Here is a 72,089-nt window from a genome sequence, read left to right on the forward strand (position 1 = left end):
TCCATTCTGCCAGGCTGCTTCCAGAGATGCTTTCGTACCTCCCTCCGCAGGCATGGGGCTCAGCAGGCAGCTGGCCTCAGAGCAAAAGCTGAGGCCGATAACACCTTCTCAGGCTGCCCTCGGAGAGAGAAAGGGCGCCTCTCTTTCCTTTCCCAGTTTTTTCTTTTCTTTTGTTTCTTTCCTTTTTTTTTTCTTAACAAAATGGTGAACATTTTTCATATATGTGGCTAACACCTTAGCTTGCCCATTTTTCGTGGGTTTTGGTGTATTCTTCAATTTTTAGATCCTCTAGATATTAATGGTAAGAACCTTTGTCATTATATTTAGCGAGTGTTTGACCGCACTCTGAATTTGTTTGGCTATCAGTTTAATTTGGTTATCTGAAGATACCTGTGTTTGTGGGCTTTTTAATGACAAAGGGACGTGGCCTGAATAAGCAGGACCAGCAGTGCTTCAGGGGATAGAATAAGATGGGCAAATTCTGTGACTTTTCTCACTTGAAGTGTGGATTGGGGGCATGACAAACACTAGGCGCTGGTGCGATGCAAAGCTAAGGTTCTCATATCCATGCAGTGACTTAATTATGTAATTACCATCCCGCCACCCCGCCCCGTCCTGGCTGACACAGAAACCTCTCCATCTTTTCAGAAGAGGGATCTGTTCACGGAGCCCTTCCTTTGGGCTCACACAGAGGGCTGGCCATAGAACTCCGACGGCAGGGAATGAAGGGCTGTTACCGGTGGCTCTTGGTCAGATCACGGCTTTTGGTGCCAAGGCAGAGGGCTTTATCCCAGAGGAAGGTTTTAGGCAGGAAACTAACGTGCAGGATGGAGGCCGCGAGGCCCTGGATTCTACAGGAGAAGCAGCCACCCTGCCGGGGCCCGGCTCCTCCCCCTTGCCCTGCAGCCCCGCCCAGCCCTGCCCCGGAGCAGGGAGGAGCCTCCAGGCCGCAGCCCAGCGCCCGCGCCTGCCACCTGCAGGGCAGCGGGGCGCAGCGACCCCGCGGCTCAGCGAAGGACAGCACGGGGGCTCTTGCTCAGCTTGTCTCTGTTCCGGTCCCGCAGCCTTGGTTGGTGCGGGAGAGACGTGAGCCAGGCCCCGAGCAGCCACGGCCCGGCCCGTTGTGCGCTCCGGAGCCGCACCCTCACCCCACGCTGAGGTCCCCCCACAGCCGGCCGCTCAGGCAGCGAAGCGGGTGAAGGCGCCCGCAGCGTGACCACCCTGCAGCTGCTCCCAGGGGAGGGGGCCGAGCGTGCACGGGTGTGTGTGTGTGTGTGTGGCGGGGGCTCCCTGCACGGTTTGCCGCTCGCTGCCATGTTTGCTACTGGCTACGATATTGCCGTGCAAGTGTCATCTGGGCCGGTGGTCATTATGCCCCTCCATCCCTGCTGGGCACTCAGGGTGGTAGGGAACCAATGCAAGCGTGCTGATGTCCACACTGCCTGCCGTGCCAGGAGTCATGTGGCCTCTGTCTGTGACCCAGGGTGGATGGAGCCTGGCTTGGGGCAGTTCCTCTTCGCGGGAGGCGGCAGCTGCCTGGGTGATGACTGCAGCCAGAGGATACTGGCTGAGGCAAGTGTGGTTATTTGCATCCCGAGACAGTACCAAGCTGACCTATCTGCTCTGAGTTGGGCACTGTGTCTCACCCAGCACCTGGCTTAGCCATCAGGATCTTTCAGACAAACTCAGTGACACACTGGGGTCCTGTCTCCCGGGTGCCCGCCACAGTCCTCAAGCTCACCACCTTCCTCCCAAAGGGCTCCTTTCCCCACCTCCAGCCTCCTTCCCTGCCCTGCCTGGTCCTCCTGCAGCGGCTGCTGCTGTCTCCCCCAGGCAACGTTCCCAGCGGCCTCCTCTCCCCTTCCTCTTCTTTTCTTCTCTCTGCCTCTCCCCCTGCCCCCACCGCCTTCTTTATTTGACATCTGTATGCAAGAAATTCCCGGCGTGACCCTCCCCCATAGCCGTGCTCCCACACATGCTTTTGTGATCCGCTACCTGCTGGACGCTGCACGACTGGTGGCCGGCACCTGCCCGTCCGCACAGGGCTGCCCCGGAGCCCCACCCCCCCATTGGGGGTCAGCCACGGCTCCCGGGAAGAAACCTGGGCATCGTGCTGGGGACTGGCTCTTCCTTCGACCCCACACCCCATTCATCAACAGAGCCGTCACTTTCAGCCTGAGATGTGCTTCACATTTGTGCACATCTTGAAGTTATGGCTGATAGCCCCCCTCGGGCCCCATCTCAGCCTCCATCATTTGTAATGTGCCTGAAGCTTTATTCTCAGAACTTGGCCGGTCCCTTCCATTCTTCTTTCCGTCTGACAACCTGTCATCACAGAGCAGCGACAGTGGTCTCTAAAAAACACAAACCATCCCCTCTCACCCCCTCTGCAAAGCCCCACTGGCTCCCCGCTGTACTTAGAAGAAAAGCTAAACGCCTCCACGGAGGCCGGTGCTGCTGGGCTGAGTGCGTGTCTTCTCGTGGGGCTGTATGAACACACGCCTGGGGTGTGGGCTGACGGGTCACCACAATGTCACGTGCCCCAGGACAGATGGATGGATGGTGTCTCTTTTCTGGCCCATATTTTATTATTAAATAAAGTTAGTTAACTCAATTTTATAGTTTAAGGCATGTGGATCTAAACCTTTTTTGTTTAACTTATTTCTGGTTATTCCATACTTGAGCCGCTTGTGTCATTGGTGATGTCAGGTGAAGCCGTGGGTTTGGGGTTTTGTGTATTTTTCCTTGTTCTCTCTGCCACTTCACGTATAAACACTGTCTTCCCCAGATGGACAAGGGCTGTACTCCAGGCCAGGCACACACGAGCATCTACCCAGCCAACACCGCCTCTTTGCTTTCTTGGTCTGATTTGCCAAGATTTGTCAAAGACCAAACGCCAGGTCTGTTGAGTTTTTTTGTTTTTTTCCCTTCTTTTCTATTTCTTTATTTTATGCTTTTATCTTTGCTAATTCAACTCTTTTCGAAAAATTGAAGTCAAAAACTTCGTCTCTAATCCCCCTAACAGTTGTTTTTATTTAAATAAAAGGATTGCAATATGTGTGTCGTTCTGCATCCTTACAAGTTTTCTTTAATTTGTACATTCCTTTAGATATAAAAAAAAAAATCTGACTTTTGTTACTAGGCAAACAATATAGCAGTAAATAAATTAAAAGTGAAAACTTCCCCCCAACTCCCGCTAATTCCAATACCACATCGTCAATGTGAGAACATTTGGGGTATACATTTTCAGCTCTCTGTGCTCATGTGAACACAGAGAGACAGAGATCTTTTTTTTCTAAATCAGGAATATTTTAAGGTCACGTCTGTAGATCTAACTCATTCTTTACAAATAGTTGCACGACATTCCATAGTTGAGTTGTATCATCGTGTATTAAACAGTCACCCTGTTGGTGGAAAATCATATTATTTCCAGATCATTTGTTGTGTATTGTTTTGCAGTTTCCATGACACATAATGCCACGGTAGACATCCTTGTTTATGAATATCTCTGTGCTGACATGTTTCAGTTAAAGCTAAGGTCCAAAGGGGGCTTGAAGAGACAAAGGATATTTGCAATTCAAATGCAAAAGACAAAAACAAAAAGGCTAGTAGAAATACGGACAAATAATGTAAATGAGAAATTCATATAGAAGAGGAAACACTGATGGCCGGAGCACACATGAAAGGGCCGGCAACAGTCGTACAAACGCAAAGGAAAACTACAAATGAGATCCATCACTCATCCCGGGTCAGGGAGGAAGCAGGGGGCCATCAGTCACAGCCAGGAGCACAGCCCGCTCATCCCAGTTTGCCCAGGATTCTTCCCGTTTCCCACTGAAAGTCCCGCACCTGGGAGACCCTTCAGACTTGAGCAGCCCCCATGGGTGGAGCGAGTTCAAGCTTTCTCCCCAGTGATTTGTCAACAGCAAACAAGGGGTCCACAGGTACCTGCCCCCCACCCAGGTTTCCGACTGCATTTCTTTCCTAAGGCTTCTTCTGTTTCCCACCCCCACAGCCCGGCCCCACCAGCACCACAACAAGTAACACTGGTGGCATGGGGGGGGTCTCTGAACCTTCCTTTAGTGGCGACGGTTTGGGGTCCGTATTTTAAAGTTCTGGTCCTCACTGCCTTTTGAAAAATAATATTTTCCCCATGTAAGCCTTCTCTTTCCACCTTTGTTTGACGTGAGGTTTTGTAACAAGGGGTGGTTGAGTTTTATCAGGTGCTTCATGGGTGTATGTAGAGAGGATCTGTTATCTCATGAGGTTTTCCAGCAGCACCGACTTCCTCTGGAGCGGATGCCCCGACGGGTACAATTTGGAGGATGCACTTGTTTCCTCTGCCAGAGCGGAGAAGCCCGAGCCTTCCTGTCTCCTGGCAGCTGAAGTCGGGCGAGTGGGACATCCGCTCCCCTCCCTCATTTCCAGACCTTCTCAGCATCTTGACCACATCGGAGGCCAGTTTCCTGAGCGAGGACCCAACCAGCATTCCCTCAGAGGAGGTGCCTTGCCCCGACCCCCGTGGCCTTCCACGAGTACGACTCGGCTCCGGTCTCTCAGGGCCTGTTGACATTGGATCTGTGAGGACGAAGAAGGCCGTGGCCACACGCCAGTCAGAGCCGAGCTGGAGGGTGTGGGAAGCAAGTGAGTAACGGGATTCCAGCCCAAACCCAAGTCAGGGCAGGCATGGCAGGGATTTTGCCTCCGTCCTGCAATTGTCCCCTCGGTCACTGGACTCCCGGCAAGAGGAGGCTGGCGCGGGTTCCCCGAAGAGCACGTGGACACAGAGGTCACCAGCCCGCAGGACCCAGTCCATCAGGGGGACTGAAAGGCCCCGAGGTCACGCTCCGGATCCATGAAACCCTCCGGTCCTGACCGTGCACAGTCCCAGCCCGGGTTCAGAGAAGAACAACAGCTCCGTCAGATCAGGACTCTGAGAGCAGCCACCGTCCGGGCCACCTGCCCTCCTGACCACGTCACCGCGGCCTCCGGCTTCCACGCAGAGCCGAGATCGGGTCAGCATCTGCCTGCAGCCACGCAGACTCACCCGTGTCTTTCTGTGGACGCCGCCAACACTAGGCACGCCGGCTCTGTCGTGGGTCTGCAGGGACCCTGCTGGCACCACATGGCAGGGAACCACGCCACCCGCACTCAGAAGACACCCTGCTGATGGGGCCAGAGAGAGGAGGCAGCTGAGCTGGGGGCCTCGGTGAGACCCTCGCCTTCCAGAAAGCGGGAGGTGAATTCGGTGAAGCCCCGGAGGGGACACCTGCGGACATGTCCAGGCTGCTCCAAAGTGCGGGGGCGTGGGGTGGCTGTCCCCTACACTCACTGCCACCAAGAAAAGTACACAGCGACTGGTGGGCCTTCTAGACCATTGGGTGTGACCCAAGCGGCATTCACTCTGCGGCTGTGACCCATTTACCAGGAGACCCAAGAGGCTCAGCGCTGAGTGAGACCAAGGTGGGGAAAGATCCCAGCGGCCCAGCAGCTCTGCTCTGGGCGTCATGTGTGCTCCAGATGCCGTGGGCCGATTGAGGGCCCATAAGGAGGCTCCAGAAAGCCACAGGGGAGCAAGGAACTCTTCTCTTTTTAAACAAAAATAAAATCCCTGCTTTCTCCTGTATTTTGATGGGAAAATAAAGCCTTGGTCACGCGACACCAAGTGGCTAAGGGACTCCAAATGCCCACCGGGGCCTGGTCCCACCCAACAAACCTACTCCACCAGGGGGCGGGGGGCAGGCAGACCCAGCCTCGGAGGGAGCTCCCAATCGGGTAAGAGCGTGACCCACGGGACCAGTGACCGCATCACTCCCCGGCCCTGGTCCCGGATGCTCTCTAGGATACGGCGTCAGTCGGGGTAACCCAAGCTCCGCCGTGCGTCAGACGAGGCCTGAAATCAAGGGAGGTATCTTCATCTCTTTCTCCTCCAAATCAGACTCTGAGACACGGATTCACCAGGTCTTGGTTCAGGGAGAACACGGGGTGAGGGGGTGAGGCAGACACTGTGTGCGTGGCTGCAGGAGCCCCTGGGGACCGTCCCTGGGTCTGCCTCTCTACTCCTGCCCTTCATGTGTCCTTCATGGGCTCAGGTTACCCCTGGAAGGGAGTTAAACCACCACACTCCCCGGCTCCCACACTGGGGTCCGCAGGTGACCAGAGGTGGCCCAGAACCGAGCAGGTGGGAAATCGCAGCACCTGCTACAATCTGCTTGTTCAGGGCACAAATCAGGGGCAGTTAGGAAGCTCGTGGGAGAGACCCCTCCCAGCAGAGGCTCAGGGCCCTGGCTCCTTCCTCACATGTCCTGGCCTGGGGGAGTCTCTCACCTCCAATCACATAGGAGAAAGAGGCAGAGAAAGGGGAATGCCAAGGGGCCGGGCCGGAGGGGGCATCACTCCTGCACACTCCCTTTCCCTGAGCACCAGGGCCCACCTGACATCAGGGGCGGCTGGGGTCGAGGAAAAGGGGCCATGTGAGCACCTAGAAGGTCTCGGCCCAGCAGGTGTTTGGGGAGGATAAAAACTGCAGCAGAAGTGCACGTGCCTTTGCAGAATCTGGGGCATGGAGGCTCCGGCTGGGCGGTTTCTGAGACGACGCTGCCTGTCTTGCACATGGAACGCAAATGATGAGCCCACAGGAAAAGGGTTCAATTTTCTCTGGCGTCCCGGGCTTTAAAGGGACGCAGAGCCAAGCAAAGTTTTATCCCCAAAGGGAAGGCCAAGTGGCAGCTCCCCGAAAGCAGCTGCCCTCGGTGCCCCGCAGCTCTCTGTGGCGTCGGCCCCTCCGGGACTCAGACATCTCTGCTGCGTGGGCGCGGGCGCTCACTGCTCTTCCCTCGGCTCCTGGAAGGGGCTCCATCCCCGCCGGCCACTCCATGCTTTCTGTCGGGCAACAGTGCCATCTGGTGGCCATCTCTGCACATTCCACCAGTCCCCTTCCTGGTCGGAAAAGAACATCTCAGAGCCCAAGATTCGGGCGCACAGTGATTTCTCTTTTCTTTTTTCTTTTTTTCTTTTTTCACTTCTTTATTGGAGTAGAATTGCTTTACAATGGTGTGTTAGTGTCTGCTGTATAACAAAGTGGATCAGCTATTCGTATACATACATCCCCATATCCCCTCGCTCTTGCGTCTCCCTGCCACCCTCTCTATCCCACCCCTCCAGGCGGTCACGAAGCACCGAGCTGATCTCCCTACGCTACGCGGCTGCTTCCCACTAGCCATCTACCTTACGTTTGGGAGTGTGTATTACTCGACCAAATGCAGGAGCTTTTACTGAATTCAACAGGAAAGAGTTAAAGCTCCTAAAAGCTCTCTTGCGAGAGCAGCTGGGGTGTCTATGAACACAACAGCCTCATCCAGAACATCCGCCATGGGGTGGATGAACTTGATCTTGGCGCGTCTGTCCAGGACGTCGGGGGGAGGGGGGGGCGCCCGCAGAGATCTGCTCTTGTGTCTTCTGAATGCTTCCCACTTTTGAAACCGTGGGACCGTTTATGGTGAGAGGGGCAAACCAGTTCTAGCAACCGCCCGGTTCATCACAGGTGATATCATCCAATGTCAAAGTCCTGGAACCATGGAGACAGCCCTCCAGTTTTCAGGAGAAGAGAGCAGGCCATTTCAAGAGTATCTTGTACGCCTATTACAATGGTTAATTTTGCGTGTCAACTCGGCTGGGCCTTGCTGCCCAGCTGTTTAGTTAAACACCAGTCTAGATATTTCCTTGAAGGTATTTTTAGATGAGATTAACATTTAAATCAGAAGACTTGGAGTAAAGCAGATCACCAGCCATTGGGTGAGCCTCACCCAATCAGTTGAAGGCTTTAAGTGCAAAGACTGAGGTTTCCCAGAAAAGGAAGGTTTCAAACTCAAGACTGCAACACAGGGAGCCTGCTTGGGTTTCCTGCCTGTCCACCTGCCCACGGAGTTCAGATGTGCCCCCATCCCAACTGCATGGACCAATTCCTTAGACTAAATCTTACAGAGAGAGAAAACCAATAGGATATATATACACCCTATTGGGGAGTCTCTCGGAGAACTCTGATTGATACACATGCATCCCAGGAAACAATGGTAAAAAGCCCACTGCCGACTAGAGTGGGGCTTGGCCGGAGCCAGGAGTGGGTGTAAGGAGTTCCATGCCCCTCTCATGTCCTTGGTCTGCTGAGGCTGGAAGGCCTGTGGGACTTGGAAATGCTCCTTAATCCACAGGCTCATTCAATCGGCAACTCACCAATCTATCCACATACAGTTATTGAGCACCACTGAATGCCCCCAACTGACCCCCCAGTGGCCAACGGTAACTCTATAATTTTTTTTTTTTTTTTTTTTTTTTTTTTGCCATACGCAGGCCTCTCACTATTGTGGCCTCTCCCATTGCAGAGCACAGGCTCCGGACGCGCAGGCTCAGCGGCCATGGCTCACGGGCCCAGCCGCTCCGCGGCATGTGGGATCTTCCCAGACCGGGGCACGAACCCGTGTCCCTTGCATCGGCAGGCGGACCCTCAACCACTGCGCCACCAGGGAAGCCCTATAATTTTTTAACTTTGTGATTTGGGTGATTTTTCTGAACTATGAGCTCTCTGCTGGCAAAACCAGAAAGACCGTCGTTTCTCCTGACCCAGTGTCACCTAGGAGACCCTCAGTGAACCACATACTTTGATCTACTTCCTCAGAAAGCAAGAGATGCATGTCTCTCTGTGGGAGACAGCGGGGAGACAAACTCATCTCGAAACCGGTGCGTCTTATTAGAAAAGAGCTTCACGCCAATGATATTTCCTGTCTTTCTGTCACCACCTGGAATTCTGCTGATCATTTAAATGTTAAGACAGTCTTGAGATCTTATTATTATTACTGAAAGGTATCACGTGCAATGCTTCCTTCTTGGCTCTCTGGCTTGATAATTCCTCCACTGTCCCTGGGAATCTGAAGACGGAAGGAGCCTTAGCCCAGACCCTCGTCCCTAAGGGCACGGCTGCCCTAAGGGGGGTCCAGCCCAGGGAGAGACACGTTTTCATCCCTTTTCCCGCCTGGGTCTGCAGATGGTGGGAGGTGGGCGAGGTCACAGATGATGAGGCAGAAAGTGTGGGATAAGTGTTCCTCCCTGGAGTGAGGGGAGCAGCTCAGGGCTAGCCCCACAGCCAGCCACACATTTCTGGGGACAGCAAGCATGGCCCTGGTGGGTTTGGTCACAACTGTAAACCATGGATATCGCCTGGTACACGGGAAATCACATCCCACCCCTGCCCAGGTCCTCTGGCTGCAGCCCTACACGGAGGCAGCTGCTGTTTCCCCCCAAAAGGAACTTTCTTCCGTCCCGTTCTTGGTCCACGAGGAGCCGCCATCCTGGGCGTCTCATCCGCCAGAGGGCGCAGGGGTGCCTGAGCGCCGGTCCCTGCAGACGCCAGCGGCTGTTTGCACCAGGCCTGTGAGGTCGGGCTGGAAGGCTGCTGGGGGCCAGACATCCCGTAATCGCAGCACAATTGCAGAAGGACCCAGGCTCCGATCATCACCGGGAACTCTGAGTTATTGAATGAGGTGTGGGTTTCCCCTCATTTTCCATGTTTCTGCGTTACATGGGATTGGAAAACTCAAGCGTTGTGTATTTTTCTATCATTGTAAAGGCAGCCAGGATCTCAAGCTAAAAGAGGGTCATCTGTGATGCTTTTACACTCAGAAATGAAAGATTCCCAAAAGTCACCCACTCCTAGCAGAACTGTGTCTCCCACTGCGGACGTGACTGTTTCTCTGAGACCAAGGGCACACTGTCCAGCCAGGCTGCGCACGCAGCCACCCCCGCTGCGTTCCCAGGGAATGCTTTCTTCCACGGCCCGCAGACAGCGCCTCTCTGGACAGCCGGCCTTATCTTCAAGCAGCAGCTGTAGAAGAGATTAGTTCTTGAGATGAGCTGGATTTGAAATATTTTCACCAAAGACAGAAATGTTTGAAGATACGAAGTTCCCAAAGTCAGTTTATCGAAAGGTATTTGGGCCTTTACAGATCAGTGCTGATGGCCGCTGAAATGCGTCTGCTGGGAACATTCCTCGGGGCTTTACAGCCTCTGGGCAGATCCGAGGCCACTGGGGGGGCTGCTGCGGGGTGGGGGGTTCAGGAGGATGAACTGGTTGCCTTTCCAAATCCCTGCTCTGGTCTCATGGTGGGAAATGCGTAAGAAGAAACATTAAGAAAAACACAGCTTGAAACCCATCCCCTACCTTAAAGAAAATTATATGAAATGATGATTCTTTTGTACAAGAGAGATATCACCATTAACACACTCACTGAATTTCCATTCTTTACACACACACAAATACACACCACTATTGCAGGCTCTCATTTGCCAACACTGAAATATTGCTTCAAAATCAATAGTCTTTGTGATTAATGAAAAACACCCACTGTCTCGGACTACGGCTTGACTAATTGTCTCTCTTGCTCACATCACATCCATCCGATGTTCATATTTTAATGTCAGCTCCCATCATTTTGATGTGATGAGTAGATATGTAATATTTAAAACTCCCCGTGGGTTCTATGAAATGCAAACTTTTAAGGGGACTTGTGACAGAGGAAGGCAGAACTAAGAGCACGTTGAAATCACGCCTCCCCCGCCACACCCCATTCTTCGGCCCATGTAGTCCATCACTTTCGCCTCCGGAACGCCAAGAGTTAAAGAGTAGAGAAATGTTGTTTGTTCCCGAATAGCCCATTAAGTTCCCTGAAGAGCGTTCCCATCCCACGGTCCTGGGTTACTTATGGCCATTACTTGTTGTAGATAAGTTTGCTTTCAGCCTGGAAACCTTGCAAATACGCAGAGATAAGACTGTAAAGTAAAAATAACTGCTAAGGACTTGAGGATTCGCAGGCGCCTCGTGACCCAGCCTGCGTGAGCAAGCAGAAGAACGAAGCAATGCTACGCTTCCTTGAAGGCCAGGTGGCTCCGAGAAGTCTGCAATCTGCCTTCACCCTCTAATCTCAGATCCTCCTGCTTCCCCTTTCCCCTTCGCACAAAAGAAGCCCGAATTCTACCCCGAATTAAGATGGTTCTTTAGGACGTTAGTCCGCCATCTTCTCGGTCTGCTGGCTTCCGAATAAAGTCACTATTCCTTCCCCAAGACCCTGTCTCTCACCTCACTGGCCTGTCGTGCGGTCAGTGGTACGAGCTTGGACTCGGTAACAGAAGGGCACTGGGGAAAAAGCCATTGAGAGACAGTGAACACTTATAGTTTCACTTAAAAATGCACACTTCCTTTTTCTTTTGAATTTAATTTAATTTATTTTTTTATACAGCAGGTTCTTATTCGTTAATGATTTCATACATATTAGTGTATACGTGTCAATCCCAATCTCCCAATTCATCCCAGCACCACCCGCCCCAGCACGTTCCCCCCTTGGCGTCCATACGTTTGTTCTCTACATCTGTGTCTCTATTTCTGCCCTGCAAACCGGTTCATCTGGACCATTTTTTTCCAGGTTCCACATATATAAAAATGTACACTTCTAATAACGTGAGTCCACAACAAATAGAATCACACTGCTTCCTGTACGGGGTAAGACCTCATTGTCCCAATTCCTCCCTCCTGTGTCTGTTGCCATGGTGATCAACATCCCACAGCCACGTGCGCTGTAAGCATCCAACTCGTCATGATCCTTAGCGTTTTCAACAGTCCGTGATCCAGTAGAACAATGAACAATAAGGAAAATACATTTTGCCTTCCTTTTCTTTCCCATTTCTGACACTTTTCCTTTGTCACACGGCTTTTGGGTGCTCTGTTCACTTCTTTTCACTCTTTTTTCTCTTGGCATTTCAGTTTATGTATTTCTCTGGCCCTATCTTTAAGTTCAGATTCTTTCCTCAGCTCCGTCAAGTCTCCTGATGAGCCCTTTTGGAGGCACAAAGTTCTGTTACTGTGTTTTCAATTTCTAGCATTTCAATTTTATTCCTTCTTATAATTTCAATCTCTCTGCTGAGGTTGCCAGTGTGATTAAAAGGCCCCCATGTGTCTCCTCTCATAGAAAGCCTTCAGACCCAAACACCATCCTGGCCCGTGTCACCAGAGGTGAGTGGCACCTTTCTTTGGACAAGCATAAGTAGAGATGGACTTATAAGGATGTACTCTTTGGAGACTGACCCACTCGACATTTAGGTCTGTGTTGTCACATGTGGCAGTTCATCTTTTCCTTGTCGCCAAGGGTTCCACTGGACAAATACACAATTTACTTATCTGCTTTGTAGTTTATGGACATTTGAAATGTTTCCAGTTCTGGGCTGTTGGGGATAAAGCGCCTTTGAAGATTTTTGTATCTGACTTTTTGGTTAACATCACCATTCACTTCTGTTGGGTGTAAAATAATCAGGGGGATTTGCTGGGTCGTGAGGAAATAGTTTTTGAAAATGATTGAGCCAAGTTTTGCTTCTTCAACAGCGTGTGAAAGTTCCAGCTGACCTCACAGCCTGGCCATCATTTAGTATTTTGTCATTTTCATTTTAGCTGCTCTTACACGTGTATAGTGGTACCGTATTGTGACTATAATTTTGTATTTTTCTGCTGACTGAGAATCTGAGCAGCTTTCTGTGTGCTTACTAGCCATTTGGCTGTCCCTTTTGTGGGTGTCTGTTAAAATCTTCTGTGCATTTTTCCATTGGATTATTTGTCTCTTTAAATTATTCACAGAGGTTATTATTATTATATTTAAATGACTCATAGTAGGCTGCTACTAGTTCTTTGACAAATATGTACCTTTTCAACATCTTCTCCAGCCCTTCTGGTTGCCTTTTCATTTTCTTAACGGTTTCTTTTTAATGACAGATTTCTTAAATTTTAGATATCCCAAACTATTGTATTTTTACCCTTTAAGAAAACATGGATCATGGTAAAGTTGTCCTCCTAGGTTTCCTATAAAAGTGTTATTATTTTTAATCTTTCACATTTAGAAGTGCAATGTATCTGAAATTGACCTTTGTGTATGGTGTGAGGGAAGAGGCAAGCTCCTTCTTTTTTCTTTATAGGGATAGTCTATTTATCTCAAACCATTTATCGGGCTTCCCTGGTGGCGCCGTGGTTGAGAGTCCGCCTGCCGATGCAGGGGACACGGGTTCGTGCCCCGGTCCGGGAAGATCCCACAGGCCGTGTGGCTACTTAAAATTATTAATAATTATAAATAAACAAAATTTAAAATTCGGTTCTTCAGTCTCTTTGGTTCCTATTCAAAGGCTGAACAGTCAATGGTGGGCTAGCATGCACCGTGTCGGGCAGAGCACAGGTGTAGAATAAGGCCGACACAGCACAGACGCTCCTGTGGACGGGGCGGCGTGCTGCTCCATCATTCACCCCACCTCCGCCCCCTCCACCCACCCCCACCCCCCGTCTTTCTTCAATCCGTTTCTCTTAAACTCTACCTTCGCACTAACTTTGGATGTCTGGTAAGTAAATCCTCCAGCTTTGATCCTCAAGATGGCCTGGGTTCCTCTTGGCCCTTCGAATCTCCATATACATTTTATTTTATTTTTACCTTTTAAAGATTTTTTGGGGGGAATGTGGGCCATTTTTTTAAAAGTCTTTATTGAATTTGTTACAATACCGCTTCTGTTCTACGTTTTTGGTTTTTTGGCTGCGAGGCATGTGGGATCTTAGCTCCCTGACCAGGGATCGATCCCGCACCCCCTGCATTGGAAGGTGAAGTCTTAACCACTGGACCGCCAGGGATGTCCCTCCATATACATTTTACCGTCAGCTTATCAATTTAAACAAAGTGAGCCTTCTGGGATTTTGATATGGGTGACGTTGATTCTACATATAAACCTTGGAAGAATTGACATCTTTATAATGTTGGCTTTTCAGACCTACAAACATAATATTTGGCTCTGCTTACCTACATCTTCTTTAACTTCCCTCAAAAATATGTCACGGGCTTCCCTGGTGGTGCAGTGCTTGGGAGTCTGCCTGCAAATGCAGGGGACACGGGTTCGCCCCCTGGTCTGGGAAGATCCCACGTGCCGCGGAGCAACTGGGCCCGTGAGCCACAATTACTGAGCCTGCGAGTCTGGAGCCTGTGCTCCGCAACAAGACAGGCCGTGATAGGGAGCGGCCCACGCACCGCGATGAAGAGTGGCCCGCGCTCACCGCAACTAGAGAAAGCCCTCGCACAGAAACGAAGACCCAACACAGCCATAAATTAATTAATTAATTAATTAAAAATAAAAAAAATTTTTTTTAAAGTTATAGGAGCCTTTTATAAAACAAAAAAAAGTCGCAGTTTTCATTAGTTCTTTCTTTTGTTTTATACCTAGGTCATTATTTTCTTAAATTCCCTTGTTAATGATATATTCTAAATTTCATCTTTTATGTTATTGTAGCTTGTTAGCAAAACACGATTACTTTTTGTATTGATCTTGTATCCATCTATCTTGCTATATTAACTGATTGATTATAATAGATTTCTTTGAACCTCATACATTCAAAAATGTTATTCATGAAGTACAGCAATTTTATTTTCTCCTTTCCAATATTCACTGTTATTGGTTATTTCTTTTTCTTGTCTTATTGAACAGACTGGGTTCCCCAAGTCAGTGTTTAATTGACCTAGGGATCAGGTGCAACCAGGTTTTGTTCATGATTTTAGGGTACGATGTTTAGTATTTCAGGATTTACGGCTTTTTTCGTACTTTTATTTCTTTATCCTGTAGCATATGTTTGTTAGAATTTAGTTTAGTGTTTGCTGTAAGTTTTATAGATTTAAAACATCAGATAGGAACGTTTACTTCTAGTCACAGTTCGCTAAAATTTTTATTGTACTGTGGTTCTCAACTGGGAGCAGTTTGCCCTCTGAGGACATTTGGCAAAATCTGGAGACATTTGTGGTTGTCATGACTTAAGATGTGTGGTGCTGCTGGCCTCTCACGGGTAGAAGGCAAGGAGGTTCTAAATGTCATCCAATGCACAGGGCAGTCCCCACAACAAAGAATTCTCTACCCCAGATGCCAGCAGCCTGAGATTGAGAAACCCTGTTTTTAGGATTGCTGTGGAATCTCGTCAAACATTTTTCTGCATCCAAAGAGATGATCAAATGAATCTTCCTCTTTTTTTCTGTTTTGTAATGAATTATATCGATTGTTTTCGAATGTTAAACCACCCTTGCAAACCTGGAATCAATTCCACTTGATCATAATATATTATCTCTTAAAATGTTGTTACATTTAATTAACATGCATTTTGTTAAACAGTTTTGCATCTATGTTCATGACAGAGCTCGGTTTTACATTTTTCTTTCCTGTAATGGCCTTGAAGGTTTGGGGTATCATAGTTATGCTAACCTCATCAAAAGTTCAAAAATCTTCCACTTTGTTTATCTCCAGAAAAATGTATGTAAAATTAGTACTCTTCATTTTTGTTTTTGGAATTCCCTGATGAAGCCATCTGGGTCTGGGGTTTTCTTTGTGGGAAGGCTTTAGTAATGGATTCAATTTACTTAGCAGACATAGAATGATTCAGATCTTCTATTTCTTCTTCATTGACTCTGTAGAAATTTAGATTTCGAGGAGCTTATCCATTTATAGACATTGTCAAATCCTTTTATAATCTTTCTGATGTTTGTGGGGTCTGAAACGATGTCACCCTTTTCTTTCCCTGCGTTGGAAATTTGTGTTTCTTTTCTCTTGGTTACACTACAACTCTTTTTTTTTTCCCAATGCACGGTTGGCCTGGTGAGAAAATAAAGGTGATCATCACGAATTCTGACCCCACCACCTCCCTCCCGGTTCTCTGGGCTCCAACCTGAGGAGGAGAGAGGCAGTGGGATGACAGAAACACGGCGTCCCCAGATGACAGGCCCAGCAAGAGGGCAGGGGGTGCTGGCTTACCTGGGCCCTGGTGAGGCTAAACGTGGGCATTTACGTGAGAAGAAAGAAAAATGAGGCACACAGGTGGTTCACACTGCTGACGGCTGTGCAGGGCGTGGGCTCACACCCGGGCCTTGGCTGTGACGCTCCAAGTCAGGGGAGAGAGGAGAACACAGGTGGAACGCACACTGTCATGACGGCTTTGAAGAAACAATGACCCTAAGGGGCATTTGGTCGCAGGCTCTCCTTTACATTCTCATGAGTGTCTCTTGTATCTATTAAAAGAGTGTGAACACCAGAGAATCTGTATCTAGTGCTTTTCAAAGCAAGGGAACAGAAAGTCCTGCTTTTCTCACAAGCCCAGAGACACACACACGATCTACAAGACAACAATTTACATTCCTTCTTTCTTCCCAGAACTTACTGATATCTCTCAGTCCAGGAAGGAGACTCAAGAAGGGGCAGCTGTGCATCTGTTTGATTCAAGAAGCCCTCATGGGGCCCGAGTGAGGGCTCACGAGGAGGCGGGGGGTCCGGGGGCAGGAGAAACACTGGGGGTCGGACGGAGACAGCCCAGCCCGGGCAGCGCACCCCCTTCCCCAGCTCAGCCCTACCCGGTCCCCAGGCTCTGATGGCAGAGCCCTGACCTCCTTGGTATAAGCTGTGCTCGCCCACACAGCCTTCCTCCCTCCAGGGGCGACGCTGAGAGTAGATTCTAGACGCGGGGATGTGCGTGTTCACAGAAACACATGAATTGTATGGGCACGTGTGTTTATATCATGTTAAGGAATTACCCCATTGCTGTTTCACTGTTACATATCAAGTATTGGTGACTTTGATCAATACCTTCTCAGGACTGTGGACATAGTTGATGGGTTTTTCCCCTTCTATCCGTGCAGGGCAGTATTCTCATACTTTACCAATATTAAGCACATTTACATTCTTCATACACATCCTCTATTGCCAGGACGTGTCACTGTGTAAACGCGATGTTGGATTTGCTTTGCCAGTACTTTGATTCAGCAAGCTGGGCCCGTTTCTGTTACGTGGGAGAGGCTGCAATTCTGTGACTGTCCTGCTGTTGCCGGCTCTTCACATCTGTGTGATGGTGAACCCAGAATGAGGTCTTGACACACAGAGACCCTGAGGCATCCTGAGAAGGGGCAGCTCTCAGGGTCTGAGTGGCTCCAGGGGCCTCTGTGGGCCAGTTTGGGTTGTAAATGAGGTGGGGGCAGAGCAGGAAGGTCTGGGGGAAGGTGTGGGCAAAGAGCTGGAAGGAGGGCCCAGTGGGTGAGAAGGGGTTCGGGGTCCTCTCCATCCTGACGATGTGTCTCAGAAGCTTGGGCCCAGAGGCAATGAAGTCCCTGAGTGAAATCATGGGGAGGGGGAGAGAAAGAGCCTGGGACAGCGGGCTGGGCGTCGGCACAGGCCAGCTGAGGGCCAGAGCCTCAGATCTAGCACTGGCAGCAAATGGGGACGCAGCAGCTGGAGCCAGGTCACGTCACGATGACTGTTTACGATGCTTCCTGGGATGTGGTTATCTGTTTGCTGGGCTTCAGGTTTTCGTTGACCCAACCCAACACTTAGAAACTTTTCTCGGTTTTCTAAACTCTGCCACTTCCCTATTGCATCCAGACCTTATAATTATCCTGATCACCGGCTCCTCAGGTGACAGGCGAGAGGATGGGTTTTCTGCAGGATCACCGGCCCCAACCAAGACACCATCCCTCGAACGGGCCACAGCCTCTGAAATATGGTTAACAACACATTCTTTCCTTTCTTTCTTTTTTAAATTTTTCCTGGAGTATAGATGACTCACAGTGTGCTGTGTTAGTTTCAGGTGTACATCAAAGTGAATCAGTTATACATATACATAAAACAACACCCTTTTTTTTTTTTTTTTTTTTTTTTTTAACAACACCCTTTTATATTACTTCTGACTCTTAAAATACAGGACGATCGTACAAAAAAAGAAACTCAGGAAATATAAGAAAGACGTTAACATAACCAGTAATGCCAGCACCCAATGGTAACATTTGGCTCAATGTCTCCCCATCTTACCTTGCCACCTCTACAGCTACATTTCCTTTTCAGTTGTGATCCCCATGTAAGCATAGTTCTTTTGGACTGACTTTTTATCCGTGTCATTAAAGAAGCTTACTTGAGAAGGCTATTTTATATTCCTACCCCATCTTAACACACCTGAGAGCGCTTGTTAATTCGGCCTTTCGGCCTCTCCAGGACATCAGTTCACTCAGAATTCTTGGCGACTATATGGACAGCCTCACAACAGTCTTACCATTTATTTTTAAAATCTCCGTGAATTTCACAGATGGAAAGGGGCATCTCATTTATTGCTTTAATTTCTTTTTAGTGAGGGTGATTTTCTTTCTTTACATTTTATTGTCTTTGAATTCTCTTTGTTGCTTTAAAACATTCTTTCTGTATGGAGGACATAAACTCTCCGTGCTCAAACAATGTGGTTTGCTTTCCACTGCTGTCTATGTGCTCATTTAGTTTATGATTTTTTTTTTTTTTTTTTTTAGTGGTACGCGGGACTCTCACCGTTGTGGCCTCTCCCGTTGCGGAGCACAGGCTCCGGACGCACAGGCTCAGCGGCCACGGCTCACGGGCCCAGCCGCTCCGCGGCATGTGGGATCTTCCCGGACCGGGGCGCGAACCCGTGTCCCCTGCATCGGCAGGCGGACTCCCAACCACTGCGCCACCAGGGAAGCCCAGGTTTATGATGCTTTTAAAGTTATTTTCACTTTTGCTTGACTGGCCAGCACACTCAGATGGCATGAGGATGAGGATGTGAGAAGTGAAAGCCGGTACCGTTGGGGAGAAGTGGGGCGGGGTGTCATTTCAGTTAATTCGTGTTACCAATGGGGGTGGAGAGGCGGATGGTGGCAGAAATTCAGAGGAGCCACGTGTGGGCCCGGCCTGTGCCCCCAGCAAAACTCCCTGTATCTGAAGCCTGGGCAGCCCCACCTTCCCACCAGCTGGGACCAAGTCCTAAGAACTAGGAGGTGGAAGCCGGCCTGGGAGCTCACAAAGCTCCCCTCCCCAAGCCGTACCCCAGGGCCACCCCAACTGGACAGGACAGTGGGCGACCAACCATCCAGTGGGAGCTTGCAGCCTTGCCCGCAGACACTGGGGAGAGGAAACAAGAGATTTCTCATTTTGTTTCAACATAAGTAGAGGGTGTACACAGGGCTGCCCAAACCTGAGAAAGGTAAAGAGATGTCCTGATAATTATGCCCAAAACATGTAGAATAAAGGAGAGGGAAGGAGAGAAGGGAGGGAGGGAGGGAGGGAAGGAAAGAAAGGAAAAGACAAATAAATAAATCTAAGTTAAAACATAATCCGGGGGGACTTCCCTGGTGGCGCCGTGGTTAAGAATCCACCTGCCAACGCAGGGGACACAGGTTCAAGCCCTGGTCTGGGAAGATCCTACATGCCACAGAGCTACTAAGCCCCTGGGCTACAACCACTGAGCCTGTGCGCCTAGAGCCCGTGCTCCGCAGCAACAGAAGACACCGCAATGAGAAGCCCGCGCACCTCAACTAAGAGCAGCCCCCGCTCGCTGCCACTAGAGAAAGTCCGCGCACCTCAACTAAGAGCAGCCCCCGCTCGCTGCCACTAGAGAAAGCCCGTGCGCAGCAACGAAGACCCAACACAGAAGAAAACAAACAAACAAACACGGAAACATAACCTGGGAAACAAAAGTGCATTTCCTCTAAATGGTTGAGTTACACAGCAAATCAAAATATGGCAGAATCATTTGAACAGGACTCATGGAAGAAATGATAAAACTATAGAAAAGTTTGAAAAGGGACACGTGGAGACCCGTAGACAAAAACTGACCATCAGAGATCATTATAGATAAAACCAGTGAAAGAGAAAAGCACAGAGCACGACAGAGATGACTAGAAATTGAATAGCCATCATTGAAAAAAAAGAACAAACACTTGAGAGGTTCACAGTGTAGGTGAAAATGCAAAGCTACTACGTCACCAGAGAGAGGCTAACAGATGGGGACGGGGGGCGCAGAGGAGACCCAGCCTTAGTATGAGCGGTAAAGACCTCAGTAAGAGGAACTGAAAGGTATCCTTTCTTTCTTTCTTTTTTTAACATCTTTATTGGAATATAATTGCTCTACAGTGTTGTGTTAGTTTCTGCTGTATAACAAAGTGAATCAGCTATACATATACATACATCCCCATATCTCCTCCCTCTTGTGTCTCCCTCCCACACTCCCTATCCCACCCCTCCAGGTGGTCACAAAGCACCGAGCTGATCTCCCTGTGCTATGTTTGGTATTTTACGTTTCACTTTGTCCCAGCTTACCCTTCCGCCTCCCTGTGTCCTCAAGTCCATTCTCTACGTCTGCATCTTTATTCCTGTCTTGTCCCTAGGTTCTTCATAACCTTTTTAGACTCCATATATATGTGTCAGCATATGGTATTTACTTTTCTCCTTCTGACTTCATTCACTCTATATGACAGACTCTAGGTCCATCCACCTCACTACAAATAACTCAATTTTGTTTCTTTTTACGACTGAGTAATATTCCATTGTATATATGTGTCCACGTGTCAATATGTATCTTATTTATCCGTTCGCCTGTCGATGGACACTTAGGTTGCTTCCATGTCCTGGCTATTGTAAACAGAGCTGCAATGAGCATTGTGGTACGTGACTCTTTTTGAATGATGGTTTTCTCAGGGTATATGCCCAGTAGTGGGACTGCTGGGTCGTATGGTAGTTCTATTTTTACTTTTTTAAGGAACCTCCGTACTGTTCTCCATAGTGGCTGTATCAATTTACATTCCCACCAACAGTGCAAGAGGGTTCCCTTTTCTCTATACCCTTTCCAGCATGAAATGTATTCTTTAAATGTAAGAAACTGTCCATGACCTGAAGGAAAATCTGCAAGCTGAGCCCCAAAGAGTATCACATGTCCCAGGGGAGAATGGATACAAAATGCTCAAGACGAAGATGTAAATGACTACGTTGCAGAATTCCACGGTTTCAAAAAATGTTGAAAAACAACAATTCCCCGGTCCCCATGCCATGGGTTCGGGAGGGTGTGGACATCCGGCCGACTTCAGACCTCCTTCGAAAACATCCTAAACCCAAAGATACATGAGCAATACCTTCAAAAACCTGGTGAAAACAAAGTCTGACGCAAGAAGAGTACATGTGGACACAACATCGTTCAAGTAAAAGAAAACAGACAAACAGTCCCAAACAGGACAGAAGTGCAGAACTACAGCACCCCAGGCCCCTTGACAAAACGATAACAAGGTCCCTCCCATCAGGACTGACTCACATCAAAGAAGAGTGATAGGAGACGCACTGGTGGGAACCCAGTAAGACGGGGATTAATATTGAGTACTTCACAAATGATGATCACAGCAGAGCCCGTCAACAGACGCCTTGAGTGGAAGCTGTAAACCGCACAACCTTCTCCTCCCCAGCTAATTCTTCTCGTATCTTCCAAGGGAGCGAGGAGATCAGCCATGAAAGCTGGAATCACAAAATTGCTTTTGAAACTTGTTTCTCCTTTCCTTGGTCTACATTACTCCCATCCTGTCTCCCTGTTAAGGAGGGGCCGGACCCCCTCCTGATTTTCCCTTCTTCCCCAAGAAAGAACCCACGCGGATGCACTTCCAAGACACCCATGCCTGCGTGTATGTCCTGGAAACTCACTGTGCGGCTTCTGATGTTTTTATTTTAGATTCACATGCATGTTGCGCTAAACATTTTATTTCATTCCTTTCACTTGCCGAATCTTATATTGTGAAAATTCAGCCAGCTTCTTTGTATAAACCCAGTTCATCTCCCCGCTGGTCCGTAGTTTGCCGGCCTCAGCCTGTACTCCCCTCACTGACTGTCTTGGTTGTGGACTCCGGCAGTGACCCCACTTGCCTCTCCAGGACCCGGGGCCCCCAGAGATCCTGCTGCGTGGTCGTGGCTCTGAGTTCCCGCCCAGGACGGCCGTGATTCCGTCACCTGTAAAGGGGCTTGGAGCCACTACCCGTCTCGGGGATCTGTGGCGAGCATCAATGAGGCACTTCTAAAGGGCACTTAGAGCAGCCCCGACACATAAGAAATGTCACCTGTGTGACCCGCCAGCATTATTGTCCCAGATTTGTAAGGCTCTCGGGGGCCGTGTCCCCACTGTCTCTGGCCTCCGCGCATGCCCCGCCCTGACTCAGCCCTGCCTTCCAGGGCCCAGGCTCCACATCTGGGAGGCTGACTCTCCTTCCACTGTGATCCCTGGGACTTTATGCTTCCATATCATTTCAGAATTGCTTGTTCAGCTCCTCACAGAGCCTTCGGGGAGTTGTTGGAATTGGCTGTGGAGGTCAGTTTGGAGAGAAGGGCATCCTTCTGTCCATCACCACGTTGTACCGATGCAAGTGTTCGCAGTGGCCGGTAGTTTAGTAGAGGACGAGCCTCGCTGGGGGCGATCCTCGTAGCTGACACTTGTTCTGCATGGGGTGTTCACCGCAAGCACAGCCCTGTCCTGAACATTCTCCCTTGTCAGCCTCTCTACAAGCCTGCAAGTTTCCTTGCTCAGCTAAATCCGTTAGCATTTTACTATCTTAAAAAAAATGTTCCTTTGCTGTCATTGTTATTTGGTTCCAGGTGATAGAGGAGTGAAAACCCACGTGATCCCCCGACCAAGTCCCGTAGGATGCCCACAGCAAACGTGAACGGGAAGTGCCTTTCTGTCCCTCTTCCTTGGTGCCTCTGCTTCTAGTAAGTTCTCAATCTGGAGCCTGCGGACCATGGATGGATATCGGGTCTGATGTGGAGTCTTTAAACTTCTATGCAAGGATTTCCCTGGTGGTCCAGTGGTAAAGAATCTTCCTTCCAATGCGGGGTACGTGGGTTCGATCCCTGGTTGGGGAACTAAGATCCCACATGCCACAGGGCAACTAAGCCGGCACGTCACAACTACTGAGGTGGCGTGCCTCAACCAGAGAGCCTGCGTCCCGCAAAGTACAGAGCCCACGCGCTCAGGAGACCGCAGGCCACAACTAGAGAGAAGCCTGCACGCCGCAACCAAATTTCCCACATGCTGCAACTAAGACCCGATGCGGCTAAATAAGTAAATATATAAAATGAATAAATAAATAAAACAAATATTTTTAAAAATATAATAAAATATACTTCTATGTAAAATTGTGAGCTTATATGCAGATCTGAACACTCGTGTGGAGAGAAGCTATTAGAATTTCAAAGAGGGGTACATGCACCGAAAGTACTCAAGAAAGGGTCTACAGGCGTGGTCCCTGGCGTGGAACCGGAAAAGGATTTTAAAGCACGTTTCACCTTCACAAAGATGAGAAGTCACTAACATGCAGTACGTGACTGTACAGGAGCATTTGTACGGTACGGAAATGCACGTCTTCCGGGGTGCGGCTCAGAAGCTCTTTACCGATGGCTGACCCTCAGGAGGGCACAGGCCACTGCTGTGTCGATGGCTCACCCGACGCCCCAGGAGCCCCCTCCTCACCTGCTCAGGCCTGAGACCCACTCTGCAGGACTCAGTGAACTGAGCAGTAATCAAAGGACCGAAGCTAATGAAGGCCTTCTCTAAAGACCCCCCGCCAAGTAGTAATAAGTCCTCCCCCACCCTGGGGAGGGCGCTCACCCAGGGGACGTTATAGGGGTCCGCTGGACGGGTCAATACATTGTCTCCTGCACTGGATACAAAATGTTCTATGTAACTTCCTCAAGGAGGAGAAGCTGCCTCTGCCTGGGGGTGAGCTGCCTCCCATCCTGTGGTCCAGCTCTTGGGAGGTCCTGGGGCGACATCGTGTGGCCGCAGGAAGAACAGCACAGCGTCTGTCCCCGCCTGAGCACAGACGCGGTATTTACACCCATGTTACATGTGGGACAGGCTTGTTCTTAAAAAGCGTTTGTCCGTGGGAAACCCAGGCTCCGCTGGCATCCTGAATTTTACCTGTCACCCTGCCACCCAGGAGATGGGCTGAGTAGAGACGTCTGAAAGGGCCGGGACCAATATCTTTGTTATCTCAAGCAGCAGCCTTCCTGCATGGACCACGTGGTGCACCTTAATCCATTATTTCAGCCAACACTCCGAATCTCCCATGGAGTCTTACACAGACGAGAAACCTGAAGGCCTGAAATAGCCCCTGGCCAGGCACTCCCTGTGGACAAGGAAGGTGAGGCTCCAGGCTCCTCTAAGGCAGGAGAAGCGGCTGCAAAGATGACATCAAACAGGAACGATCCAGGCCACGAGCTCAATGTCAGAGCCCAAGGCCGGGTTCTGAGTCCGCTGCTGCCTTTGCTCGGAAGACAGGAAAACATCCAATCACACAGGAAGACAGGGAGGGAGAAAGGGCAAAAATACAAAACAGCCAGAAAACAGTTAACAAGAGGACAAGAGTAAGCCCCTGCCAATCGATGGTTAATTTAAATGTAAATGGATTAAATTCTCAAGCCGAAAGACATGCAGAGGGTAATGAAGAAAAAGACAAGTCAGTCTAATTTAAAACAAAAGCCAGGAGACAAAAGTCATTTCCTAGAGATGGGGGAATTTTACACCAAATTAGAATATGGCAAAATCATTTGAATAGGACTCAGAGGTGAAATGATAAAACTATAGAAAAGGTTGAAAAGGGACACCTGGAGACCTTAGACAAAACTTGACCATCAGAGATCATAATAGACAGAATCAGTGAAACAGAAAAGCACGGAGCAGGACAGAGATGACTAGAAACTGAATAGTTGACATTAAAAACATAATAATAATAAGGCTTTAGAGGTCCACGGTGTAGGTGACACGGCAAAGGTACCACATCACCAGAGAGAGGTAAACAGATGTGTGAGGTGGGGGCCAGTGAGGACCCAGCCATAGTGCAAGTGGTGAAGGCCGCAGTAAGGGGAACTGAAATGTATTCTTTAAATGTAAGAATCGCTATGACCTGAAGGAAAATCTGCAAGCTGAGCCCCAAAGAGTATCACATGTTGCCCAGCGGAAAAAGGATCCAAAATGCTCCCGAATGAGACATACGGTGATTACGCTTTAGAATTCCAAAGGTTTTTTTAATGTTGAATGACAGCAATTCCCAGTCCCCGTGCCATGGGGTGGGGAAGGTGTGGACACCTGACCGACTCCAGCCCTCCTTCAAAAACATCCTAAACCCAAAGGTACACGAGCAATACCTTCACAAACCTGGTGAAAACAAAGTCTGACCCAAGAACAGTAAGGTGGACACGACATCGTTCAAGTACAAGAAAATAGGCAAACAGTCCCAAACAGGACAGAAGTCCAGAACTACAGCACCCCAGGCCCCTTGACAAAACGATAACAAGGTCCCTCCCATCAGGACTGACTCACATCAAAGAAGAGTGATAGGAGACGCACTGGTGGGAACCCAGTAAGACGGGGATTAATATTGAGTACTTCACAAATGATGATCACAGCAGAGCCCGTCAACAGACGCCTTGAGTGGAAGCTGTAAACCGCACAACCTTCTCCTCCCCAGCTAATTCTTCTCGTATCTTCCAAGGGAGCGAGGAGATCAGCCATGAAAGCTGGAATCACAAAATTGCTTTTGAAACTTGTTTCTCCTTTCCTTGGTCTACATTACTCCCATCCTGTCTCCCTGTTAAGGAGGGGCCGGACCCCCTCCTGATTTTCCCTTCTTCCCCAAGAAAGAACCCACGCGGATGCACTTCCAAGACACCCATGCCTGCGTGTATGTCCTGGAAACTCACGGTGCGGCTTCTGATGTTTTTATTTTAGATTCACATGCATGTTGCGCTAAACATTTTATTTCGTTCCTTTCACTTGCCGAATCTTATATTGTGAAAATTCAGCCACGCTTCTTTGTATAAACCCAGTTCATCTTCCCGCTGGTCCGTAGTTTGCTGGCCTCAGCCTGTACCCCCCTCACTGACTGTCTTGGTTGTGGACTCCGGCAGTGACCCCACTTGCCTCTCCAGGACCCGGGGCCCACAGAGCACCCTGCTGCGTGGTCGTGGCTCTGAGTTCCTGCCCAGGACGGCCGTGATTCTGTCACCTGTAAAGAGGCTTGGAGCCACTACCCGTCCCGGGGATCTGTGGCGAGCATCAATGAGGCACTTCTAAAGGGCACTTAGAGCAGCCCCGACACATAAGAAATGTCACCTGTGTGACCCGCCAGCATTATTGTCCCAGATTTGTAAGGCTCTCGGGGGCCGTGTCCCCACTGTCTCTGGCCTCCGCGCCTGCCCCGCCCTGACTCAGCCCTGCCTTCCAGGGCCCAGGCTCCACATCTGGGAGGCTGACTCTCCTTCCACTGTGATCCCTGGGACTTTATGCTTCCATATCATTTCAGAGTTGCTTGTTCAGCTCCTCACAGAGCCTTAGGGAGTTGTTAGAATCGGCTGTGTAGGTCAGTTTGGAGAGAAGGGCATCCTTCTGTCCATCACCACGTTGTACCGATGCAAGTGTTCGCAATGGCCGGGAGTTTAGTAGAGGACGAGCCTCGCTGGGGGCGATCCTCGTAGCTGACACTTGTTCTGCATGGGGTGTTCACCGCAAGCACAGCCCTGTCCTGAACATTCTCCCTTGTCAGCCTCTCTACAAACCTGCAAGTTTCCTTGCTCAGCTAAATCCGTTAGCATTTTACTATCTTAAAAAAAATGTTCCTTTGCTGTCATTGTTATTTGGTTCCAGGTGATAGAGGAGTGAAAACCCACGTGATCCCCCGACCAAGTCCCGTAGGATGCCCACAGCAAACGTGAACAGGAAGTGCCTTTCTGTCCCTCTTCCTTGGTGCCTCTGCTTCTAGTAAGTTCTCAATCAGGAGCCTGCGGACCATGGATGGATATCGGGTCTGATGTGGAGTCTTTAAACTTCTATGCAAGGATTTCCCTGGTGGTCCAGTGGTAAAGAATCTTCCTTCCAATGCGGGGTACGTGGGTTCGATCCCTGGTTGGGGAACTAAGATCCCACATGCCACAGGGCAACTAAGCCGGCACGTCACAACTACTGAGGTGGCGTGCCTCAACCAGAGAGCCTGCGTCCCGCAAAATACAGAGCCCACGCGCTCAGGAGACCGCAGGCCACAACTAGAGAGAAGCCTGCACGCCGCAACCAAAGATCCCACATGCTGCAACTAAGACCCGATGCGGCTAAATAAGTAAATATATAAAATGAATAAATAAATAAAACAAATATTTTTAAAAATATAATAAAATATACTTCTATGCAAAATTGTGAGCTTATATGCAGATCTGAACACTCGTGTGGAGAGAAGCTATTAGAATTTCAAAGAGGGGTACATGCACCGAAAGTACTCAAGAAAGGGTCTACAGGCGTGGCCCCTGGCGTGGAACCGGAAAAGGATTTTAAAGCACGTTTCACCTTCACAAAGATGAGAAGTCACTAACATGCAGTACGTGACTGTACAGGAGCATTTGTACGGTACGGAAATGCACGTCTTCCGGGGTGCGGCTCAGAAGCTCTTTACCGATGGCTGACCCTCAGGAGGGCAGAGGCCACTGCTGTGTCGATGGCTCACCCGACGCCCCAGGAGCCCCCTCCTCACCTGCTCAGGCCTGAGACCCACTCTGCAGGACTCAGTGAACTGAGCAGTAATCAAAGGACCGAAGCTAATGAAGGCCTTCTCTAAAGACCCCCCGCCAAGTAGTAATAAGTCCTCCCCCACCCTGGGGAGGGCGCTCACCCAGGGGACGTTATAGGGGTCCGCTGGACGGGTCAATACATTGTTTCCTGCACTGGATACAAAATGTTCTATGTAACTTCCTCAAGGAGGAGAAGCTGCCTCTGCCTGGGGGTGAGCTGCCTCCCATCCTGTGGTCCAGCTCTTGGGTGGTCCTGGGGCGACATCGTGTGGCCGCAGGAAGAACAGCACAGCGTCTGTCCCCGCCTGAGCACAGACGCGGTATTTACACCCATGTTACATGTGGGACAGGCTTGTTCTTCAAAAGCGTTTGTCCGTGGGAAACCCAGGCTCCGCTGGCATCCTGAATGTTATCTGTCACCCTGCCACCCAGGAGATGGGCTGAGTAGAGACGTCTGAAAGGGCCGGGACCAATATCTTTGTTAATTCAAGCAGCAGCCTTCCTGCATGGACCACGTGGCGCACCTTAATCCATTATTTCAGCCAACACTCCGAATCTCCCATGGAGTCTTACACAGACGAGAAACCTGAAGGCCAGAAATAGCCCCTGGCCAGGCACTCCCTGTGGACAAGGAAGGTGAGGCTCCAGGCTCCTCTAAGGCAGGAGAAGCGGCTGCAAAGATGACATCAAACAGGAACGATCCAGGCCACGAGCTCAATGTCAGAGCCCAAGGCTGGGCTCTGAGTCCGCTGCTGCCTTTGCTGAGAAGACAGGAAAACATCCAATCACACAGGAAGGCAGGGAGGGAGAAAGAGCAAAAATACAAAACAGCCAGAAAACAGTTAACAAGAGGACAAGAGTAAGCCCCTGCCAATCGATGGTTAATTTAAATGTAAACGGATTAAATTCTCAAGCCGAAAGACATGCAGAGGGTAATGAAGAAAAAGACAAGTCAGTCTAATTTAAAACAAAAGCCAGGAGACAAAAGTCATTTCCTAGAGATGGGGGAATTTTACACCAAATTAGAATATGGCAAAATCATTTGAATAGGACTCAGAGATGAAATGATAAAACTATAGAAAAGGTTGAAAAGGGACACCTGGAGACCTTAGACAAAACTTGACCATCAGAGATCATAATAGACAGAATCAGTGAAACAGAAAAGCACGGAGCAGGACAGAGATGACTAGAAACTGAATAGTTGACATTAAAAACATAATAATAATAAGGCTTTAGAGGTCCACGGCGTAGGTGACACGGCAAAGGTACCACATCACCAGAGAGAGGTAAACAGATGTGTGAGGTGGGGGGCAGTGAGGGCCCAGCCATAGTGCAAGTGGTGAAGGCCGCAGTAAGGGGAACTGAAATGTATTCTTTAAATGTAAGAATCGCTATGACCTGAAGGACAATCTGCAAGCTGAGCCCCAAAGAGTATCACATGTTGCCCAGCGGAAAAAGGATCCAAAATGCTCCCGAATGAGACATACGGTGATTACGCTTTAGAATTCCAAAGGTTTTTTTAATGTTGAATGACAGCAATTCCCAGTCCCCGTGCCATGGGGTGGGGAAGGTGTGGACACCTGACCGACTCCAGCCCTCCTTCAAAAACATCCTAAACCCAAAGGTACACGAGCAATACCTTCACAAACCTGGTGAAAACAAAGTCTGACGCAAGAAGAGTACATGTGGACACAACATCGTTCAAGTAAAAGAAAACAGACAAACAGTCCCAAACAGGACAGAAGTCCAGAACTACAGCACCCCAGGCCCCTTGACAAAACGATAACAAGGTCCCTCCCATCAGGACTGACTCACATCAAAGAAGAGTGATAGGAGACGCACTGGTGGGAACCCAGTAAGACGGGGATTAATATTGAGTACTTCACAAATGATGATCACAGCAGAGCCCGTCAACAGACGCCTTGAGTGGAAGCTGTAAACCGCACAACCTTCTCCTCCCCAGCTAATTCTTCTCGTATCTTCCAAGGGAGCGAGGAGATCAGCCATGAAAGCTGGAATCACAAAATTGCTTTTGAAACTTGTTTCTCCTTTCCTTGGTCTACATTACTCCCATCCTGTCTCCCTGTTAAGGAGGGGCCGGACCCCCTCCTGATTTTCCCTTCTTCCCCAAGAAAGAACCCACGCGGATGCACTTCCAAGACACCCATGCCTGCGTGTATGTCCTGGAAACTCACGGTGCGGCTTCTGATGTTTTTATTTTAGATTCACATGCATGTTGCGCTAAACATTTTATTTCATTCCTTTCACTTGCCGAATCTTATATTGTGAAAATTCAGCCACGCTTCTTTGTATAAACCCAGTTCATCTCCCCGCTGGTCCGTAGTTTGCCGGCCTCAGCCTGTACCCCCCTCACTGACTGTCTTGGTTGTGGACTCCGGCAGTGACCCCACTTGCCTCTCCAGGACCCGGGGCCCCCGGAGAACCCTGCTGCGTGGTCATGGCTCTGAGTTCCTGCCCAGGACGGCCGTGATTCCATCACCTGTAAAAGGGATTGGAGCCACTACCCGTCTCGGGGATCTGTGGCGAGCATCAATGAGGCACTTCTAAAGGACACTTAGAGCAGCCCCGACACATAAGAAATGTCACCTGTGTGACCCGCCAGCATTATTGTCCCAGATTTGTAAGGCTCTCGGGGGCCGTGTCCCCACTGTCTCTGGCCTCCGTGCCTGCCCCGCCCTGACTCAGCCCTGCCTTCCAGGGCCCAGGCTCCACATCTGGGAGGCTGACTCTCCTTCCACTGTGATCCCTGGGACTTTATGCTTCCATATCATTTCAGAGTTGCTTGTTCAGCTCCTCACAGAGCCTTCGGGGAGTTGTTAGAATCGGCTGTGTAGGTCAGTTTGGAGAGAAGGGCATCCTTCTGTCCATCACCACGTTGTACCGATGCAAGTGTTCGCAGTGGCCGGTAGTTTAGTAGAGGACGAGCCTCGCTGGGGGCGATCCTCGTAGCTGACACTTGTTCTGCATGGGGTGTTCACCGCAAGCACAGCCCTGTCCTGAACATTCTCCCTTGTCAGCCTCTCTACAAGCCTGCAAGTTTCCTTGCTCAGCTAAATCCGTTAGCATTTTACTATCTTAAAAAAAATGTTCCTTTGCTGTCATTGTTATTTGGTTCCAGGTGATAGAGGAGTGAAAACCCACGTGATCCCCCGACCAAGTCCCGTAGGATGCCCACAGCAAATGTGAACGGGAAGTGCCTTTCTGTCCCTCTTCCTTGGTGCCTCTGCTTCTAGTAAGTTCTCAATCAGGAGCCTGCGGACCATGGATGGATATCGGGTCTGATGTGGAGTCTTTAAACCTCTATGCCACATTGTGTGTTGATGTGCATATATGTATACTTGTCTGAAGAGAAGCTATTAGAATTTCAAAGAGGGTTATATTCACCGAAAGTACTTAAGAAAGGGTCTACAGGCGTGTTCCCTAACATGGAGCATGAAAAGGATTTTAAAACATGTTTAGGGCTTCCCTCGTGGCGCAGTGGTTGAGTCCGCCTGCCGATGCAGGGGACACGGGTTCGTGCCCTGGTCCGGGAGGATCCCACATGTCGCGGAGCAGCCGGGCCCGTGAGCCATGGCCGCTGAGCCTGCGCGTCCGGAGCCTGTGCTTCGCAACGGGGGAGGCCACAGCATTGAAAGGCCCGCGTACCGCCAAAAGAGATAAAACACGTTTCACCTTCACAAAGATGAGAAGTCACTAACATGCAGTACGTGACTGTACAGGAGCATTTGTACGGTACGGAAATGCACGTCTTCCTGGGTGCGGCTCAGAAGCTCTTTACCGATGGCTGACCCTCAGGAGGGCAGAGGCCACTGCTGTGTCGATGGCTCACCCGACGCCCCAGGAGCCCCCTCCTCACCTGCTCAGGCCTGAGACCCACTCTGCAGGACTCAGTGAACTGAGCAGTAATCAAAGGACCGAAGCTAATGAAGGCCTTCTCTAAAGACCCCCCGCCAAGTAGTAATAAGTCCTCCCCCACCCTGGGGAGGGCGCTCACCCAGGGGACGTTATAGGGGTCCGCTGGACGGGTCAATACATTGTCTCCTGCACTGGATACAAAATGTTCTATGTAACTTCCTCAAGGAGGAGAAGCTGCTTCTGCCTGGGGGTGAGCTGCCTCCCATCCTGGGGTCCAGCTCTTGCGAGGTCCTGGGGCGACATCGTGTGGCCGCAGGAAGAACAGCACAGCGTCTGTTCCGGCCTGAGCACAGACGCGGTATTTACACCCATGTTACATGTGGGACAGCCTTGTTCTTAAAAAGCGTTTGTCTATGGGAAACCCAGGCTGGCATCCTGAATTTTACCTGTCAGCCCTGCCACCTTAACCCTAGACACAGAGTGCCTGAGTGGTTTTTTTTAAGAGTCAACTCTATGATGCTTCCTACAGGGACTCATTTCAGATTCAAGGACACACATAACCTGAAAATGAAGGGAAAGAAAAAGATACTCCATGCAAATGAGTAGGGGTAGATATACTTATATCAGAAAAAATAGATTTTATGTCAAAAACTGTAACAAGTGGGATTTTCCTGGTGGTGCAGTGTTTAAGGATCCTCCTGCCAATGCAGGGGACACGGGTTCGAGCCCTGGTCCGAGAATATCCCACATGCTGGAGAGCAACTAATCCTGTGTGCCACAACTACTGATCCCGCGCGCCTAGAGCCTGTTCTCTGCAACAAGAGAAGCCACCGCAATGAGAAGCCCGCGCATCACAACGAAGAGTAGCCCCTGCTCGCTGCAACTAGAGAAAGCCCGTGCACAGCAACCAGGACTCAATGCAGCCAGAAATAAATAAATGAATTAATTTTAAAGAAAAGACCAAAAAAAACTGTAACAAGAGACAAAAAGGTTATTATATAATGGCAAAAGGGTGAATTTATCAAGAGGATATAACAATTGTAAATACAGATGCACCCAACTTCAGAGCACCTAAATATATTAAGGAAATATTAACAAATCTGAAGTCAGAAATAGACAGAAATGCAATATATTAATGAAATTCTATGCCCCACTTTCAGCAATGGATAGATCATCCAGACAGAAAATCAATAAGAAAACATTGGACTTGAATTACACATTATATCAGATGAACTTAATAGATATCTACTGAACGCTTCATCCACAGGAGCGGAATACACACTTTTCTGAAGTGCATGTGGAACATTCTCCAGGGTAGATCATATGTTGGGTCACAGTAAAAGCCTGAACAAACTTAAGATTGAAATCATATCAAGTACCTATTCTGACCACAACAATATGAAACTAGCAATCAATGACAAGAAAATGGAAAAATTCACAGATACGTGGAAATTAAATAAGACACTTCTGAACAAGCAATGGGTCAAGGAAAAAACCAACAGGGAAATCAAACAGTATCTTGAAACAAACAAAAATGGAAACACGACACAGCAAAACTTCTGGGATGCAGCAAAAGCAGTTCTAAGAGAGCAATTGCTGTGGTCTGAATGTTCTCACCCTCCCCAACCCCCGAGGTCCTTTTCTGAAATCCTAGCATCCAGTGTGATGGTATCTGACAGTGGGGTCTTTGGAATATGCTTAGGTTATAAGAGTGAGGCACTCATGAATGGGATTAGTTTTCTCATAAAGAGACCCCACAGAACTCCCTCACCCCTTTCATCATGTGAGGACACAGCAAGAAGGTGTCGCCTATGAACCAGGAAGTGGGCCCTCACCACCACCACACCAAATCCTCCAGCACTATGATCTTGGACGTCCCAGTCTCCATAACTGTGAGAAATACATTTCTGTTGTCAGTAGTATTTTGTTAGAGCAGCCCAAATGGCCTGATAGCAATAAACTCCTAAATATATTAAGCAAAATATATCTTCCTATGTTAGGAAAAAGAAAGATCTCAAGTAAACAACCTTTACATCTCAAGGAACTAGAAAAAGAAGAACCAACAAAAGCCCAAAGTTAGCAAAAGGAAAAAAATAACAAAGATCGGAGTAGAAATAAATGAAATGGAGGCTAGAAAGCAACAGAAAAGATCAACCAGACCAGGAGTTAGGCTCTGGAAAAGAAACAGAATTGACAACTATTTAGTGATATTAACCAAGAAAAACGTAGAGAAGACTCAAATAAGATCAGAAACAGAAGAGGGGCCGTTACAACAGATACCACAGAAATAAACAGATCATAAGAGACTACTGTGAGCAGTCACACACCTAGGCCGACCGAAGAAACATGCACAAGGTGAGAGCTGTGAGTTAAGTTTCTTTTGGTGCAAGATGAGGACCACGGCTCAGGAGACAGCCTCCCAGTAGCTCCGAGGAACTTTCCAAAGCAGTAGGGGGACAGGTCGGTATATATGCGATTTTTGTGAAGGGGGCACATGCAACCAAGCACACATTTTGGTAGAAGTCCGCTGCTACTTGTGAGGAGCTGAGGTCTCAGTTAATAATTTTAGTGCTTTTCTAGATGGGAGAAGATGCAAGAAATTGGGCTCGTAAGATCTTCTCCCGGAAAGTCTCTAACTCTGAAGGCCTGTCCTGCCAGTTTTTCCCAGAGCACGGAGGGCCTCATTCTTGATCTCCACCCTAAACTCCTTTCAGGGGGTGTTGAAGGTCAGTGACTACAGTGGCCAGTGATTTCATTCGTGTAGAACCAGATGGGGAGTGACTGTTTTTCATTGGCACCAACAAATTGGAAAACTCCAATGTGTATTTTTTCAATACTACCAAACAAGTCTATAGTTCTCAGTGGTCACTGACTGGGTATCCCACAAATTTAACTCACTTTCATTCCGACACTATCTATCTGGAGTTAGTGTCAGATGCCAGAGGCCAAGGGCTCAGTCCTACCAACTGCCCACTTTCAACTTCAGACACCAATATCAAGTCCAGGTTATCACCTGTGCTTCTAACTGATTGGTTACCGAGCAGAAGTTCAGCAGATCTCTCCTTGATGGATTGACGGATTGATTTGCTACAGCAGCTCACAGAGTTCAAAGAGACATGTTACTGACTAGATTATTGATCTCTCATAAAAGGGTATAACTCAGGAACAGCCAGATGGAAGAGATGCACAGGGCAAGGCGTGTGAAGGGCTGCATAGCTTCCATGCCCTCTCCAGTTGCCCACTCTCCCTGAATCTCCCTGTGTTCATCAACCTGGAAACTCACTAACCCTCGCTGTTGAAGTTTTTATAGAGCTTAGTCCGTAGCTCCCCTCTCCCCCTTCCCGGAGGCCAGCGGGTGGGCCTGCAAGTCCCCTCCGATCGCTAGACTCCCTGACAACTGGCCCCATCCTGAGGCTCTCTAGGGGTCCCATCTGAGTAACCTCGTTAGCACACACGCAGGTGCTAATGAAGGACAAACACTCCCATCCCCCAGGAAATTCCAAGGGTTTCAGGGGCTCTGTGCCAGGAACCAGGGACAGAGACCAGATGTACATGGCAATGAGGGCGGTAAAAGTCAGACCCCAAATATCTGTCAACAGCAGGACCAGCGGGGGCTGGCGTCACGGAAGGAAAACCCAGAGCCTGCGGCGTCCTGGCTCCGTCCCTAGCTGCCCCCTCCTCTCAGGAGTGGCTCCCCCACCTCTGAAATTCCTTCAAGAGCTGAGACGCGGGCCCCCCGTGCTCCCTCCCCATCCACCCCTCTGCCCCGCCCAGATGGTCCAGGTTTGATCCCGCGGGTCTCCTTACCCCAGGGGCGAGGAAGGGCCATCAGCTCCTGGAAGTATTCACTGGCCAGCTGACCATTTCTAAGATGATTCCCCACCCAGACAGCTCACCTGCCCGGCGATGCACTTTGTACCCCACGCCTGCCGGGTCTCTGTAGGTCCAGATGCTGAGGCAATTGGATGAGCGTGTGGGGAATGAGCTCCTGCCTCACACTCACCAAACACAAATTGAGTTTGAGATCCATCATAGAACTGAATGTAAAAACAAAAACTAACGCTCCTATAAGGAAAGCTAGATTTTTTCAGAGGGGGCAGAAGAAGGCACTAACCCTCAAAGATAAAAGTGTTAAATTGGATCATGAAAGTAAAAAACATTTTCCTGTCAAAGGATGCTATTAAGATATCAAGACAATGATGAAGTAAACCAGATACTAGGAGAAAATTGATAGATAGATAAATAGATAGATAGATAGATGATAGGTGGGTAGATAGATACATATATGATGGATATAGTAGATAATAGAATAGGTAGATCGATAGATGATAGATAGATAATAGATAGATAGATGAGAGACAGATGAGAGATGGATAGATTGATAGATTGTTGATAGATAGATGAGAGATAGATGAGAGGTAGATAGATAGATAATAGGTAAATGGATAATAGATGATAGATACTAGATAGATAATAGATTAGATAGATAGATGATAGATAATAGATAGCTAGATATAGATATATACACACACAGTTTATTTAGCTGGAATTTATGAAGAATTTCAATAAATTAATCACAAAAAAAGAAAAGCAAAAAAAAACACAACACAATAAAAATGGCCCCCCAAAATTGAACATTTTTCCAAGAAAGTATAGAAATGGCCAATAGACACATGAAATGGTGCTCAACAACCCTAGTCACCCGAGAAACACAAATCAAGGCAAACATGAGACACCATGGCACACCACGAGGATGCCGAAGATTGTTTAAACCTGGAACTACTAGGGAAGATGGGGAACCACTGGTGCTCTCAGGCACGGCCGGCAAGGATGAAAATGGCGTGAGCGCTGCGGAAACTGTCAGTTTCTTATAAAATTAAACCTCCCCCCGCCTACGCCCCAGCAAGCCCACTCCTACATGCATAAGCCAAAGAAACAAGACACATGTTCACAAAAGACTCGTAAATGTGAATTATGTCAGTTGACTTGTGGAGTTTTTATAAAAACTGACTGAATAAACTAAAAAGCATAGGAAGAGTAATAGGAATTTGTGAAGCCGGGTCCCATGAAGAGAAAGAATACCGGATCTAATTCCTGTTTCGGGGGTGGTTAGCCAAGAGGAGGCGGCGGGCAGGAAATGAGAAAAGGGGGAAAAGTCAGGACACCCTGAAAGCGAAGTGCTTCAAATCTTGCTTTTCCAATTCAACAAAATATTAAGACTGGTGGTTTGGATGCAGGAACTATAAGTAGTCTTATTTTGCTGCTCAATACTTTTATTTACAGAAATGACACCAACTGATTTTTAAGTAGAGAAACATAAACATTAGAGCCGGGGACAGAGGATCTTTATCAATGAGCAGAAACTGGAAAAGCCGAAGATGGTGACTCACTGCCTACGGGTGACCGGATCTCAGGGGCTCCCTGAGCCGGGAGCTCAGGCTCTGTTTACGAAGAGAAATACCTTGAGGAAGAGGCCGCATTTAGAAACCAGAGAAGCAGACCTCAGCCTGAGCTACTGGGAGCTCATGGGACTGCAAAGAATTTAAAAATAACACTTGTGGGGCTTCCCTGGTGGCACAGTGGTTGAGGGTCCGCCTGCCGATGCAGGGGACGCGGGTTCGTGCCCCGGTCCGGGAGGATCCCACATGCCGCGGGGCAGCTGGGCCCGTGAGCCATGGCCACTGAGCCTGCGCGTCCGGAGCCTGTGTCCATAACGGGAGAGGCCACAGCAGTGAGAGGCCCGTGTACCACAAAAAATAATAATAATAAATAAATAAAAATAACACTTGTGCATTTGAAATAAGTAAACACATAAGAGGAAGTCATCGTGTGTTGAGTATAAACACTGGCAGGTATACAGAGGCTCCTAACCCAGGAGGCTTCACACCTGAGCACCTGCCCTCTGTCCCCACCTGCCCCTCTGAACTACTCCACCCTCCACCCACCAGAACATGGGCTGCTGTGGCTCCAGCTGCTGTGTGCCCGTGTGCTGCTGTGTGCCAGCCTGTTCCTGCTCCAGCAAAAGGGGCTGTGGCTCCTGTGGGGGCTCCCAGTCCAGCTGCTGTGTCCCCATTTGCTGCCAGTGCAAGATCTGGGATGCTGACCACAGACCTCAGGTGGTTCCAGCCAATCCAGCCTCCCTGGCCATGAGTGGTGACACATCCCATACCCCCAGCGCACGCTTCTCGGTCCATCCTCTCCAGGAGTGATGCGGTCTGAATCTTCAGGACCAGAGATCCTGAGGGAGAAGGGGGTCCCCCTCACGCTCTCTGAGCCATCTGGGGATTCACTGCCACATGCGTAACTCAGAAGAATCTTCCTCCTGCCCACTGAGCTTTACCATCTGCAGGCTCTTTAGGGGCTAAGCCACAGAAAACCCACCCATCATGCTCCGAATGGGGCACAGAGCTGTTCTAGCCATCTCCTTCCTGGCCTCTTACTGCTGGGTCCTGATTCTCATATAACCTCAGGGCTGGCGCTCACCGCCCGGAGCCTGAGGGCCCAGACCCATAAATACCCCTCCTCTCTTCCCTGACCCCAGCCCATTCTGATTCTTGGTCTAGGAAATTCTATTCTGGACTTTGTGAAGCCTCTAAATAAATTCTCAGCAACAAGCCTTGTCTCACTGTGATTCTTATCTTACAACCTTTCTCAGAAGAAACATTTCTGAATGTCTGGTGCGCCATCAGTGGTAGCAGAAACCAGGGTGTGTTGGCAATATTTACTAAAATTTAGTACATGTACACCTTTTTATTCTGTACTTTGACTTCTCAGTATTTATCCAGAGGAAAGGATACTGGATGTTCACAAATTTTGTGGGCCAGGTCAGTTAACACAAAATTATTTTTAAGATGATGAAATTAGCAACCACCTAAAATTGAATGACTGAGACTTGTTTATATGACTTATGATATATTCTTTGGGTGGTTGTACAGACAACCAGTACAAATGCCTGTGGGATCTTTATAACCTGGGGATGTGGTTTTGTTATTAAGTAATGAACAAAAGTCACAAAATGTTATAAGCATGTGATCACATCCATGCGTGCCCAACCCAAGAGAGATGGATGAGGTAAAGTTTCCTTAATCTTTTTTTTTTTGGCTGTGTTGGGTCTTAGCTGCAGGATCTTCATTGTGGCTTCTCTCTAGTTGTGGTGTGCAGGTTTTCTCTCTCTAGTTGAGGCGTACGGGGTCAGTAGTTGTGGCACGTGGGCTTAGTTGCCCCACGGCATGTGCGATCTTAGTTCCCTGACCAGGGGTCAAACCCATGACCCTTGCATTGGAAGGCGGATTCTTTACCACTGGACCACGAAGGAAGTCCCTAATCTTTTTATTTTTCATTTTAAAAATTAATAAACTTTTTAAAAATACACAAATTTGGGACACTATGAACATTCTTTTTTTTTTTTTTTTTTTTTTTTTGCGGTACGCAGGCTTCTCACTGTTGTGGCCTCTCCCGTTGCGGAGCACAGGCTCCGGACGCGCAGGCTCAGCGGCCATGGCTCACGGGCCCAGCCGCTCCGTGGCATGTGGGATCTTCCCAAACCGGGGCACGAACCCGTGTCCCCTGCATCGGCAGGCGGACTCTCAACCACTGCGCCACCAGGGAAGCCCTATGAGCATTCTTTATTCTGGAATGGGTGGTGGTTACATGGTACAAAAATTCAGTGAGCTGTAAACTTTTAAGGTAGGTACACTTTCCCACCTCAAATCAAAAGCAAAACACAAAAATGAAAATAAATTATGCAGATGTTCTTAAGTCACATGAAGAAATAGATCACATCAAGCCCAATGTTGGATGTCAGAGAAAAATCCCTTGCCTGGTTTTGCCAGATACAACACCATGCGATGAGCAGGCACCTCTGGCCCTAAGCAAAGCGCTCGCCTCTACATTTAGTTTTCCAAATACGCTGCTTCTCCAGGAACTGCTGGCATTGTCAACACCAAAGAAGAGTGGGAAACTTTTCATGAGGAGCCTGAAACCTTTTGTGAGACCCAATCCTGTCTTCCACAAACTCAAAGTTACAAAAATCTTTGGAGGGACAAGAGAGGCACAGACCAAGAACACTGCAGGAAACACAAAGACTGCACAGCCAATCACCAAAAGGGAAGTAGGTGTCAGGGAGGGCTCTGCAGACAGGATCGGTGTGTTCCACGGGCAAGGAACACCGAGCCCAGTTGCCTCTGGGCTCAGGAACACTGACCCAGCATCATTTACTGGTGATCGCCATCAGCCAAGTAAACTTGTGGGGAGGGATCTATCTCATGGGGAAAGAAGAGTCTTTCAACAAATTGTACTGGGACAACTGGATACCCACATGCCAAAGTATCAAGTTGGGCCCTTATTTCACACCATACACAAAAATTAACTAAAAATAGAGCCAAATTTAAGTGCTAACACTATGGAACTCTTAGAAGAAAACAGAGGTGTAAATATCCATGACCTTGGATTTGGCAAAGCATTCTTAGATATGACACCAAAAGCATAAGCAACAAAAGAAAAATGGATAAATTGGACTTTATCAAAATTAAAAACACTTGTGCTTCAAAGAATATCACTATGAAAGTGAAAAGACAACACAGACTGGGAAAAAATGTTTGCAAATTGTGTATCTGAAATGGGCTTTTATCTGAAATATACAAACTTAACTTTGCCTGATGGTGATTGCCAACAATTTCCTCTCAGGAAATTGGAAATAGAGGGAAACTTCCTCAACTTGATAAAGAACATCTACAAAAACCTACAGGTAACATAATACTTAATGGTAAGAAACTCAAAGCTTTCCCACGAAGATCAGAAACAAGGCAGAGATGTACTACTGTCTCACCACTGCTTTCCAGCATCATACTGGAAGTGCTAGCTAATGCAAGGAGACAAGAAAAGGAAATAAAAGGTATACAGACTTGGGAGGAAGAAATAAAACTGTATTTGCTCACAGATGACGTGATCACATGTGTAGAAAATCCAAAATAATCAATAACAACAACTCCCAAGGACAGACCCCCCCCCATCTCATGTGCCCTGCCTCTTGTCTGTAGAAAAGTTTTAGCCTCCTAGGCCTTCCCTAAGTTCCAAAGAGCTAATTTAATCAGAGAGGTGAGAAAATGCAGAAAAAAAGGAAAACAGTCAAGCAAGACAAAATAAGAGTTTAGCCATAAAACAAAGTCAAGAACTTTCGTTCTTCCTTAAGGGCTATAGATAATATCCTGAGCCATATCTTTGAGCTGTTTTGCAGATACTGAAACCCCCACCAGGTGGGAAAAGTTAACTGCATGCTGACCACCAGCACAGAAGCCCCAGACCAGCTGGAACCAAAAGGTTGAGATTGAGAGTCTCAAAACATCACCCTGTTACGTCACCATCAACCAATCAGAGACTTGTGCGTGAGCTGATCACCCACCCTGTGACCCCCTCCCTCACAGAGTCTTTAAAGACCCTTCCCCCAGGAATTCCCTGGCAGTCCAGTTGTTAGGACTCCACGTTTTCACTGCTGAGGGTGTGGGTTCAAACACGGGTCGGGGAGATAAGATCCTGCAAGCCATGGCCCAAAATAATTAACTAATTAATTAATTAATTAATTTTTTAAAGAAAAGACCCTTCCTGAAAGCCATGGGGGACTTCAGGTCTTTTGAACACGAGCTGCCCATTCTCCTTCCTCGGTGCCCTGCAGTTAACGCTGCACTTTTCCTCATCACAACCCAGTGTCAGTAGACTTGCATTGCTGTGTGTTGGGTAAGTGGACTCAAGTTTGGTTCGGTAACCAATACAGAATTACCATGTGACTCATCAATTCTACACCTAGGTATATACCCAAAAGAATTGAAAGTAGGAACTCAAACAGGTATTTGTACACTCTCATTCTGGCAGCATATTCACAATTGCCAAAAGGTGGAAATAACCCAAGTGTTCAACAGGTAAATGGGTTAAAAAAAAAAGTGATCTATACACACAATGGAATATTATTCAGCCATAAGAAGCAATGCCGTTCTGATATATGCTACACCATGGATGAACCTCGAACACACTATACTTAATGAAATCAGCCAGACACAAAATGACAAATATTGTTATTATTCCATTGTTGTGAAATGTCTAGAATGGGCAAATTCATAGAGACAGAAATCAGACTCCAAACCACCAGGTCTGGTGGGAGAGGGAATGAGAGTTATTGCTTAATGGGGACAGAGTTTCTGTGTGGAGTGAAGAAAAAAATCTGGAAATGGATGGTGGTGATGATTACACAACATTATGACTGTACTTAATGCCACTGAATTGTATACTTAAAAATGGTTAAAATGGTAGATTTTATGCTATGTGTGTTTAATCACAATTTTAAAATTACTTTAAGATGACAGATGAATAATAAACTAAACCAGAAAGTTTATTTAGAAATTAAGATTCTCTACGTAATCCCTAAAAGAGGGGATCCTAGAATCGGGAGTGAACAGGGGCTGTCTCCCCTCTACCCTGAGCTACATGGTGATGGAGACTCCTGGGGAGAGAAAGGGCATCAAAGGCACCTTCAGGTAAGTGAGGGTCTGGGCTTCATTGGGGACTCAGTAGAGAGAACAGCACACACCTAAGAACTGCAAGTGTCCCATTCCTAGAAAATTCCAGAAAAGCTAAAAGTTCTGGAAATTACTTTCCATTAATAACTGCAAAACAACCAAAAAAAAAAAATAATAGCTGCAAAACAAAATGGCAAGAGGTTAAACTTAGAAACATGAGAAAGAGGATGGTGGGCAGAGCCAATGAGAGGCCAGGGACAAGAATCATGCATGTGCACCAACGCTTGATGTGCCCTGGAGAAGTGGCACAAACAGGAAGTAGGAAGCCAGTATGTGGTCAGCTTGACCCTGGCAAGTACGTAAAGACTCCTAGCCCAGAAGGCTCCACACCTGAGCACCCACCCTCTCTCTCCACCTGCTCCTCTGACCTACTCCACGCTCCACCCACCAGAACACGGGCTGCTGTGGCTGTTCCAGAGGCTGTGGCTCTAGCTGCTGTGTGCCTGTCTGCTGCTGCAAGCCTGTGTGCTGCTGTGTGCCAGCCTGTTCCTGCTCCAGCTGTGGCAAAGGGGGCTGTGGCTCTTGTGGGGGTTCCAAGGGGGGCTGTGGCTCTTGTGGAGGCTCCCAGTCCAGCTGCTGTGTCCCCATTTGCTGCCAGTCCAAGATCTGGGGCTCTGACCTCGGACACCCCCTACAAGTGGCTCCAACCTGAGCCCCCATGGCCATGACCAGTGAGAAACCCCATATCCTCAGAGCCCAGAGCCTTGTCCATCTTTATTAGGAAAGGCAGCACCTGAGACTCTGGATCCTGACAGAGCCAAAGGGCCACCTCATGCTCTGTCCCCATCTTGGAGTCCCTCCCCCACTCCTTGTCTCTGCACTTCTGTCTGCTGCTTATTGGGGTTTGAACCAGAAACACCCACCGCTTTCCTCACTGAACTCCAAGGATCAGCTAGTGCTGTTACTGCCAGAGACCTACCTATCTCCCTGTCTCCATCACCTCTTTTCTGCTCGACCTGTAATACCTGAGCTGTGCTGGGTCAGGGCCCCCAGGAGGTAGCTAATGCCCCCCCTGCCCTGGGGCCGCCAGGTACCCCCAAACCATCTCTCCTCTTCCCTGGGCCTTGCCCCCCCAACACCTCTCACTGTCCTCTGTCTGCCAAGGTCTGCTCCAGACCCTGAAGAGCCCCTAAATAAACACATTCTCCAACACAAGCCTTGGGCTCACTGTGATTCTTTTTTACATTCTTTGTAGATGCAAAACCTAGCAAACACCCAGTGGGAGTGAAAACTGATGAAGTTTCATGATATTTACAAATGTTTAACTGGCATAGCCTTTTTGAGAGACACGTTTTCTCAGAATGTGTCCTAAGGAACAATTCCTGGCTGTCCCCCAGACAAAAACATAATAAGGCTGTGAGTCAGATCATTATTTATAGAAGCAAGAACTCAGGAGGTACCTAAAAGTACAGCCAGTGTGACTTGGTGATGTGAGAAAGTCTTCCACCCACAGGGTGGGCGGCAGGTGGAGGGCACAGACACCTGTGCATCCTTGCCACCTGAAAGGACGATTCTGCTGTCAGGAAGGATCTGCCAGGACACAGCCTTTTCTCAGCTTCTGTGCACTCGGGACCTTGAGTAATATTTCTGTTTCTCTGCTTGGCTGGGGCTCCTTCCTGCTCTGACACAGTCAGGACCAGTCTCTTAGGAGAATCTGAGCTTATCTCATTTGCCTTTTTAAACTACACGTTTTTTATGTTGATTCAAAAACATGGTTTAAAATAACATACAGGAGGCGGAATCAAGATGGCAGTGTGGGAAGACGCAGAGTTAGTATCTCCCCACAACTAGGGCACCTGCCAGCCTCTGGTGGGGGACTCTGATGCCCAAGAAGATGGGAGGAACCCTAAAAGTGAACCAGTAGGACATAGGGGGACTGAGTGGGGGAGGAGAAGTGGAGGCCAGACAGGATTGGCACCCCTGGGGCAGGGGAGATCAGGAGAGGCAGGTGGGAGGGACTCTCTGGGAAGAGAGGGGTAAGAGTGGAGGGCAATCGTCTGGCCCATTCGGGCTGGGGAGCCTGCTGAGCTCCCAGGCTGGTCCCCTGCCTTCCAAGGCCACCCCCCTCCCCAAGCTTCACTGGTCCTGGGGGCATAAGAGTGAGACCGAGGAGATCAGGTGAGGCAGGCAGGAGGGGCCCTCCCAGATCGGAGGAGCAGGAGAGGAGACGGGGTGTTTGCCCCATGCACTTAAGCCCAGGAAGCCTGCTGGGTTCCCAGGTGAGGTCCCTGCCCTCTGAGACCAGGGGTGGGGGGCACGCCTAGGCCCCTTCTGTTCCTTGAGCCTAAGCCCCAACCCCACAGCCCCCAGGGCCTTTCCCAGCTCTGCGGGTCCTGAGCATAGATCCCACCCACCACCCAAACCTCACTCTTGCTTAGGCCCTGCCCCCCACAGCCAAGGCCTTTTCACCCCGCTTTTTCTTTTTTTTCTTTTCCTTCCTCCTCTTTTTTACTACTGTGGTACTGACGTACCTTCCGGTTGTTGATTCATCGTATTTTTATATTCTTTCTAACATATCTGTTAGTTTCCTACTCTGATTTTATTTTTTATTTTGTTATTGTTCTTTTTTTTTTGCCACCCGACATGGCTTGCAGGATCTTGGCTCATGAGCCCAGGGTCAGGCCAAAGCTCCTGTGGTGGGAGCTCTGAGTCCAAACCACTGGACAAACAGAGAACCTCAGACCCCAGGGACTATTCATTGGAGTGAGTTCTCACAGGGTTCCTCATCTCAGCACAAAGACCCAGCTCTGCCCAATAGCCTACAACCTCCAGTGTTGGAAGCCTCAGGCCAAACAAACAGTAAGACAGGACACAATCCCACTCATGAAAAAAAAAAAAAGAGACAGCAAAAATATATGTCACAGATGAAGGAGCAAGGTAAAACCTACAAGACCAAATAAATGAAGAGGAAATAGGCACTCTACCTGAAAAAGAATTCAAAGTAATGATAGTAAAGATGGTCCAGAATCTCAGAAATAGAATGAAGGCATGGATTGAGAAAATACAAAAAATGTTTAACAAGGATCTAGAAGAACTAAAGAGCAAACAAACAACACAATAACTGAAATGAAAAATACACTAGAAGGAATCAATAACAGAATAACTGAGGCAGAAGAACAAATAAGTGACCTGGAAGACAGAATGGTGGAAATAACTGCCGAGGAGCAGGATAAAGAAAAAAGAATGAAAAGAATTGAAGACAATCTCAGAGACCTCTGGCACAACACTAAACGCACCAACATTCGAATTATAGGGGTCCCAGAAGAAGAAGAGAAAAAGAAAGGGTCTGAGAAAATATTTGAAGAGATTATATTTGAAAACTTCCCTAACATGGACAAGGAAATAGTCATCCAAGTCCAGGAAGCACAGAGAGTCTCATACAGGATAAACCCTAGGAAAAACACACCAAGACACATATTAATCAAACGAACAAAAATTAAATTCAAAGAAAAAATATTAAAAGCAGCAAGGGAAAAACAAAAGATAACATACAAAGGAATCCCCATAAGGTTATCAGCTGATTTTTCAGTGAAAACTCTGCAGGCCAGAAGGGAGTGGCAGTATATACTTAAAGTGATGAAAGAGAAAAACCTACAACCAAGATTACTCTACCCAGCAAGGATCTCATTCAGATTCGATGGAGAAGTCAAAAGCTTTTCAGACAAGCAAAAGCTAAGACAAATAAACACCATCAAACCAGCTTTACAGCAAATGCTAAAGAAACTTCTCTAAGCGGGAAACACAAGAGAAGAAAAAGACCCACAAAAACAAACCCAAGACAATTAAGAAAATGGTAATAGGAACATACATTATAAATAATAACCTTGAATGTAAATGGATTAAATGCCCCAACCAAAAGACACAGACTGGCTGAATGAATACAAAAACAAGACCCATATATACACTGTCTACAAGAGACCCACTTCAGACCTAGGGACACATACAGACTGAAAGTGAAGGGATGGAAAAAGATATTCCATGCAAATGGAAATCAAAATCAAGCTGGAGGGCTTCCCTGGTGGCACAGTGGTTGAGAGTCCGCCTGCCAATGCAGGGGACACGGGTTCATGCCCCGGTCCGGGAGGATCCCACATGCTGCAGAGCGGCTGGGCCTGTGAGCCATGGCCGCTGAACCTGCACGTCTGGAGCCTGTGCTCCGCAACGGAAGAGGCCACAACAGTGAGAGGCCCGCGTACCGCAAAAAAAAAAAATCAAGCTGGAGTAGCAATACTCGTATCAGATAAAATAGACTTTAAAATAAAGACTGTTACAAGAGATAAGTAGGGACACTACATAATGATCAAAGGATCAATCCAAGAAGAAGATATAACAATTATAAATGTTTATGCCCCCGGCATAGGAGCACCTCAATATATAAGGCAAATGCTAACAACCATGAAAGGAGAAATCTATAGTAACACAATAATAGTAGGGGACTTTGACACCCCACATACACCAATGGACAGATCATCCAAACAGAAAATAAATGAGGAAACACAAGATTTAAATGACACAATACACCAGATGGATCTAATTGACATTTATAGAACATTCCACCCAAAAGTGGCAGAATACACTTTCTTCTCAAGTGCACACAGAACACTCTCCAGATGTCATTTGTGGCATCTTGGGTCACAAATAAAGCCTCAGAAATTTAAGAAAATTGATGTTGTATCAAGCATCTTTTCTGACCACAACGCTATGAGATTGGAAATCAATTACAGGAAAAAAAACTGGAACAAGCACAAATACATAGAGGCTAAACAGTGTGCTACTAAATAACCAAGAGATCACTGAAGAAATCAAAGAAGAAATTAAAAAATACATAGAAACAAATGACAATGAAAATACAATGGGATGCAGCAAAAGCAATTCTAAGAGGGAAGGTTATAGCAATTCAATCTCACCTCAAGAAACAAGAAAAATCTCAAATAAACAATCTAACCCTACACTTAAAACGACTAGAGAAAGAAGAACAAAGAAAACCCAAAGTCAGTAGAAGGAAAGAAGTCATAACGATCAGAGCAGAAATAAATTAAATAGAAATGAAGAAAACAACAGCAAAGATCAATAAAACTAAAAGGTGGTTCTTTGAGAAGATAAACAAAATTGATAAACCCTTAGCCAGACTCATCAAGAAAAAAAGGGAGAGGATGCAAATCCATAAAATTAGAAATGAAAAAGGAGAAATCACAACTGACACTGCAGAAATACAAAGGATTATAAGAGACTACTACAAACAACTATATGCCAATAAAATGGACAACCATGAAGATATGGATAAGTTCTTGGAAAGGTACAATTTTCCAAGACTGAACCAGGAAGAATTAGAAAATATAAACAGACCTATCACAAGTAATGAAATTGAAACCGTAATTTAAAATCTTGCAACAAACAGAAGTCCAGGACCAGATGGCTTCAGAGGCAAATTCTATCAAACATTCAGAGAAGAGCTAACACTGATCCTTCTCAAACTCTTCCAAAAATTTGCAGAGGGAGGAACACTCCCAAATTCATTCTACGAAGCCACCATCACCCTGATACCAAAACCAGAAAAAGATACCACAAAAAAAGAAAATTATAGACCAATATCACCAATGAACATAGATGCAAAAATACTGAACAAAATACTAGTAAACAGAATCCAATAGCACATTAAAAGAATCATACACCATGGTCAAGTGGGATTTATCCCAGGGATGCAAGGATTCTTCAATATACGCAAATCAATCAATGTGATACACCATAGTAACAAATTGAAGAAGAAAACCATATGATCATCTCAATAGATGCAGAAAAAGCTTTTGACAAAATTCAACACCCATTTATGATAAACACTCTCCAGAAAATGGGCATAGAGGGAACCTACCTCAACGTAATAAAGGCCATATATGACAAACCCACAGCAAACATCATACTCAATGGTGACTGAAAGCATTTCCACTAAGATCAGGAACAAGACAAGGATGTCCACTCTCACCACTCCTTTTCAACATAGTTGGAAGTCCTAGCCACAGCAATCAGAGAAGAAAAAGAAATAAAAGGAATACAAATTGGAAAAGAAGAAGTAAAACTGTCACTGTTTGCCGATGACATGATACTATACATAGAGAATCCTAAAGATGACACCAGAAAACTATTAGAACTATTCGATGAATTGGGTAAAGTTGCAGGATACAAAATTAATGCACAGAAATTTCTGGCATTCCTATACACCACCAACAAAAAATCAGAAAGAGAAATTAAAGAAACACTCACATTTACCATTGCAATGAAAAGAATAAAATACCTAGGAATAAACCTGGTTAAGGAGCAAAAGACTTGTACTCAGAAAACTATAAAACACTGATGAAAGAAATCAAAGATGACATAAACAGTTGGAGAAATATACCATGTTCTTAGATTGGAAGAATCAATATTGTGAAAATGACTATACTACCCAAAGCAATCTACAGATTCAGTGCAATCCCTATCAAACTACCAATGGCATTTTTCATAGAAGTAGAACAAAAAATTTCACAATTTGTATGGAAACACAAAAGACCCCGAATAGCCAAAGCAATCTTGAGAAAGAAAAACGGAGCTGGAGGAATCAGGCTCCCTGACTTCAGACTATACCACAAAGCTACAGTAATCAAGACAGTATGGTACTGGCACAGAAAAAGAAATATAGATCAATGGAACAGGATAGAAAGCCCAGAGATAAACCCATGCACATATGGTCACCTTATCTTTGGTAAAGGAGGCAAGAATATACAATGGAGAAAAGACAGGCTCTTCAATAAGTGGTGCTGGGAAAACTGGACAGCTACATGTAAAAGAATGAAATTAGAACACTTCCTAACACCCTACACAAAAATAAACTCAAAATGGATTAAATACCTAAATGTGAGGCCAGATACTATAAAACTCTTAGAGGAAAACATAGGCAGAACATTTCATGACATAAATCACAGCAAGATCCTTTTTGACTCACCTCCTAGAGAAATGGAAATAAAAACAAAAATAAACAAATGGGACCTAATGAAACTTAAAAGCTTTTGCACAGCAAAGGAAACCGTAAACAAGATGAAAAGACAACCCTCAGAATGGGAGAAAATATTTGCAAATGAAGCAACTGACAAAGGATTAATCTCCAAAATATAAAAGCAGCTCATGCAGCTCAATATCAAAGAAACAAACAACCCAATCCAAAAGTGGGCAGAAGACCTAAATAGACATTTCTCCAAAGAACATACAGATTGCCAACAAACACATGAAAGAATGCTCAACATCACTAATCATTTGAGAAATGCCAATCAAAACTACAATAATGTATCACCTCCCACCGGTCAGAATGGCCATCATCAAAAAATCTACAAACAATAAATGCTGGAGCGGGTGTGGAGGGAGGTGCAAGGGAACCCTCTTGCACTGTTGGTGGGAATGTAAATTGATGCAGCCACTATGGAGAACAGCATGGAGGTTCCTCAAAAAACTAAAAATAGAACTACCATACGGACCAGCAATCCCACTACTGGGCATATACCCTGAGAAAACCATAATTCAAAAAGAGTCATGTACCACAATGTTCACTGCAGCTCTATTTACAATAGCCAGGACATGGAAGCAACCTAAGTGTCCATGGACAGATGAACAGATAAAGAAGATGTGGCACATATATACAATGGAATATTACTCAGCCATAAAGAGAAATGAAATTGCATTATTTGTAGTGAGGTGGATGGTCCTAGAGTCTGTCATACAGAGTGAAGTAAGTCAGAAAGAGAAAAACAAATACCGTATGCTAACACATATATATGGAATCTAAAAACAAAAAATGGTTCCGAAGAACCTAGGGGCAGGACAGGAATAAAGACGCAGATGTAGAGAATGGACTTGAGGACACTGGGAGGGGGAAGGGTAAGCTGGGACGGAGTGAGAGTGGCATGGACATATATACACTACGAAATGTAAAATAGATAGCTAGTGGGAAGCAGCCGCATAGCACAGGGAGATCAGCTCAGTGCTTTGTGACCACCTAGAGGGGTGGGATAGGGAGGGTGGGAGGGAGGGAGACGCAAGAGGGAGGAGATATGGGGATATATGTAAATGTATAGCTGATTCACTTTGTTTTACAGCAGAAACTAACACAACATTGTAAAGCAGTTATACTCCAATAAAGATCTATTTAAAAAATAAAATAAAATAACATATAAATGATAAAATGATCCAGATATTCCAAATAATTCCTAAAGGAAGACATTCTAGACATTGGGACCCATGGTCTCTCAGGAGAGAAGCATCTCAGGTTCTCAGAAAAGGCTGCAAACCTTCACTGACTCCACGAGCTCTTATTCAACACCTGCTGGATACCAGGCCCTGTTCTGACTCAGGAAACAGCAGCAAACAGCGTAAAGGACCTGCTCTCCAGGTCCTGACCGTCCAGTCGAGAGAGGCAGACAGGAAACATGTGAGCAGCCAGTGGGTGATGCCAGGCGCTGAGAAGGTGCCGTGGAAAAGGGAGGGAAGGCTGGAAGGACGAGCGTGCAGCCCGGGGCCACAGCATCGCGATGCTGAACCCAGATGCCACGTAGAAGACCACTAGGCACGTGGGGACGCAAATGAGGATGGCGGTCTTTCTCCACCTCAGTCTAGAGCAGCGATGCTCCCCAAGGGCAGAGGCAGACGGGCTCCAGTTCATGACAAAACTCTCCCCACGCACAGAATAATGAGGAAAAGTTTGTTTTTCATGAAGTTAAAAAAGGTTCAATGCAAAAAGCTAAACTTGACACTGAGATTCTACCTTTGCTCGTGATCAATGCTAAAATCTCCCTGCCTGACGCTGATGTCAGTGGTGGGTGCTTTTCCAAGTCCTCTGTCAGCAAAGTCAAAAGTTGTCAACAGGGGCTTCCCTGGCGGCGCAGTGGTTGAGAGTCCGCCTGCCGATGCAGGGGACACGGGTTCATGCCCCGGTCCGGGAATATCCCACATGCCGTGGAGTGGCTGGGCCCGTGAGTCATGGCCGCTGAGCCTGCGCGTCCGGAGCCTGTGCTCCACAACGGGAGAGGCCGCAACAGTGAGAGGCCCGCGTACCGCAAAAAAAAAAAAAAGTTGTCAACAGTAAGCCGGTCCTTAGCACCGTTTTGTAAAATTTTATAGACCCATGAAATTCAGAACCCTGGGAACCATTCTCTTGGGCCTAATAAGATATTAACTGTACCCCTGATGCAAAAACCTCTAAAATAATGTAGTGGGTTTCTTGATTTACTGGTGTGTCCACTTTGAAATAGGAAAATACCCTGTGGATATCCACAGAAAAGCATACAAGCTCTCAAATCAAACACTGCTGATGGGTGCATTTTAACTACCCTCTACATATACCAGTTCTTGGTTTGGCCAAGAAGTTCGTTCGGGTTTTTCCGTAACACCTTAACGGAATTGAATAGAATTATACTATTCACGTTTCTTTGTAAGCAACTTGATTTTTTTCACCAAAACATGTAGCATGGATGTCTGTCCTAGGAAGCAGGTGTAGGTCTGACTCTTTCGTGGTTTTTATGCCTATACATGCATACCTTTCACATAGCAGGAGCACATAACACACACAGGACTCACTTCTATATTGTCCTCTTCTTGGCCTGCCTCCTACCATTCCCCTAACCCATCCAACCACCATGCTAACCCTCCCCCACCCAGGGACATACCCAAAATACACGTGAGATATTTTGTATTGTTTGTAACAAAACCAGGATCCTATTATGCTCATTTCTCTGCATCTGCATTTATCACTAACCAGTGCCTAGGGTAAATGTCTCCCATTCAACTGGTATGGCTTAATCTAATCTTCGTACAGGGAATTATTATTGGTTTCCAATTTGGTGGTACTTTTTCTGCCAATGCTGACATAAATATAAAATATATATGTGGGGCTTCCCTGGTGGCACAGTGGTTGAGAGTCCGCCTGCCGATGCAGGGGACACGGGTCTGGGAAGATCCTACATGCCGCAGAACAGCTGGGCCCGTGAGCCACGGCCACTGAGCCTGCGCGTCCGGAGCCTGTGCTCCACAATGGGAGAGGCCACAACAGTGAGAGGCCCGCGTACCGCAGAAAAAAAATATATATATATATATATGTGTGTGTGTGTGTGTGTGTGTGTGTGTGTGTGTGTATGCTTATATTTGCTTTTATTTTTAGCAATTTCAAGGCTAATTGTGTTGCTATTACCTAATTGTATTAATTGATGCTTTCAAAAACAGTAAGCTGTAACAATCTGTATTCCCAGGCAAAATGTATAAGCGTACCCTTTTCCCCAGTTTCACCAGCAACAGGTGCTATCATTCTCGTTAATTTTTTCCAGACTGGTAGATATAAAATATCTCATTCTTACTTTAATTTGCTTTTATCTGACTACCAGGGAATTTGATCTACTTTTCATATTTTTATTGAACATTTCTCTTCAGTGAATTGCCTATTTTCTACCCAATTGTTTGTATTCTACTGGTGAATTTTTAAGAGCTGTTAATGTTCTACAGATCTTAGAACCGATAAAAGACCCCAGCAAGTTTTCAGGATACAAGATCCACCTACAAACCTTGACTGCATGTCTATCCACTCACAATAAACAATCTGAAATTGAGCAGGCAATTCCACAGTCCCACAAAGAGTACATTATTTCAGTGTAAATTTAACAAAGGAGCAAGCACTCTGAAAATGATGAAACATCATGGAAAGAAATTAAAGAAGATCTAAATACATTGAAAGACAGCACACGTTTTGTTATGTTTATGTGCCCCCGACAGTCGTACGTTGAAGCCCTAACCCCCAGTATGGCTGTATTTGGAAGTGGGGCCTCTGAGGAAGTACTTAAGGTTAACTGAGGTCACAAGGGTGGGCGTTGATCCTATAGGATTACTGTCCTTATGAAAAGAGGCAGCAGAGAGCCCTCTCTCCCCACTCCCTCCCCTCCCCTCCCCCTCCCTCTCCCTCTGTCTCTCTCTCCCCCCACCCCCAGGCATGCACATGCTAAGGAAAGGCTGTGTGGGAAACACAGTGAGAAGACAGCCATCTGCAACCTATGGGGAGAGCTCTCACCAGAAACTGAATCAGCTGGCACCTTGATCTTGGACCCTGGCCTCCAGAACTGTGAGAAAACAAATTTCTGTTGTTTAAGTCACTGAGTCTATGGTATTTTGTTATGGCGGCTCGAGCTGACAAACACAAAGACTTGATATTATTATTATTATTATTATTATATATTTTTTGTGGTATGTGGGCCTCTCACTGCTGTGGCCTCTCCCGTTGCGGAGCACAGGCTCCGGACGCGCAGGACCAATGGCCATGGCTCATGGGCCCAGCCGCTCCATGGCACGTGGGATCCTCCCGGACCGGGGCACGAACCTGTGTCCCCTGCATCGGCAGGTGGACTCTCAACCACTGCGCCACCAGGGAAGCCCAAGACTTGATATTATTAAGATGGCAATACTTCCCAAATTGATCTACAGATTCAATGAAACCTCTATCAGAATCCCAGCTGGCTTCTTTGAAGAAACTGACAAGCTGATTTTAAAGTCCCTATGGGAATTTAGGGGATCCAGAACAGCCAAAACAATCTTTAAAAAGAAGAACAAAGTTGAGGACTCGCACTTGCTGATTTCAGAACTTACTACAAAGCTACTTTAGTCAAGACAGTGTGGTACTGGCATAAGGACAGACACATAGACCAATGGAACAGAACCGAAAGAAAGCCCAGAAATAAATCCTCATATATTGGGTTGGCCAAAGTTTCATTCGGTTTTTTTCCATAAGATGTTGCTCTAGTAGCACTTAGTTATCTTTAATTTCATTTGAGACAATTTTGTTAGATCGTATTGTGACAGCTGTCATATCAGCGTTCATTTTTTTAAATACTTTCATTTTATCTTTTCCCTCTCCCCTTTTATTTTATTACTTTTATTTATTTGTTTATTTATTTATTTTTGGCTGTGTTGGGTCTTCATTGCTACTCACGGGCTTTCTCTAGTTGTGGCGAGTGCGGGCTACTCTTCATTGTGGTGCACGGGCTTCTCATTGCGGTGGTTTCTCTTGTTGCAGAGCATGGGCTCTAGGCGTGCAGGCTTCAGTAGTTGTGGCTCGCGGGCTCTAGAGTACAGGCTCCGTAGTTATGGTGCATGGGCTTAGTCGCTCCACAGCATGTGGGATCTTCCCGGACCAGGGCTCGAACCCGTGTCCCCTGCATTGGCAGGCAGATTCTTAACCATGGCGCCACCAGGGAAGTCCCTCAGCATTCATTTTTTAAAAACTTCAAATTTGGTGAATTATTGTGTAGCCATTTTAATATTGATTATGGAAGAAAATATCAACATTTTCAGCATATTATGTTTTATTATTTCAAGAAAGGTAAAAACAGAACTGAAATGCAAAAAAAGATTTGTGCAGTGTATGGAGAAGGTGCTGTGACTGATCGAACGTGTCAAAAGTGGTTTGTGAAGTTTCGTGCTGGAGATTTCTCGCTGGACAATGTTCCACGGTCAGGTGGACCAGCTGAAGTTCATAGCGATCAAATCGAGACATTAATTTAGAAAATCAACGTTATACCACGAGGGAGATCGCCGACATACTCAAAATATCCAAATTAATCACTGAAAATCATTTGCACCAGCTTGGTTATGTTCATCACTTTGATGTTTGGGTTCCACATAAGTGAGGCAAAAAAAACCTTCTTGACCGTATTTCCACATGCCATTCTCTACCTAAATGTAGTGAAAACATTTCATTTATAAAACAAATTGTGACAGGCGATGAAAAGTGGATACTCTATGATAATGTGGAACAGAAGAGAGATCGTGGGGCAAGCGAAATGAACCACCACCAACCACACTAAGGGCCAGTCTTCATCCAAAGAAAGTGATGTTGTGTATATGGTGGGATTGGAAGGGAGTTCTCTATTATGAGCTCCTTCTGGAAAACCAAACGATTAATTCCAACAAGTACTGCTCCCAATTAGACCAACTGAAAGCAGCACTAAATGAAAAGTGTCCAGAATTAGTCAACAGAAAACGCATAATCTTCCATCAGGATAATGCAATACCGCATGTTTCTTTGATGACAAGGCAAAAAATGTTACAGCTTGGCTGGGATGTTCTGATTCATCCTCCATATTCACCAGACATTGCACCTTCGGATTTTCATTTATTTCAGTCTTTACAAAATTCTCTTAATGGAAAAAAATTCCATTCCCTGGAAGACTGTAAAAGGCACCTGGAACAGTTCTTTGCTCAAAAAGACGAAAAGTTTTGGGAAGATGGAATCATGAAGTTGCCTGAAAAATGGCAGAAGGTAGTAGAACAAAATGGTGAATACGTTGTTCAATAAGGTTCTGGGTGAAAATGAAAAATGTGTCTTTTACTTATAAACTGAAGGAACTTGGGCTTCCCTGGTGGCGCAGTGGTTGAGAGTTCGCCTGCCAATGCAGGGGACATGGCTTTGAGCCCTGGTCTGGGAAGATCCCACATGCCGCAGAGCAACTAAGCCCATGTACCGCAACTACTGAAGCCTGTGTGCCTAGAGCCCGTGCTCAGCAACAAGAGAAGCCACTGCAATGAGAAGCCCGCGCACTGCTACTAAGGGTAGACCCCGCTCACCAGAACTAGAGAAAGCCTGCGTGCGGCAACAAAAACCCAATGCAGCCAAGAATAAAAAAAATTAATTTTTTTTAAGTGGGCAAATGATCTTCATAGATATTTCTCTGAAGAAGATATAGAAATGGCCAAGAAGCACATGAAAAGATTTGCAGCATCATTAGTCATCAGGGAAATTTAAGTCAAAGCCAGAATGAGACACTACTGCACACCCACGGGATGGCCGTAATAAAGAAGGTCAGTGTGGTAACGACGTGGAAGAATTGGACCCTCCATACACTGCTGCTGGGAATGTAACTGGATCAGAACAATCCGGCCGTTCCTTGAAGAGCTGAACATCAGGCCATCATATGGCCCAGGAATTCTTCTCCTGGGTTTATAACTAAGAGAAATGAAAACATATGTCCACACAAAAGCTTGTACACAAATGCTCACAGCAGAAAAGAAAGTGGATATAGACACAGAACTCACACCTTTCACAAAAATTAACTCAAAATGGATCATAGACCTAAATAGAAACCACAAAACTATAAAACTCCTAAAAGATAAGCAGAGAAATCTGGTGACCTTGGGTTGAGTGAGGACTTCTTAGACACAACATCAGAAATATGATCTGTAAAGAAATAAGCTGTACTTTGTTAAAATTAAAAACATCTGCTCTGCAAAAACACTATTAAGAGAATGAAAAGACAAGCCACAGCCTGGGGGGAAAATTAAAAACCTTTCCAAAACACATCTCAGATACAGGACTGGTGTCCAAAATATACAAAGAGGGACTTGCCTGCTAGCACAATGGATAAGGATCCACCTGCCACTCTCTCACTTTGTCCCAGCGTGAGAGAGCGGCATGGACATATATACACTACCAAATGTAAAATAGATAGCTAGTGGGAAGCAGCCGCGTAGCACAGGGAGATCAGCTCGGTGCTTTGTGACCACCTAGAGGGATGGGTAGGGAGGGTGGGAGGGAGGGAGACGCAAGAGGGAAGAGATATGGGGATATATGTATATGTATGGCTGATTCACTTTGTTATAAAGCAGAAACTAAGACACCATTGTAAAGCAATTATACTCCAATAAAGATGTTTCAAAAAAAAGAATCCCCCTGCCAATGCAGGGGACAAAGTTCCGATCCCTGATCTGGGAAGATCCCACGTGCCACGGAGCAACTAAGCCTGTGTGTCACAACTACTGAGCCCACGTGCCACAACTACTGAAGCCCGCGCACCTAGAGCCCGTGCTCCGTAACAAGAGAAGCCACCGTAACGAGAAGCCCGTGCTCCGTTACAAGAGAAGCCACCGTAACGAGAAGCCCGCACACCACAACGAAGACGAGCCCTTGCTCGCTGCAACTAGAGAAAGCCCTCGCGCAGCAACGAGGACCCAACGCAACCAATAAATAAATAAATATCAAAAGATACAAAGAATTCTTAAAACTCAACAGTAGAAAACAAACAACTCAATTTAAAAGCGGGCCAAAGATCTGAAAGTACACATCACCAAAGAGGATGTTCAGATGATAAATAATTACATGAAAAGATGCCCCATGTCATAGAGCGCTCAGGAGTTGCACATTTAAATGACAGTGAGATACCTCTCTATACACCCTGGTGGGGATACACAATAGTGCAGTCCCTGTGGAAACTAAACATGCTCTTACCATACTATTCAGCAATCACATTCCTTGGTATTTACCCAAAGGAGCGGAAAACGTATGTCTACACAAAAACCTGCACATGGTTGCTCATGGTAGCATTATTTATAATGACCAGAAATTGGAAGCCACCATGATACCCTTCAGTAGGTGATAAATAAACTGTGGTCCATCCAGACAATGAAATGTTATTCAGTGCTAAAAAGAAATGATCAAATAACTAATAAGGACCCACTGTATAGCACAGGGAACTCTACTCACTACTCTGTAATGGCCTATATGGGGAAAGAATCTTAAAAAAAGAGTGGATATGTGTATATGTATAACTGATTCACTTCGCTGTACACCTGAAACTAACACAACATTGTTAATCAACTATACTCCAATAAAAATGTTTTAAAAAAGAAAGAAAGAAATGAACTATCAAGCCAAGAAAAGACAGAGAGGAGCCTTAAAAGCATGTCACTAAGTGAAAGAAGCCCATCTGAAAAGTTGACGTACTGTGTGATACCAACCACATGACATTCTGGAAAAGACAAAGCTGTGGAGACAGTAAAAAGATCAGGGTTTTGCAGGCGGGGGGCGAGGCAGTAAGGAGGTGAGATGAATAAATGGAGCACAGGGAATATTTAGGGCAGTGAAGCTATTATTTTGTATGATACCGTAACGATGGATACATGTCGCTACACTTTTCTCAAAACCCACAGAGTGTACAACACAAAGAGTGAACTCTAAAGTTCAGGGGACTTCCCTGGAGGTCCAGTGGGTAAGACTCTGCGTTTCCAATGCAGGGGACACGGGTTCGATCCCTGGTCAGGGAACTAAGATCCCACATGCTGCAGGGCAACAAAGTCTGCGCGCCACAACTACTGAGCCCTCATGCCTCAACTGAGACCCAACGCAGCCAAAAATAAATTAATTGATTTTTTTGAATACATTAAAAGATAAGTTAAAAAAATAAACTATTGACTTTAGTTAAATGATAATACATCAGTGTTGGCTCACCAATTGTAACAAATGTACCACACTAATGCAAAATGCTAAAACTATGGGAAATTGGGTAAGTAAAGGGTGTATATGGGAATCCTCTGTACTCTTCACTCCATTTCTTCTGTAAACCTAAAACTGTTCCAAAAAAATAAAGCCTATTAAATGTTTTTAAATCTGTGTGTGTGTGAGCACATCAGACTCACCTAAGCTACTCTTCATTCTGTTTTGTTTACTTGTCATTCAACTCCACCAGAAACTCCATTCTAGTAGGAGCTGGTGCCCAATCTCCTCATTCCTCCAACTCCGTCGCCCCTTAAGTGTGATGTAAGACTTCTTGCTGCCCCGTGGTGCCCACTCCACCTGCTAGGGCATCTGTGCTGGCTGCACCCTCCCAAGATGGGGGAGGCAACCTGGGCTCTGGCCCCGTGGACCATCACGCAGTACAAGGCAAGGGTCAGACGCCGTCAGGCCGTCAGGTGGAATCCACTCTGCTTCCCAGTGTGTCCACTGCTCTTCCAGGAGAAGAGAGGACCCATCCCTCCTTTTTCTTACCTCCTTGGGGACTAAGAGCGAGGACACTTGACTTGACTCCCCCTCTACTCTGTGGTTCTCTGTGGTCCAAGTCCTTCTCCAGACCCACTACACACCAATCCTTCCCCAGGCCAGGGTTTCTGACTCTTTCCCAGGTTCTCATTAAGCCCAGAGTTTCAGGGAAAGCCTGAAGCTTCATCTGAAACCCCATGCATGAGATCCCTCCCCGCCAACCCTCACATGGCTTGGAATCAAAGTTGGCAGTCGAGGAAAGGCACTACAACTCAAGCTGCCATCTTCATAGAATCCCCTCCAAATTTTACTTCTGAAGAGAGATGCAAATTTTCTAAATATTAATCAACAGGATCCAACAGTGTATCAAAATAAAACACACACTGTGACCAACCTGGGTTTATTCCAGGCATGCAAGGATGGTTCGATATCAGGAAATCTAGTCAAACCAGATGGATGTAGCGATCACCACCTGACCATTTACTAGGAAGCCCTGAGATAAGGGCACGACCAAACACAGTGTTGCAGACTGGTTAGTGACCTTCACTGTGTAATCGAGTAAAAGGCTAATTTCATGAGGAGAAAGGTGCAGTTCTACCAAGATCATCATGTAATTCGCAGGATCCCTTGTCAGGGCCAGAATCAGAGATAGAGACTGAAAAGAAAGGGAAGGAAAGGAGGGGAATTCCCATGCAAAAGGGAAGATGTCCAGCCAAGGGCAGCTGGGTTGGCGGCCCAAGGAGGAAGGTGGCCAGCAGGAGCAGGGGCCCGAGAGGATTCAGGAGCTGTGACATCTGGGACTCAGGCTTAAGTCTTCCTTTTCAGTAAAGTAATCCTCTTATGCCCTCTTCAGGGCTTAGAACCATCCCTTCAACAAAGTAGCCTTGTATCAGCAACAACTTGGTATTTAAAGCTTTTTTTAAAATTTTTATTTATTGATTGATTTTTGGCTGCATTGGGTCTTCGTTGCTGCGTGCAAGCTTTCTCTAGTTGTGGCGAGCGGAGGCTACTCTTCATTGTGGTGCACAGGCTTCTCATTGTGGTGGCTTCTCTTGTTGTGGAGCATGGCTCTAGGCATGTGGGCTTCAGTAGTTGTGGCACGTGGTTTCAGTAGTTGCAGTGTGCGGGGCTCAGTAGTTGTGGTGCATGGGCTTAGTTGCTCTGCGGCACGTGGACCTTCCCGGACCAGGGCTCGAACCCGTGTCCCCTGCATTGGCAGGCAGATTCTCAACCACTGCACCACCAGGGAAGCCCCCAGCTTGGTGTTTAGAGAGGAACCTTCTTTCTCTCACGGAGCAAGGCTGAGGAGGGAGACAGACCAGCCCCTGAAAGAAGTACCCTCAGGAGGAATTGGCGTGAGTGGAGAAAGGAAAGAACAGGAACCAGAGGCGCCTGTGAGGTTCAGAAATACTCAAGGAGGGGAAGGGATTTTCTTCTAAATATGAGGATGGGAACTAGACCATTCTTATTTGGATATTAAAGGAAAGGGTACCCCCAGAAAGCTGACAAAGTCTCAGGTAAAATGAGGCAAAAATACCGACATACTTATTCGTGCCTAGAAATCAACCAAAAAGTCATCTTCAGGCGACTGGATGATGGGCAATCTGTTTTCTTCTCTAGCTCTTATTGTTTCCAGGAAAGATCATGCATGACCTTTAAACTCCACCCATGTAAGATTAACACTGTCAGGGAGAAGCGAGTGCAGCAAAGGTAAGAGCCCCTGGGCGGACCATGTCATCCTTAGGTCACCTGAGGTCAGCAGAGAGACCAGGTGACCAGCGCCCTGGGGCTCCTGCGGAGCCCTGGCAGCCTAGAGCTGAGGTCCTAATTACGGGGGCCAAAACAAAGGGGAAGAGAAAGGACAGACAGGAAACAAAGAAAGTGGATGATCACCTTCCTCCTGGACGAACCACAAGGAAGGCAAGAGCAAAGGGGAAAACAGGGCTTAGAGTCACAAGGAAGTGCACCTTGTGCACTCGGCATCTGGCCCTGGCAGGTATATAAGGGCTCCTGACCCAGGAGGCTCCACACCTGAGCACCTGCCCTCTCTCTCCACCTGTTCCTCTGACCTACTCCACCCTCCACCCACCACCCACCAGAACATGGGCTGCTGTGGCTCCAGCTGCTGTGTGCCCATCGTGTGCTGCTGCGTGCCAGCCTGTTCCTGCTCCAGCTGTGGCAAAGGGGGCTGTGGCTCCTTCCAGTCCAGCTGCTGTGTCCCCATTTGCTGCCAGTGCCAGATCTAAAGCTCGGGACCCAGACGTTGGGTGTCTCACCGTTTGGTGAAACCCGTATTCTTGTGGTTTCCCTGAATCAGCTCCTTTGCACACACCCTCCCTGATAAACCCACAACCTTCTACTTCTCACTTGTGTACATATCTTGCTCCATGGCTCAGCTCTCCCTCTGGGACCTGTCTCTACCTTCCTCACTCAGGAGACGTGTATTTTCTAGTCACTGGAGATGCATCTCCTTAGAATCAGGTGCCGCTGACCACTACGATTGGCCTTTCTGACTCATGTGCGTGTCAGTTTCTGCTCTTCCCGGGCCGGCTGAGATCTGCAGGGTCAGGTCCGTGTTTGGAGTGATGGCCGAGGACCCTGTGTCCCGCTGGGCAGCGTCCCCTTTCCCTGGAACCCTCCTCTCCCTACAAGAGCTTCCTTCCTTCCTCTGCCTCCAACTTCATCTGTTTATAAAAATAACAACCAACTTTCCCTTCAATAAAACTTCTGCCTCTTACGCCAACTGTATACTTGGTTTGACTCCTTCCTCGTAGCCTCTTTCACGTGTGGTGATGATTAGCATCTTCCTAGTAAATGTGCTTTGGATCCGTCAACTGTGCTGGGAGATCCAAGCCGGAATGCCCAGCGTGTTCACATACCGTCCACGGGCTTCTGTCTTTCCAGAAGCCACCAAATATCCTCACCCTCTCTGCTTCCAGGACAAGAGGCTCGGCCCCAGGGGGGTGGCAGTGGGTGCCCGCACAGGAGGTACCGATGGGCAGACGGTCGTGAGTGCTGACAGCCATCGGAGCAGGGACTTGGTGTGTGCACCCAGTTGAGTAAGAGATGCCTGGCCTCCCGCCTCCCTGTCCTCCCAGGTCCCAGTACAGGAATGGTGGTCCTTGGAAGGACCCCAGAGCCAGCCACACTCAGGAGCGGAGGTGTAAAATACCAGGATCCCCTGCCCATCAAGCCACAGTCCACCTTTTTTTTTTTATCGAATGAAAGATTCTTTGAATTCTATAGAGTGCTTTACAATTTTCAAAAGTTTCACGCATAGGTCAACGTAACAGGATAGAGAGCCCAGAAATAAACCCATGCACCTATGGTCAATAAATCTATGACAAAGGAGGCAAGAATATACAGTGGAGAAAAGACAGTCCCTTCAATAAGTGGTCTGGGAAAACTGGACAGCTACATGTAGAAGAATGAAATTAGAACATCCTTTAACATCATATACAAAAATAAACTCAAAATGGATTAAAGACCTACATGAGACTTGATACTATAGAACTCCTAGAAGAAAACATAGGCAGAACACTCTGACATAAATCGCAGCCATATTTTTTGGATCCATCCCCCAAAGTAAAGGAAATAAAAGCAAAAATAAACAAATGGGATCTAATTAAACTTAAAAGCTTTTGCATAGCAAAGGAAACCATTGACAAAATGAAAAGACAACCTACTGAATGGGAGAAAGTATTTGCAAGTGATATGACTGATAAGGGGTTCCAACATATATAAACATATCCAACATATATAACATATATGTCCAACATATATAAGCAGCTCACACAACTCAACATCAAAAAAACCAAACAACCCAATTAAAAAATGGGCAGCAGAACTGAATAGACATTTTTCCAAAGAGGAAATGCAGATGGCCAACAGGCATATGAAAAGACACACAACATCGCTAATCCTCAGGGAAATGCAAATAAGAACCACAATGAGATGTCACCTCACACCTGTCAGAACGGCGTCGTCAGAAAGAACACAAATAACAGATGCTGGCGAGGCTGTGGAGACAAGGGAAGCCTTGTGCACTGTTGGCGGGGATGTAAATTGGTGCAGCCGCTATGGAAAACAGTATAGAGGTTCCTCCAAAAACTAAAAACAGAGCTACCATAAGATCCAGCAATTCTACGCTTGGCATATCATCTGAAAGATACAAAAACACTAATTCAAATAGATACATGGCACCCCAATATTCATAGCAGCGTTATTGACAATTGCCAAGGTATGGAAGCAACCTAAGTGTCCATCAACAGATGAATGGACAAAGAAGATGATATATTGGGCTGGCCAAAAAGTTCGTTCGGGTTTTTCCATAAGGAAAACCCAGTATACACAATGGAATACTACTCCCATCCTCGGGAGAGGGGGCAATATAGGGGTGCAGGAGTGGGAGGTACAAAATATTGGTTGCAAGATGGGCTCAAGGGTGTACTGTACAATGTGGGGAAAATAGTCAATATTTTGTAATAACTGTATATGGAAAGTAACCTTTAAAATTGTATAAAAAATAATATTTAATTTAATTTTTTAAAAAAGAAAAACAGTTTCACACAGATGATTTCATATAATCCCTTAATAACCCTTTTTTTCTCCTACCCCTATCTTGCCTCTCCCCCCTCCCTCTCCCCACTGGTAACCACTAGTTTGTTCTCTATATCTGTGAGTCTGCTTTTTTTGTTTTAGCTACTAGTTTGTTATATTTTTTAGATTCCACATATAAGTGATGTCATATGGTATTTGTCTTTCTCTGACTTATTTCACTGAGCATAATGCCCTCCAAGTCCATCCATGTTGCTGCAAATGGCAAAATTTTGTTCTTTTTTATAACTAACATTCCATTGTACATATACACCATATCTTCCTTATCCATCCATCTGTTGATGGACATGGGTTGTCTCCATACCTTGGCAAGTGTAAATAATGTTGCTCTGGGGGACTTCCCTGGTGGTCCAGTGGATAAGACTCCGAGCTCCCAGTGCAGGGGGCCCAGGTTCAATCCCTGGTTGGGGAACTGGATCCCATATGCCGTAACTAAGAGTTCGCATGCCACAACTAAAGATCCCGCATGCCACAACTAAAAGACCCCCATGCCTCAACTAAAGATCCCGCGTGCTGCAACCAAGACCCAGCGCAGCCAAATAATTAAGTAAATATTTTTTAAAAACCAAACACAATTGTACACAGTAAACTTACGCAACGTCATATGTCAATTGCATTCAATAAAAATAATTTTAAAATAACAATTAAAAAAAAACAATAATGCTGCTGTGAACATTGGGGTGAATGCGTCGTTTTGAATTAGCGTTTTTGTTTCTTTCGGATATACGTCCAGTAGTGGAATTGCTGGGTCGTGTGGTAGTTCTAGTTTTAGTTCTTAGAGGAGCCTCCACACTATTCTCTCAGTGGCAGAGCCTTTGACTGCACAGTCCACCTTTGATTCAAATACAAAATTAAAATTTTAGAATTTAAACTGAAGAGTGACCAGAAAGTTACAGCACTGCTCACAGCACCACAAGAGACCCATCTCCCCACAGGAAAGGCAAGTTCAGTGTGGCACATTTGGGGGAAAATCTGAAGAAAGTAAAATTGTCTTGTGTTGGCATGCCATTCTCAAAACAGTTTACATGTTCAAGGTTTTAGAAATTACGTCATTTCTGGGGAGGAGGGGACACGAGTTACTCAAGAAAGTTCTCCAACGAAATGAACACTGAATGAAAAGAGAGAGGAAAATACAACAGCCGGAAACATTGGCGAGCAATGAGTTCCAATAAAACATGCAGTAAGATCTAAATAACTGTTGATAATTAGGGGGAGAAATCTAATGTAATTTTGAAGAAAGGAATTCTGAGATAAAGGAGAGATGATGTGAGGGAGAAAAATAATCTAGAAATAAAATCTTAGAATTTTCAACATCATTGAGGAGGTGAGGGGAGGGAATAAAAGAATGCCAAAGATCTCCTCTCACTAGGGAACATGGTCATTGTTTATCCGATGATGTTTAAAGAAAATGCTGTTTAACATATTTTGGTCAAGAATTCAAATTTGGGGAAAAATAGAATTCAAATAGAGGAATTCAAGAAAGGTGCCATCAGTAGTGGACACATAGTTTTTGTATATTCCTATATCCCCACGTAAAAAAACAGACAAAGCAACTAGACAGGAAAACAAAAATTCATAGCTGAAATTTATAACACAGTGAGGTGAACCCCAAAGTACAAAATTCCAAGAGCCACAGGTCCTCACGGTATCAGTAGCCATGCAGGAGAAACAAAGGGACAGCTGACAGACCCAAAGACAGGAAACCATCAAAACAACCAACAGGTATTCATCGGAAAAGCACAGCACTGAGCATGTGAAACCACAAGGGTTTTTCTCACTCCAGCAGACAATGGGAGCAAGGACCCTCAGCAAGTCCTGACGGGCAAGGGACACAGAGCAGAGAGGCCATAAAACAGACAGAAATGCAGCCTGCTCATGAACAGTGGAAAGAAAGTACACAAGACACGGATGGACAACATAAATCAGAAACAGAACATTTGAGAAATGAGGTGACGGCACTCAAAGAAAAATTAGAGACCAAAGGAAAAGCATTTTAGAAATAACGACTAAGGGACTTCCCTGGTGGAGCAGTGGTTAAGAATCTGCCTGCTAATGCAGGGGACATGGGTTCAATTCCTGGTCGGGGAACTAAGATCCCACATGCTGCGGGGCAACTAAGTCCGCGTGCCACAACTACTGAGCCCACGCACCACAACTATGGAGACCACACACTCTGGAGCCCACATGCCACAACTAGAGAGAAGCCTGTGCACTGCAATGAAGAGCCTGCACGCTGCAACTAAAATGAAAGGGACACAAGAGCAAACAAGCACAACAAACTTTAAAAGCCAAAAGGCAATGAAGAAAGATAAAAGAAGGATTCAAGAGAGAGGGATCGAAAAGAGGAAAAGAAGATCCAACACATAAATAGTAGGGGTTGTTGGAGACGAAAACCAAAGCTGAGTATAACAGTACCTACTACGGGGAGAAAAGAGAATAAGGGAAAAGCATTAATCAACCCAAGGAATGTAAGAGAAGTGAGAAGAATATAGATCAATTGACGCAATATTAAATACAAGATAAGAAGGTGGATTTAAGCCCAAATGTGACAGAAATTACTTTTAAAGGAAATGAACAAAATGAACAAAAGAATGCACTAGTTTGAATACAAAGATTGCTAGACTTGATTTTTAAAAATCCAACTACATGCAATTTCAAAAGTGACATTTAACCATAAGGATATAGAAAGGTTAAAAATAAAAGGATTGAAAAAGACATGACAGGCAAAGAAACCTATACCGATACTCAGTAAAAATGAAATAAAAGCCAAAATGAATTACTAGGGAAAGAGAATCACTTCAATAAACTAAGAGTTCTAACCATTTAAAATCTATGTGTACATAATGACAGAGTCTTTTTTTAAAAAGTAAAGCAAAATTTGACAAACTACAGGGTGAAAAAAGATAAAACCATAATCATAGCGGAAGATTTTAGCATTCCTATCTTAGTAATTTATACACAATCAGACAAAAAAAATATCAGGGCAGATCTGGAGTATCTGAACCTCAAAATTAACAACCTGACCCACCGACTTAGAACACACATGCTTTTTAAGCACACATAGAACATTTTCAAAATTTAACAGGGCTGGCCATAAAGTAAGTCCACAAATCGCAAAGGGCTGAAGCCGTATAGGGCCCCATCTCCACCGTGGAAATAAACCAGAAGCCAGTGACAGAAAGGCAACTGTGAGTTTTCCTAATGGTTAGAAATGAAGAAACAAGCACTTTGACTGATTCAGCATCTCACTGTAGGAAGAGAATGAAAATGGGGCGAAAGCGTCACGAAAATAGGCGAGTTACATGAGATATGCAGTGTGGTCCCATTTCGGGACGGGGCAGAGAAATATATACATCTTCAAACCGTGAACCATGATTACCTCTTCCATTTGGACAAGGTGAGAAGGGAGAAAGCAAGACGTTCGCTCTTTTCTCTGTATGGTTTTCACATTTTACACTGAGTACATAGTTTATCTCTGTAGTTGTAAAGGGCTTGTATCTTTTTTTTGTATGACCCAATTAAAATATGCATCTATAGAACATCCAAATGCACACATTTATGCATCGTATATGTGCCGAGAATCGTATGGAACCTAAAGATAACTTAATGAATCTCCCTGTTTCCTTATTTAACTTTTTTCTCCTTCCTCATCATCCCATCACCCCCAATCCCATCACCCTCTCCACCAACAGGCACCCAAAGTGTGCACGTCTTTCTAATCTGTCTTCCATAAGTTTATATATGTGCGTACAGTCATGACAAGTACATAGTATTTTTTTCAGCATGTATCTTTATAAAGCTTGTCCTGTTTCTCACTTTTTAAAAGCAAATCTGGGGAATTCCCTGGGGGTCCAGTGGTTAGGACTCTGCCCTCTCACTGCTGGAGCCCGGGTTCAATCCTGGTCAGGGAACTAAGAACTCACAACTGAGTGGCGTAGCAAAAAAAAAAGGCAAACCTGGTGTTTTTGAGATTTATTTGTATTGGCACATGAAAACACAGGGTGTGGGGACTTCCCCAGTGGCGCAGTGGTTAAGAACCCGCCTGCCAATGCAGGGGCCAATGGTTCAATCCCTGGTCTGGGAAGATCCCACATGCCGCAGAGCAACTAAGCCCGTGAGCCACAACTACTGAGCCCACACGCCACAACTACTGAAGGCTGAGCACCTAGAGCCCTTGCTTCACAACAAGAGAAGCCACCGCAATGAGAAGCCTGCACACCACAACAAAGACCCAATGCAGCCAGAAGGAAGGAAGGAAGGAAGAAAGAAAAAAGAAAACACAGGGTGTGATTTCTGGCCACTCAAGAGTGTTCCCCGTTGCACTGGTACCCACATTGCAGGCATCCACCACCCTTTGGGGCGGCTCTTTGCAACCACAGAAAACACCACGATTAACACTCTTGACCTTAGCGTCTGCCTGAGGGCTTCTCGGGGTGTGTACCCGGGAGGAAGCCACCTGTCAAGGGTACGTGAATACTCAAGCTCACTAAATACCCGCAGGGTGCCCTTGATCGGGACTGTGAGAGTGTTCCCTCTCTCCAACACTCAAGTGGGGTTTTGTTTCAATTTGCTTTACTCTAATTAAAAATGAGGGCAGGGCTTCCCTGGTGGCGCAGTGGTTGAGAGTCCGCCTGCCGTTGCAGGGGACACGGGTTCGAGCCCTGGTCCGGGAAGATCCCACATGCCGCGGAGCGGCTGGGCCCGTGAGCCATGGCCGCTGAGCCTGCGCGTCCGGAGCCTGTGCTCCGCAACAGGCGAGGCCACAGCAGTGAGAGGCCGGCGTACCGGAAAAAAAAAAAAAAAAATGAGGGCAAAGATCTCCTCATGTCCTTGAGAGCCACACGTGGGTAGCCCTCCTGTTGATTTGCAGGGGTTACCACTACAGTCTAGACATTAACCCTTTAGTGGTTATAAACACAGCCAATATCTTCGCCCAGATATCTAACCATCCTTGGATGCTGTGCTGCGGTGACCTCCACAGAGCTGACATACATCTGTGGTTTTGATGTGGTTAGATCCAGCATTTTCCAAACTATTACTTACGCTCTGGGATCATGTTTAAGAATTCCTTTCCTACCCCGAAGAGGATAGACATGACCTCCGACTTTATCCTCTACTCTTTTTTACGTTTTCCCTTTCACTTTTACATATGCTTTTAGATCTTCAATCCATCTGGATTTAGGGGGTGTGAAGTAAGTATCTAATTTTAACTTCCTGTATGGAGTGAACCATCGTCCATGTTCAGTTTATTAAAAATTAAGTTTCCCAACGCACAGTCTTTTCTGGGTTCCTATTCTGTCCCTTCATCTACTTATCTGTTCCAGTGCCAGTAGCAAACTATTAGTAACTGAGAGTTTACTGAGTGGCCTAATATCTGCAGAGGGTCCCCTGCTGCCCGTTATTCATAATTGCCTCAGTTATTCATGAACTTTACACGTAAGTTTTACATCTATGGAGAAATTCCAAAATTAAATCCTTCTGGGATTTCTATTGGAATTGAACTGAATATATAGAGTAATGTGGGGAAATTAACATTTTATAATGTTAACTCTTTCTACCCAAGAACATGGTCTATTTCTCCATTTATTCAGTTCTTCTAGGTTCTTTAAAAAAAAAAAAAAAAAGATTTTTACAATTTCCCCTTGGAGGTCTCAGGCATTCTTTATAGATTATTTCTTAGATACATAAGATGTATCGGTATTTTAAATAATGGCTTACTTTCCATTAGATTCTCTAGTTATTTATGGTGAAAAGGAATGATTTGTTTTTGTTTCTTGATCTGGAAACCTTGAAAACATGAATTTGCTACCTGTTGGTTCTTTGAGGTTTTCATGTAAATTATCACATTCTCTTCAAGAATATAACGATTTTCTCTCCTCCCCATCGTACCTCGACAGCAGCCAGCCCCTTCTTGCTACCAGGCTTCGGTAGACGGTTTCCAGTTTCTGCCCTGAGTGTTACGTTTGCTGCCAGCTTTCAGTGGACAGGCTTTATCTGGTAACGGAGTCTTCTATTTTCTTAGTTTTCTAAGAGCAGTTATCACAGATATTCGCCTCTGGTCTTTCCAGCCCCCACAGGGACCAGAATTGCCTTGAGGATCCAGACTCTGGGTTCCCAGCCCTGGTCCAGGCCTGGCAGGTGCCCAGAGTCCCCCGTCCCTTCCCTTACCTCATTTCTGAGAATCCACCGCTCGACCATGGTCCCCAACAGCCTGATCTGCGTGGCTGCTCCAAGCATCAGCGCCTTCAAAATATGCTCTGGACACCAGGCAACCAGCCTCCTGCCAGGGCGGGAGGGCCCCCAGGCCACTGCATGGTGGGCAATTAGTAAATGACCCAACAACAAGTGCCCCTCCCCTGCCCCCACCAGGGAGCATCCTTCTCTTCCAGTCTCCACTCTGCTCAGCTCCACTGGAGTAAGAGCCATTCTCCAAGATCAAAATCAATGAGGAAGTGAAAGCAGACAGGTGACCGAGGGGGCAGCTTCTGATGAGAGAAGGGCGGTGGGTGGGGGAGCAGGCCAAGGTGGCAGTAGCTTGGCCAAACTCAGACCCACCCCAGACGGGGCTGTGCGGGAATAGGGACTGCTGCCCTGCACAAACCCGGACCTTCACTCGCGGGTGTTAAAAACAAGGCAACAGGCCAAAAATCAAGTTGCTGATGCTACCCCCACGTCACCAAACCGAGACAAGACTTAATTACAGTTTCAGCTTCTCCCAGAAATGGAATCTTAAACCAGTCCATCAGGAATGGGCTGGTCACTCTGGTGAGGTCATCCACCTGACTGACCCCTGCCAGCCCCTAAAGGAAAGTGACCTTGACACACCCAGACACTCTTGGCTACTATAACTGCCTTGTCCCACAGCCTTCGGCCTAGAAAAGCCTTTCATTTTGTGCAGCTCCTTGGAGCCCCTTTCCGTCTGCTGGAGGGGATGCTGCCTGATTTATGAATTGCTGAATAAGGTGAATAAGATCGCTAAAATGTAGCAGAATTTTGTTTTTAATACAAGGAAAAGGTGGGCCAGAAAAAACCCAAACACCAGCAAAGGCGGCTGACAAAGAAACCTATGTGACTCAGCCTGGCACCTGGGGGGAACACGGGCCTGCCCTCATGTGGAGTGCACAGCAGTACCCCCTGTGGAGCCACGGGGCCCCCAGAAGTGGTCCCATGTCGGGAAGTAAGAGAAGGTCTCTCGAGGAATCCACCCCCAGCTTCACAGGACAATTCCCACGGGTTCAGCACAGATGAACGTGCAGTCACAGCCCAAAATTAGACACCATAGGAAAACCCAAACCACCTGGGACAGGTGTTGTATCGGCCAAAACAACAAGCAGCAGATTTAGAACCCTGGAACCTCTGAGATAGGCGTTCTCAGTTGAAGGATAGAATGTGCCTGAAATATTTCAGCATTAAAAATTGGAAAGGTATCAGAATAGTTTCAAAAAGACCTGGCATCTTTGGGAAAAGACAAAGTCGAACTTCTGACATTTAAAACTCAAAGTAGCCTTCCGTGAGCTACAGCTGAAGGGGAAGCTGAATCCAGAGAAAATACCCAGAATGTTGCCCAGGAGGCGAAAGACAGTGACTGAGAAAGTCACCTCGGACACACAGGGACAGGTTGGCAGGTCCTTAAAGGTTCAACCATACGACCAACAATTCTACTCCCGGCATCTATCCAAGAGACATGAAAACACACGTCCACACAAAACCTTTAACGCACGTGTGTAGCGGTATTACCCAAAATAGCCAAAAGATGGAAACAACCCAAGTATCCATCGACGGATGGATTCGTAAATATAAGGTGGTCTATCCACATGATGGAATAACATTCAGTGATAAGGAGTGAAGTATTGATGAAGTACTGAAACACCGACAGCATGGAGGATCCCTAGATACGACGTGCTGAGGGAAAGAAGCCAGTCACAAAAGACTTCATGGTATGCGGTTTCATTTCTGTGAAATATCCGGAGCAGGCAAATCTAGAGACAGAAAGTAGCCTAGGATGGGGGGCTGGGGGTGTAGGGTTGGGGAGTAACAGGGAGTGACTATAATGGGCATGGGACTCTTTTGGGGGAAGATGAAAATGTTCTCAAATTGATTGTGGTGATGGTTGCACGCCATCACCATCGAATTGTGTGATTTTTTTTTTTGCCACGCAGCTGGCGGGATCTTAGTTTCCCGACCAGGGATCGAACCCGCACCCTCGGCAGTGAAAGCACAGTCTTAACCACTGGGCCACCAGGGAATTCCCTGAATTGTGTGTTTTAAACGGATGAACTGTATGATATGTGAATTTTATGTCCGTAAAGCTGGGCGTTTTTTTTTTTAAGTCACGTGGGGACAGAACAGCAGGTTTGACATTTGTCCAATTAGAGATTAGAGAGTCCAAGGGAGGCCATTTCCAAAGAGAATCTCCCAAAATGGTGAAAAGCAAGAATGCTCAGGTTCGTGAAGCACACGGCACATAAAGCAGGTTAAACAATCAGACCCTCAGCAAAGCTCTTAGCAAAAGCGAACACAGAATGGCAGGTGCCCAGAGAGGAGGGGCCCCCAGATGGACCCCAGCAACAGCAGCAGAAACAGTAGGTTGGCCTCTTTAAAGCACTGAGCAAAATAACAGCCAACCTGGAAGCTTGTCCCCAGTGAAAACAGTACCAAGAGTGAGGGGGAAAATCCAGCCACTCTCATGGAAAATGGAGTCTGCTAAGAGATGCCCAGTGAGGGAGCTTGCCCAGGATGGGCTTCGGGAAGGAGGAAGGACTCAGGTG

This window comes from Phocoena phocoena, chromosome 8 (genome assembly GCF_963924675.1).
Source record: "Phocoena phocoena chromosome 8, mPhoPho1.1, whole genome shotgun sequence".
Lineage (NCBI taxonomy): Eukaryota > Metazoa > Chordata > Mammalia > Artiodactyla > Phocoenidae > Phocoena > Phocoena phocoena.